General features: G+C 36.4%; 5 protein-coding genes and 2 pseudogenes across 11 annotated transcripts in view; 5 read left to right on the top strand and 2 right to left on the bottom strand.

The window, feature by feature from the left end:
- Positions 1–12,196: 12,196 nt before the first annotated feature.
- On the top strand, positions 12,197–19,581 carry LOC109006935 (linoleate 13S-lipoxygenase 2-1, chloroplastic-like). Its single transcript, XM_018986381.2, has 9 exons — positions 12,197–12,755; positions 14,482–14,750; positions 15,619–15,856; positions 16,641–16,967; positions 17,103–17,188; positions 17,318–17,428; positions 17,545–17,846; positions 17,960–18,226; positions 18,665–19,581. Exons 1-9 carry the CDS (start codon positions 12,356–12,358, stop codon positions 19,422–19,424), a joined length of 2,760 nt encoding a protein of 919 aa, XP_018841926.1. The 5' UTR covers positions 12,197–12,355; the 3' UTR covers positions 19,425–19,581.
- A 10,572-nt stretch (positions 19,582–30,153) lies between these two features.
- Positions 30,154–30,783, top strand: LOC109006933 (uncharacterized mitochondrial protein AtMg00810-like). The gene has a single exon (XM_018986380.1). The coding sequence runs from the start codon at positions 30,154–30,156 to the stop codon at positions 30,781–30,783; it is 630 nt and encodes a 209-aa protein (XP_018841925.1).
- Positions 30,784–34,275: 3,492 nt separating this feature from the next.
- LOC109004177 lies at positions 34,276–39,876 on the top strand (annotated as a pseudogene).
- On the top strand, positions 36,877–40,068 carry LOC118343740 (putative disease resistance protein At3g14460). Its single transcript, XM_035690098.1, has 3 exons — positions 36,877–38,304; positions 38,997–39,100; positions 39,858–40,068. The coding sequence occupies exons 1-3, from the start codon at positions 36,877–36,879 to the stop codon at positions 40,066–40,068; spliced, it is 1,743 nt and encodes a 580-aa protein (XP_035545991.1).
- On the bottom strand, positions 40,059–43,667 carry LOC118348464 (annotated as a pseudogene).
- Positions 43,668–64,156: 20,489 nt separating this feature from the next.
- On the bottom strand, positions 64,157–65,753 carry LOC118348463 (pentatricopeptide repeat-containing protein At1g06143-like). Its single transcript, XM_035690097.1, has 3 exons — positions 65,607–65,753; positions 65,107–65,202; positions 64,157–64,627 (listed from the first exon to the last, which is right to left on the bottom strand). Exons 1-3 carry the CDS (start codon positions 65,751–65,753, stop codon positions 64,157–64,159), a joined length of 714 nt encoding a protein of 237 aa, XP_035545990.1.
- A 1,640-nt stretch (positions 65,754–67,393) lies between these two features.
- Positions 67,394–67,426, top strand: part of LOC108983317 (putative disease resistance RPP13-like protein 1) — a 21,045-nt gene continuing 21,012 nt past the window's right edge. For all 7 annotated transcript variants that reach the window (XM_018954907.2, XM_018954906.2, XM_018954914.2 and 4 more), the window contains exon 1: positions 67,394–67,426. This exon is cut by the window's right edge. The gene's annotated coding sequence lies outside the window, so the exon portion shown is untranslated.

Raw genomic sequence — 67,426 nt, 5'->3', positions numbered from 1 at the left:
TTTTTATAAAATATAATAAAAAAATTAACTTTTTTAAATTTCAAAATAATAATAATATTAAAAAATAATATTCTAACAATATTTTATCCAACTCATCTAAAATTATCTCAACTCCTCTCTGAATTCAAACGGTCGATCACTCTTCACTTCAAGCTAATGCATGGGTAATATATCATGATTCATGATCAGGTGCTATAACATCATGTGTTTTGAATGCTGGCCTGTACCAACTTCATTAGCAGGTTTGCATGATGACATCCTTAACCATTTTTTTAGCATTGCCTTCATTAAAAAAACCCTAGAAGAATAGGCAAAAGCATGATGGAAAAAAATCTAAATGAGTATTAGGGTGTGTTTAGATGTTGAAGTGAGTTAAGTTGAGTTGAGATGATAAAATATTGTTAAAATATTATTTTTTAATATTATTATTATTTTGAGATTTGAAAAAGTTAAATTGTTTATTATATTTTATAGTGAGATTTAAAAAAATTGTAATGATTAGTTGAGATGAGTTTGGGATCCAAACTCACCCTAATCTACTGGCAGCCGGCACAGATCAGAAATTGATCACTCTTTCATCCGAAAACTCTTTTTTTTTTCTTTTTTTTTTTTTTTTGTCGATTTTCAACAAAAGAGGTTCAAACATCATGGGGAAATTAGTTAGCTTGCTACAATTTAAGAATGTCTCAATATAAGTAATAAATCGGGAAGGAATCATAGAAGATAAACTATTGGCAAAGATTTCAGAAAAGATCTTATAATTAAAACGCTTCACAAAGACTGATCATGATCATATAATACTTGGGTAATCAATTACTCGGGATTATTCAGAACATCTCAATTAGAAAAACTGAGATATAGTAAGACGAAAAGCCATCAACGTTAACAATTAAACCAAACTTGTTATTGTAGAGTATCATGAATGCGTATGGATGGAATAATACGTCTCCTCCGTATGGAATGTCATGAATGTTAAGCACCCCTGTCTCGTCTAGATGTATAGACAATTGTTATTATTTAATAATAAATTCTATTTTTTTTTTCCAAAATGAGTGCGCGACAATCATATAACTCATAGGGTGAGTTTGGATGTTGAGGTGAGTTGAGTTGAGTTGATAAAATATTGTTAGAATATTATTTTTTAATATTATTATTATTTTGAGATTTGAAAAAGTTGAATTGTTTATTATATTTTTTGTTGAGATTTGAAAAAATTGTAATGATGAGTTGAGAGTATTTTATGATCCAAATGTAGTCATAATTATATCTAATATTACTCTAAAGAAAAACATATTACTAAGTTGCAGATATACAATCATGCATATCTAGCATGAGTACAGTATATGCAGCCTCGATTTCATCAATTAATGCACCGAGTCCCAAACTAAATGGCAACCAATATCTATATGTTTCGTCCTCCTGTGGAACAATAGCATGGGTTGGCAACAATATGTTGGATGTACAACTTAATTTGTTTTCACAAAAGAGTAAACTAATGGAACATTGGTTGACAAAGCCTTAAACAAGGTAGGTAACACTAAGCCAGTACAATAATTCACAAGTAGAAGCCATCGACCGGCAGCCTCAGCTGAAGATCTGGTGATCGTAATTAACCTGCTTTTTAAACTTCCATGAGACTATGAATCATTACACATAATATGCAAAATCATGTGATTGATCTGCGCGTGTGATCAGCTCGATCGTAATTAACAAAATAACAAAAACTGTTAACGTTGTATTTCACACACTTTTGGATTAGACTCCAAAAACTCAAGTTTTTAGAAATGGACATGCAAAAGATACTAGAGAAGGCAACTAGAAGAGGGCGACCTTGGGATCAGGAAGTCTCTGATACCAAAGTTAGTAAATTCTTTTGAAATTTTATAAATAAATGAAAAAGTCTAGGGATAAGAGAGATTTTTTCGTACCTAAGACTTGCTATTTATACCATCAGTCCAAGGGGACAGATCATGTATGCCTCCATGGAGTTTGTGTCCTTCGTATTTTTTCATTTGTTAGAGTTCTTTAATACGGCGTGACTCTGCGATTACGTCATTAATGTGGTGTGTAACTCGAGTAGTGGTGTCATTAATGCGTCGTGATTTTTCGATTTCCCTCTCCCAACTAGTATCTTTGGTGGTCCATTGATACACTTCCTGTTAAAGGATCAAGAGTTTCTCGTACATTACATCCACTACGCAAGTGAGTACTCGAGAGTTGGACACTACTTGAGAGGGTTTCCAAATCAATGAGTCTCATTCCCTGCAGCACACTCCCTCGTGCAAGTTGCGTCCAGAAGAGCCTACCCATGGGCTGGGTTGGAGACTTTATTCATTCTGAGCTGGGCCTTCGGTTCTAGTTCCCTTAATTGTTATTCTCAAGCCCATTAGGTCTGAGGGGGGAATCCTCTTACAGTTACCCCACTAATTCTCACCAAACGAGTACGGTGGGAATTATCATCTCTCGAGTCTGCCTTTTTGCTAAGGTCAGGATCCTTCTACTGACGTGTACATTTTGCCGAAGTTCGGGGAGTGTAGTCCAAGAAGCGACACAAATGCGAAAAGCCGCCTAACACCCCAACATTAATGAGCTTGAAAAGACACCATCAAAATTATCAAAAGGTGAGCCAACAGCTTGCGGGTCATCACGTCAACCTACCACTTCAAAATGAAATTCCCAACTCCCAACGGAGTAGGAGAAATCTAAAGCGAAAAGGTCTTGGGCAAAAGAATGTTACGTCCAAGAGCTGAAGCAGAATGATAACGGGCTTACCTCGAACGGCACATCCGAGAAAGAATAGGCCGTGGGCTGCTTGGAGAGCCCAGGCAGGACTTCATCTGCGAATTTCCCTACCGGACTCAAGGGGGGTGAGAGGGCACATAGCCCATGAAGCAAAGGCAAACCAAATGAAACCTCCCCGGCCGAAAGCTTCGTTCCCCCTTATTTTGTACTATGTTATTTCAAATCTGTAAAATACCTGTTATTTAATGAAAAACTTTATCTTCCAGAATAGTACAACGCACCTACTTCAAACTTTTGTATTATCAACAAAATGCCAACAAGACAACCTACGATTAACGAAATCTGCAACAACAAAGTCATCAATTGATTAATGTTTACCTTCCATGCGATGTTAGCGGGTGGGAGCGGGCTAGTCCCAAACTGCCCGAACAACATACCTCCTACAGGGTAAAAAGGAAGGGTAGGCTAAATGCCTCTCTATCCCTCCCGTGATGGAGAGCAGGTCTTGCCTCCCGGCAGCCTGAATAATTTACCCCGACCCTCATCGCAATGAAGAGCAGACCAATCACATCATTGTCCGAATAAATTACCTCTCATGCGGGATATCGAAGGAAAAGGTAGGCCAAATGGTTGTTTTGTCCCTCCGCCGCAATGAAGAGTGAGATAAGTGCTAGCCTGACCCTACACTTACCTTCCCTACAATATCAACGAGTGGGTGCTGGACCAATCTCAAATTGCCCAAACAACGTACCTCCCGCAGGACCAAAGAAGAGAACTAGGTTGAAGGCTATTCTACCCCTCCTACGATGGAGAGCTGGTCATGCCCCCTGGCGGCCCAAACAATTTCGTGGCGAAGAGCAAACTAGCTATATCGTTGTCCAAAATTACCTCCCTGCAGGATACTACAGGGAAATGTATGCCTAAAATTTGTCTCTTCCCTCCCATGGCGGAGTGCGGGTTAGTCCTCAGCTACTTGAAAACAAAAGACTTTACATTTTTTGTTAGTGTCAACAGGCAAGAACGGGTCCAATTACAGATTGCCCGAAAAAATTACCTCACCGCAGGGTAACAGGGACAAGTCGAGCCAAAGGCCGCTCAGGCCCTCTCGCGGAGGAGAGCGGGCCAAGCCTTTAGGTGGCCCGAATACTTACCCCGACCGCTCTCTTTCTTCCCTCTCACCGTGAGCATAACGAAGAATGGTGTGGGTCAACGAACGAAGGTATAGATTCTCTTACTCAACAGCCTATTGGCCGTCCAAAATAAAGGCCGTCAGCTGAGAGGTACCCTGACAACAAGAAGGGCCGACATACAACCATCAGTAAATGAAGACTATATAGCGAGAGAGAGGAAAATGACAAAGAAATGGCCGAACCTCGTGGAAAAATCCGGACAAGTATTTGACAACATGGCTGATGGCCTCCACACAGCTCCCTCCCATTTCTAGCCGAGACAAAGGAGAGATGACTTGTATTGAGACCTTGGCCTCAGACGTTTATGTGGCCACCTTAGGAGGAGCATGGTTGGGCCTTCACAGGAATTGCTCGGACCAGAGCTGACTACAACATCTAGAAGCAAATCACCCCCGTTCAGCGCCTCGCTAAGGTAGGCGGTTCATTGCGCTCCGCTTGACTCCTTGAACCCGAGCCGACTATAACATCCAAATGGGAATCACCCCCTTCTTGGTTGTTAGTGCTCTGCCTGGCTAGGCGGGTCATCGCACGGACTCCTTGAACCCGAGAGGACTACAACATCCAAAAGGGAGTTGCCTCCCGCGTGGCACTCTATCTCTATACAGTTGCTGGAAGTAGCAGCTGCCGCCCCCTCATTAGCAGCATCCAAACCTGCCGAGCAAGCCTTGATCTCGTCCCTAAATGAGTAACTACCAGCAACAGAGCGAGATGAGGAAGGAGGAGAAATCCACGAAAAAGAACGTTGCTCCTCAACAGCCCACTCAAGGACCTTGACTCCAAAGATTCCCTGGAGTAGGGCATTTATTTCGACATCGTTCGAGGACACCTTAGCAGCACCAGCCGGGGTGGCATCGCAGAGGGAGCGTTGGCTGGAGGACCCCTCTCATCTACACCTCCACCGGAGTCACCAAAGCAGTAGGATGGCGGACCTCTGGAGTACCCTCTGGAGGAGTCTTCTTCTCCTTACTCGGTGGAGAAGGGTCCGAGGGATGTTTTCGAGCGGCAACAACTCGGGGCCAGGCAACGGTCACCCTGTCATCAAAATAAATGTGGCTAAGGGGAGGCAGAGAATCCTTTAGGCTCTCCTCACAAAGGACTTCCGAGAAGACGCTATCAGGGTTGTTCTGCACCCACTCTCGAACAATTGCAATGTGTCGCGCCTCATCGGACTCACCACCTTGTCCTCTTAAATCCTCCCCTAGTTCGTCCAAATCAGGATCTTACGGCGACTCACTTGCTGGTTTGTTGATACCCTTCATGTCAGAGGATTAAAGGTTCCCGTACATTACGCCCACTACGCGGGCGAGCACTCTAAAGGTAGACACTACTTGAAGGGTTTCTAGATCGATGAGTCTCATCCCCTGCAGCACGCTCTCTCCTACAGGTTACGTTAAAGGGAGCCTACCCATGGGCCGGGTTAGAGACTTTATTCGTTCTAGACTGAGCCTTCGATTCTAGTTCCATTAGTTGTTATTCTCAAGTCTGCTGGGTCTGAGGGAGGAAATATTCCCTTACAAAACCCATAGCTTGAAAGTATTTCGTGTTGTGTCTTTTGTTTAGAGCAATCTCAAACATAATTTTTAAAGTCTTAAAAAAGGTCGATTAATGTCATCAATTATGAAGGATTTTATCAACATCGCAATGGTGGAATAAATGGATCGGGCACAATAAACTAGAGCCCTAGTAGCCCCCTTTCCCCCCATGTCCGTGGCATGCATGTTTGTGGCCAAACTACATAGAGATACCCCATATCTTATGACAATGTACAAGTAGGGTTGTAATCAAGTAGAGTCAAGGTGATCTTTGGCTTGCCAATCTTAGTTAGACTCAAAATATTTGAGCTCAAATTTGATCCCGAGCTTAAGATTTTTATTTATTCTTTGTTCGAGCTTGATTTTGTAAGCTAAACTCTCAACTCAAGCTCGTCCCACAAATGAGCTCGAGTCAACGAGCTTGAATTGTTTTTTTTTTTTATATATTTGTTTTATTGAATTTGTACAATTAACAAATAGAATCTCTATTGAATTATAAGATTTTATAAATTTATAAATAATTAATATTTGACTAGTTGATATTTATCTATAATAATTATATATTTTATGCCTACATATATTATTAATATATACACATAATATGATAGTATATATCTATTTCATATATACTTCCCACATATTAGTATGTGAAATTATTAAATCTTATCGACTAATTATTGTACAAATTTTAAAATATAACTATGAAGTATATTTAATATATAGACATAAGTAATTAGGTTACATATTATATATTTAATTATAAATGTGCTATGCTTATATTATTAGCTAATACATATATATATATGTATATATACATAAGTGAATGTATATATTTATCAATATATAAATGAAATTTAATCAAGTCGAGCTAACGAGTCAACTTGAGCATAAACGAGTGGACCTTAAAGAGCCTTAACCGAGTCAAGTCAAGTTTTATCAGGTATGTGTCATTTACTAATCGAGCGGATATCTATTTTCATGGACAAGCTTTTTTTTCTACAAGTCGTGTTCGATTCGAGTTTAACCGAGCGAGTACCGAATAAGCTATCCAACAGACTAGTTCATTTATAACCCTACATAAGAGCATTCTCATTGGATTAGCTAAAAGTTAAATCCAATGAGAATTTAGCTATTAGGTCATAAAATCCCTCACATTGAATTAGCTATATTCCAAATATTAGGAATATAGCTACAGTAAAGTCTAAATTAATTTTCAAATTTGGAACATACTATTCATTCATCAAATCCCTTTTATATTATTTCTTTCTCTCTCTTTTTAATATCAATTATTTCTCTCTCCATTTTAAATGACAATTGAAAAAATATAATTAGAATACAATTAATAATTAATATATAATATTATGAATAGTAAAATATGATAAAATAAAATAAATTCATAATTAAAAAAATTAAAAAATTTTCAAAATTATTAATTACTAATTACTATATAATGAATAAATGGATAATCCAATTTGGAGATTTGATGTGAATAGTCAAAATTAAATTCATCTTATATTATTTTATTGTCATATAATGAAAAAATGGCTATTCCAATATAGAAACTTATGTGAATGTAATAGCTAAATGCTAAATTCATATTGCATTCATAAAAAATGTACTTTAATTTAGCTAATCCAATAAAAATACTCTTAAGCATCATATATAGGGTAATCCTTAGGCCATGTTCCAAGGAATGGCTCCATCTCATCTTTTGATTCAAAAGTGATAATATAATCAAATAATGTTATATAAAATTATGAATTATGTAAACGTTATGTTTTTTAAAAAAAAAAAAAAAAATTCTTTATTAAATAATTAAATTTTTTATATGTATTTTATATTTATTTATTTATTTTAAAATGAGTATACAATGCTCACACACTGTATGATTGTAAATATTATTTTTTATTATTAAAATTTAAATTGACGAAAACAAATTATATGCATAAAGAATAATGATACAATCATTTTTATAACTTTTTATACAGTAATATTTTAAAATGAGTTTGTTTATATAAAATTATATTATCTTTATAAATTATTTTATAAAATTATATCTTATTTAAAATATAATTATATAAAAAATTATAAAAAGAATTGTATTTCTGTCATTTTCATTAAATGAATCCACGATAAGATGCTGTAGCTTACACGTAGACTTTTCTAGGTTTCCTATTGATGATAAGTCAAGATAAGGATTAAAGCCTCCTGTCACTAAACTATCAATATCCAAACATATTTATTAAAATTTATTTTTTTAACTTTAAATTATTTAAGAATCAAATTTTCTTTTTACCAAATCATATACTTTTTATCAAAAAAATATTTACCTGACTAAACAAACGTGCTAATTTATACGTTGGAGGATCGATCCACCTATGACCAATATCATTTATATCATTTATTAATTAAATATATTTTGTTATTTTTAAATAACGTATATTTGTCATCTATACAATTATATGTAAAATGATATTAACTCGATTCTAGATTAAAAAAAATATTACATACATATTATATATATAAAGGCACAAATATTACAAAAACAATTATTTATTTGTGATTATATATTTCCTGCTAATTCTATTAAGAGGCTTGGGAGACCTTGGTCCTCTCAAAATTTTTAAAATTGGATAAAAATTAAATTTTAAAAGACTTTATTATTATTATTATTATTATTATAAGATAGACAATATAAAAATTAATATTTTTTTCTATATTTTTTTAAAAACTTAACCCAAACCAGATATATATATATATATATATATATATATATATATGTTTATGTTGGAATTATGTGAATGTACACGCTGTTTATATTCATGACATATCGTAAATTTTAAATAGGAAAAAGTTAGGAATTTCGTCCGGAGCTCCCACTCTCTTTTTATTTATTTATTTATTTTTTAATTTAGAGATTAAAAAAATATTATTTAATAATATTCTAAATTTTTTTCTTTTTAAAAAATATTAAAAAATTGATATGATAAAAAAAACCTTTAAATTTAGCTGAGCGAAACTTTCAACAGAAGGTGTAGATTCATTCTTTTAAAAGTTTTATTATGTATAAATAAATTTATATACTAATCTGTATATCAAAATTATTATTTTTATATTTTAAATTTAAATTAATATTATTTTTAATAAAATTTATTTTTTGATTAATTATATTAAATAAATATATATTAATATACAGAATTATTTATAATTAAATTTTTCTCCCTTTCAAATAATGCAAAAAGGTACGGCCTTCAAAATGGTTGTTGTGTAAAAGACAAGGAGAAGAAAAAGTCAAAAAAGAAAAAGAAAGATCGAAGATATAAGACTATGTTTATTTTTTCCCACAAAAAAGTCATGCGTCGTGGAAAAAATACAATAAAACTTTATTGGTTTTCACACTTTGATCTGATCAGTACTGATCACGTACTCGGCCGGCTGATGATCTGTCGTTGAAAAAATACAATAAAACTTTATTGGTCTTCACACTTTCATCTGATCAGTACTGATCACGAACTAGGCCGGCTGATGATCTGTCGTTAATTTGACTGATCGTCTGTGTGATCAGTTAATAATATTATTAATTAATCCCCAGCTGGTTATATTGCAAGATTAAGATCAAAGCATGCATGCATGTGGTCCACAGCTAGCTAGCTAGCTCTTGATGATACGTAAGAACAGTCGCATTCAAGATCTGCATGCAGGGAAGATGTACATCCACATGATCTCCAGCCCAGGTGGTCCATGGAATATCGATGGATACACGTGATTGAAGTCCTTTCTCCGACAAAGAATCTGCAAAATTATATGTCCAGTACATGATATAATATGTAGTACTTGTTTATAATTTGAAATTTACAAGAGCATCCGTGCGGGGATATACATATACATTGGGAATTAAGATTCGTTTACATTTAGAAATTAGTTGAGATGGATTAAAATAATTTATAAATAATAAAATAAAAATTAAATTATTTATTATATTTTATATAAAAATTTAAAAAGATTAAATTATTTATTATATTTTATATAAGAATTTGAGAAAATTATAATTATGAGATAAGATACGTTGAAGTGAGTTGAGATAAGTTACGAATACAAACGAGGCCTATAACAAATAATTTAATTTTTTAAAATTTTAAAATAAAAATAATATTCTAATAATATTTTATTTAACTTTCAACTCTTATACGATCTTTTCATCTCAATTTAACTTAATATCTAAACCTCCCATAAACCTTTATATAATATATATATATATATATATATATATATGAGAAACTTAGTTTGATTTTCATGCAAAATTTATTATCGAACGATATATATCCTTCAAAATACATTTTTCTCTACATATTCTATTATTCCAATCTTCCAAATCGTTTAGATTATAGTGGCAATCATTGTGCTGTTGCATTTGAAGAATCCAAATACCCCAAAATCTTATGTTAAACCGTACGTTCATGTAGAAATTTGGTAGAGAGAACATATCTCAACGGATCAGTCTTCCACATTCAATGTTCACTCTCTAAAAAAAAAAAAACCTAACTACGATAGGATGCGTAGAGCCAAGATGAATTAATCTAGAGTGATAACCATAATTACCTATATATAATATCTAGATTCCAATCTTGCCCATCATAAAATAATGGATTTACATGTGTATTTAATTAATGGTCTCTACATATGAATTGAACTCGTACCACTCTAATATTCATGATGTAACCAAAATCATGAACTTCTAGAGATGTGTCAATAGTCCACTTATGTCACTTTATTAATCATACTTATTGGGCATTACAGATACTATGGTGTAATTATTAAATTTTATAATTATTTAAGTGATGTAAATGGTGTATAGGATATGCTCTACATATCAATATATATATATATATATATATATATATATATGCCAATTTTCCTTCTTTTGATGGGGTAACTTCTTATATATCCAATTGGCCCAAATATGATGATTACCATTTTCCTATATTCTTGGTTTTTGTAAACAATAAACTCACCAAATGTTATTGTATTTAAAAAGAGACAAAGAGCCCATACAATTATTTACTATAAACGTCTTGTACGTCTTTGGTCAACATTAATGTTTTCAACTTTAATTTGGCACCACTAACATATATAAAAACAAAGACGAGTAAGGGCATACAAGATCAATTTACTTAACTAATTAAGATTAATTTGTAGACCAAAATACTAGTATTAACCCTACAAAATTGAGACCAGAGGAGGGGGTTGGAGCTTTGGCTCCTCCTTCCCTCCTCCTTCCCTCCCTCATCCCTCTTCCCTCCTCCCTCTTCTCTCTAGTTTTTTTATTTTTTTTTCTTTTTTTTCTAGTTTTGTTTGTTTTTTCTTTCACTCTAGAGAAAAATACAGATCTACTGTTCTCTGGAGCCAGGCGACCACCATGCGCCCCATCGCAATATTTTCAAGGTGCCAATCCTTCAAACGGATGAAGAATCTCCTCGAATGAAGCGGCGCGTGAGCCACATGCACGACCCAAAGTGTGCGCGTGACATCCACGCGCGACTGCAAGAGGAGCTTTATCGCCACCATGTGCAACTTTACCAGGACCAGGGCCATTGGTTTTTTCAAACCTGACGTTCCACAGTACTTCCCGTGTGGTGCGTGCCCCTCACGAGTCACCACAGTCTCAGTATTTGCATTTTGATTTCCTCTAAGGTTGAAAGTATAAATCCACAACTTTTCAAGTTGTAATCTACTATTTTCCCATGTATCTTTTATGTTTTATATTATTTCCTTTGTTTTAGGTGAAAAAAAGAACACACAGTCTCTTGGATTTTTATCTATAGTGTATTATCTACTCCATCTTAGACGGAGTGTGCGATTGTTTAATTCTATCTTAAGACAGAATGTAAGATTTGTTAAATCTAAGTGTTGTGTCTCAGAATGTTTGTCTGTAAAAAATTATAGTAATGGACTAAACCATATGTCAGTCACAAAGAAATTTGTATATTGGAGAGCCTTAAGTAGTAGTTGACTTGTATTCTGTATGTCACAGGTTAAAATTGTAATGTCCCGTTATAAATGAATGGAGTTTATTCTACCTTAAAATAAAAAAACACTCTTTTAAATATTCTATTAATTATAATATGATGCTTTAAGCTAATAGGTTAATTTATTAATAAAATTGGAGTACCGATATTCTCTTTCTAAAAAAAAATTAATGCTTCAAGCTGGTATACTAATTTAGTTCATAAAGTACTATTTCATTTGACTATAAGGGTAATTAATTACTAAATTGGTTCCCATTCTTTGCCTTCTAAAGTAATTAGATTACTCCATGTATTTTTAAGTTGTGAGACCTTATACTTTACGTGTATGATCTCTATCTTAAAGTATGTCTATTTTTTATCGCTCAATATATACACTTGAACCGGGCTGAAACTAGAAGCCAGGAAGTAGCATGTATATATGCATTGAAGTACTAAAGATTACATGTACATGGTATATATCGGCCAACTTATAATTTTCCAATTGCCTAGCTATCTGAACTGATCTAAATTTACCAAAAACAAAAAAGAAAATTAGACGTTTTGGGAGGTCTAGGTTGGGGACCAAATTCCTGGGGTAGTCATGTCATGTACATCAAGATCTTGAATGAAACTCACTTGGATCCTTTTGCAATCCTGCCAAATTATTCCATATATCATCATTTTCACGTGAAATAAACTTACAGTATTATGAGAGCAAATGAAAATCGTGGTCTTGTCTCTCTCAATATATACAGAGATCAGTGAATGCTTAGCAACCACATACCAAATTCCAGTTATCCAAGAACTACATATTATCATATAGCCAACTTGATATCTGGTTCCTTAATTACTCGCGCGGGTATCTTCTACTGTAAACCCTAAAACAATGTTGCCTCGAATTTGCCAGTCACGCAGTTCTGAAACCGACCTGCTCTTCGGCCTGTTGCAGAAGCCATTCATCCATATCAATGGCAGCTCTTCGCTTCCAATTTGGTCAAGATCCTCCATCGGCAAGAAGTACAACAAAGCCATTCACTGTACTGGGTTCATTTCTAGCAACATAAAAAGTGTTGCTAGCACTAGTACTACTACTCCTACTCCTACAACGTCTACGGCGTCCGAGTCTACCGAGAAGTCTGTTATTAGAGTTCAAGCCGTTGTAATCGTGCAACCAACGGTTCGTGGGTTTTTGTCAAACCTTGGGATACAGCGAGGGCTTGATGATATCAAAGATTTGCTTGGTAAAACACTCCTCCTGGAGTTAGTTAGCTCCGAGCTTGATTCCGGTAAGCCTTGTCGATCTTTTAATTAATTAATTAGCTAAGCTATCAACTACGTACCAACTCAATATATCGGATGAAAAATTAGCTACGTTAATTTACTACTGAAACTTGCATGTTCATGTTTATTTTTTAATTCCCTTAATTATGGTATTTGAATTATTTATTTTATTATTTTATTTTATTTAATATTCAAAGCTTTTTGGTCTGAATTTCAGTCCGCAGGTTTCCTTTAATTAATTTGTTGTTCAAAAACTATACTATTTTCAGCTAATTAGCTGAAACTTTAGGCAGCTTGCTGCTTGATTGAGAATTATTTCTTACTTAATTTTCTGCATGTGTTAATGATCGAGTCTTGTTCCAGCTAATTTTTTTGTTTTTTATTTTTATTTTGATTCAGTGAGTTTTGATGTTCTTATTATGCGACGTTACTGTTCGAATAACAGGACGACATGAGATTAGTTCAGCTTGTACAATCTTTTTTGTTTCATTATATATCAAGTACTATATATATTATATAGCATTATCAGGAACTTATAATAAGCTATAACGCGCTTAATTCTCCGAAGATCAAGAACAAATTAAGGTGAAAAAGGTGTGTTCCGATCGAGTTTTCCGATCCGTAACAATCGACAGATCGATATTCGAGAAATTAAGTTAAAAGAGAATAATATTGAAAGATTTCTTTAATTTTCTTTCATCATTTTTAGAAAAAAAAAATTAATGGATTTACTGGGAAGATAGTAATTAAGCTAGCTAGGGGTTCGTGATTTTTCTGTTATTTGATAAATGAAAATTTTTTATCATCAGTCACTATTCACTACTCTACACTCTACACTCTATAAAAAATACCTCCACACTCTATAAAAAACAGCTCAACACCCTATAAAATAATTATAAGTGTGGGTTGTACGTGAAAATAAATAGTAACATGATGCATAACATTCCAATCCTCTTGATAAATATATATTAATTGGCCATAGAAACTAATTATTCATTAGAGACTAATATTTATTGCATGCTTTTCTAGTACTTCACATAATGATCATATATAGCTAGAAAGATATATATATATATATATATATATATACACATATACATACACATATATGGAAATTAAGCTTAAATTTGTAACGTATATAAGTTTTCACAAGCTAGCAGGCAACAAGATGAAGACAAATGATCAATGAGAGAACACAGGCGCTGGTCCCTAAGAATTTGGTCCCAACAGACGGACGTACTGCAGAATAGGCAAGACGTCGTCATAATTAATATATGCATGCCAATAAAATTCACAAATTATTTTGTTAGGTAAAAATTTTTGAAATCGTTCTAAATACTAATTATCAAATTAATTAATTCTAAATTACCGTGAGTCCTGCCAGTAATTTTAAAAAAGGGGTCCTTAAGAAAAAACTCTAATTAAGCATGCATCTTTCATATATATATATATATATATGACTAATATAAGTTAATTATAAAATTCCAACATCTTTGGATTTATCGGGTATCATTAGAGAGATCTCGAAACATATTATTCTTATAAAAGGGATAAAAATAAGTCAACAAAAAGACTAATATTGAGTTAATTATGGAACTAGAAAAAAAGGATCACCCCTTAATTTTTAATATAAATTCTGTTTTGTTTAATATACATATATATATAATTAGGCTAATTTGGTGAATTAATTATATATTACATTCGCATGTACGGACGTATATATTGAAATAGAGACGGGATTAGAGAAAGAAAGGGTTGAAGCATATGCACACAAGGCGGGGAGAGGGGAGGAGGGGGTGAAGTACGAGACGGAATTTGAAGTGCCAGTTGATTTTGGAGAGGTTGGGGCTGTGTTGGTTGAAAATGAGCACCACAGGGAGATGTTCGTAGAGACTATACTCATCCATGGCTTCCCTCAAGGCCCCATAAATGTGACCTGTCGCTCCTGGGTTCACTCCAAGTTCGACAATCCTGTCAAGAGGGTGTTTTTTACCAATAAGGTACGTACGTACGCAGTAGTACTACTGCATGCATCATGTTGCATATATATCATGTATATCGATCACCTAGCTTCTTGTAACAATTATCGTCTTAATTAATTATTTGAAAAGTAATGCTAAATAGAATTCTAGAACGCGAAAGTCTGGTACATTCCATTTAAAAAAATAATAAAGTCTACTATTAAAAAATTAATATTTTTACGTAGATCTCATATTTAATTATTCATTTTCAAAAGGAGTGTGCATGATTTGTATACTCAAAACTGTACAAATTATTTTTCTTTTAGTAATAGAAATGGTAGCTAGTTACTTCAACAAGTTTTGGCCTTAACAAATTAAACTTAAGACTTAGATTATTACATGAATATTAACTTTAATTTATACCAGCTAGCGGCCTTGGAATATTACTAATATCGATCATCGGGCGTTCGACCATAAAAGGGGGACCAATTCGACAAACATAGACTCAAAAACTCCAAACATAGACTCCAAAACTGCAATACGATGTGGTCCAATTACATGGAATTATATACATGATCACTGAGTACATGTAATTATATGCAATAAGGAACAAGAAAAACATATATAGTTCGTTTATATTTATATGGATCATGCAGGTTCCGGTATGACCTCTCACGTATGGTCGGTTCATATATAATTGGTTTCTTCTCTCTCTCTCTCTCTCTCTCTTTCATTTCTAAATTAATTCAAATAAAAATTTCTAAATCTTAAAGGATCATGATGCACGTGATGCACGTAGAACATATATATCAGGCACATAAGAATATCCAAAAACATGGAAAAAAAACTAACATTTTTTTTTTTTATAAATATCTGATGAGTTCATGTACGTGTTCTAATGGAGCAGTCATACTTGCCCTCACAAACACCAAATGGATTGAGGAGGCTAAGAGAAGAAGACCTGGAGAGTTTGCGAGGAAATGGTGAAGGAGAACCTAAGAGATTTGAGAGGATATACGATTATGATGTGTACAATGATCTTGGGGAACCCGATAAGAGCCTCGAACTTGAAAGACCAGTACTTGGTGGCAAAGAGTACCCCTATCCTCGACGTTGCAGGACCGGACGCCCCCTTTCCGAAGCAGGTATTTTTATCAATATTCCAATAATATTATTGTAATTACTAAATGGATAATTTAGGATCCACTTATATATGAGAAGATTGGCCTATTAATTTCATAAATAACAAACATTTGCCAACATGCAGATAGCACTAAAATTACACACTCTGATTAGATATTTAAGGAGTTATCATATTCTCGGTATATTAAACATATAGCCATTCACATTACTTAAATTATAAGATTTGATTTGTAAAATTAAAATTTTAAAATTTATTATTAAAATCATATTATGCCGCGCAATGTGTGGTGTAGAGGCTTTAGAGTAGTAGTATTCAGATAAGATCACATAATTTAATTGATTCAAACTTATTCTTATTGCTCAAGTATTTTACTCAGGAATCTATAAGGATCATTAAATTAAAGAATGGATTCCCCAATAATTTATTGAACTGATTTTTGTAATTGTTTGTTTCATATTTTTTCCGCTTGATAGTTGAAATTAAACCCAATAAGCAATACGTACATGACTACATCGACACATTCATACGTTGGTCTATATATAAATGTAGACAGATATATAAAGTTCGGATAGAAACTTTAAGAGATCTGCAAAATTTTCGGCCTGCTCTATAGTCATATTTATGTAGAGCTTCATGTTCATATCTTGAGCCGATCGACAGAAAATAATTTTATCAAAATGTAGGGATCATAAATATATATATATATCCGGCCCGTATTCATTCTTTTTTTAATTGTTCGCTTTGATCATTGAACATGCATGCTATCGGCGTCAATATATATGCAGATCCACGGTCGGAGACGAGGATGACTAGCAGGTTTTATGTTCCTCGAGATGAATGCTTCTCGGAGATAAAGCAGCTAACATTCTCGGCGAAGACCGTATACTCAGTGTTGCGAGTATTGGTGCCATCACTAGGAGTTGTGATTTCGGATAGGGATCTTGGATTCCCATACTTCACAGCCATAGACTCGCTTTTTACCGAAGGGGTTAACTTGCCATCGGAAGAAGACCAAGAAGGGTTTCTCAAAGCAATCATGCCCAGGCTTGTTAAAACCATTTCTAAAACCGGAGGAGATGTGCTCCGCTTTGAGACCCCCGAAACTATGAACAGTGAGAATCCCGCACTCCCCTGCCCCAACAAAAATTAAACTTCGCAAACTTACACATGCAAACAAACACACACACTTTCTGATCTAAATGAGATGGCAATTATACACATATTGATGTGCTGTTTTGGATTTGCAGGGGACAAGTTCTTTTGGTTTAGGGACGAGGAATTTGCTCGACAGACTCTTGCTGGTCTCAACCCATATAGCATACGGTTGATCACGGTATGATTTGCGACTAATTTGCTTAAATTTACTAGAAAAAGCTGCGTATTCGTACCTAGCATGCATTGTTTAAAGAAAGCAATTACTTTACTCCATGCATGCTTTAAAGTTGCACAAAAAGTTATGCAGGAGTGGCCATTGAAGAGTAAACTTGATCCTGAGATCTACGGTCCACCAGAGTCAGCCATCACGACAGAAATTATTGAGGAAGAAATTGGAGGCCTGATGACTGTTGAAAAGGTAAGAAGAATATAGCACATATCGTGTAAATTTCAGGCAGGAATATTGGCCATCAGTCAACTAAATATATATCATAAATAAATCTGTATTATATTGTCATGAATGTATGCATGCAGGCCTTAAAAGAAAAGAAGCTGTTTATGCTAGATTATCACGACCTGTTATTACCATTCGTCAACAAAGTAAGACAGATTAAGGGCACCACACTATACGGCTCACGCACACTATTCTTCTTAACTAAAGATGGCACCTTGAGGCCGCTGGCGATTGAACTGACTCGGCCACCTATGGACGGAAAGCCGCAGTGGAAGCAAGTTTATGCACCTTCTTGGCATTCAACAGAAGTTTGGCTATGGAGGATTGCTAAAGCTCATGTCCTTGCCCACGACTCTGGCTATCACCAGCTCGTTAGTCATTGGTATATATTATTTCCCAGTACCTTATGAACTAATTATTTGCTATGGGTTTTCCTGCAAAACTCAATATGATTTATATTAATGAGGGAAATGATTTGACTGGTCTCTTTTACAGGCTAAGAACTCATTGTGTAACAGAGCCTTGTGTAATTGCGACAAATAGGCAACTTAGTGTGATGCATCCAATCTACAGACTGTTGCACCCTCATTTTCGTTACACAATGGAGATCAATGCTCTGGCTCGAGAAGCACTTATCAATGCAGGTGGCACCATTGAGTCTGCATTTGCACCTGGTAAATATTCCATGGAAATCTGCTCTGCCGCCTATGATCTCCAGTGGCGGTTCGACCAGGAGTCACTTCCTGCTGACCTAATTAACAGGTACCTAGTTTCCAATTAGCCAATCTTTTATATTTTCAAAAATAAAAAATCAAATAATTAAAACTGTTTTCTTCCAAATCGCTCCTCCAACCAATTTAAAAATTTTTCATGTGTCCTTTGAGCATGCAAAGAAACACATATTTTTTTAATGAAGGGACACATGACATCATATACAATTTTTAAATTTAGATTTTTAAAATGGCATTTGCTTATAATTAAATTCTCATATGTTCTAAGATGAATAACACAATTATATTAGTAGAAGATGAATAATACACATCAATTATAAATAGAAGTACTACTCTAACAAACAGAAAACTTGTTTTGCAACTTATTGGAAATCAAATGGCATATTATTGCTTTTCATTAATGGGTATAATCTAATTCTCATATATCATATTTTAAGATCAATCGGCTCTTTTGCAATTGTGTATGCAGGGGAATGGCCGTTGAGGATCCAACTGCTCCTCATGGACTAAGGCTAACTATCAAAGACTACCCCTACGCCAATGATGGTCTCATCCTCTGGGATGCCATCAAACAATGGGTCACAGACTATGTCAACCATTACTACCCTAACCCTAGCCTTGTGGAGTCTGATCAAGAGCTCCAATCATGGTGGACAGAAATTCGAACAGTTGGACATGCCGACAAGAAGGACGAACCATGGTGGCCGGTTCTCAAAACCCAAAAAGACCTAATCAACATCCTCACAACGATCACTTGGGTAACTTCCGGCCACCATGCCGCCGCCAACTTCGGTCAATATGCTTACGGGGGCTACTTTCCTAATCGGCCAACCATTGCTAGAACCAACATGCCCACAGAAGACCCAACTGAAGAAGAATGGAAAAAGTTCATGAAAAAACCTGAACACGCACTTTTGCAATGCTTCCCTTCACAGCTTCAAGCAACAAGAGTGATGGCTGTTTTGGATATATTGTCTAATCATTCACCCGACGAGGAATATCTTGGGGAGAAAAGTGAGCCATCGTGGGCTGAAGATCCGTTCATAAAGGAAGCATTTGAGAGGTTCCATGGGAGATTGAGGGAACTTGAACGGATAATTGATGAAAGGAATGCAAACAGTAGTTTGAAGAATAGAGTAGGAGCTGGAGTTGTGCCGTATGAGCTTTTGAAGCCATTTTCCAGCCCTGGCGTAACTGGAAAAGGAGTTCCATATAGCATTTCCATTTGATCAAGTCGAAGAGACTATACATTTCAAACTTAGTGGTTTTGAATGGTTTCTAATAATAGCGTGTGTGGTTAGGAAATTAACATGATTCACTTGTTAGGATAAGAAAGAAATTTGACAATCTTTAAAAAAGTTTTTAGCATATTTGTTTTTGTAATTATTCTATTCTTAAGTTGGTGGGTAGAGTACACCATTCACATCATTTTTTTTTTAATTTTTTTAAGAGAGGGTAGTCACATGTCCAATAGTGACCCCCGCTCAAATTTATTAATAAGCCCTTACTTGTGGTAGAGGAATACCGTGGTAGCAATCAAGGTACTTGGGATTTACAATAATATAAAAAGACTAATAACCCCCAAGTACCAAAACACCAAATCAAATAAGTCAAAACTATAACCAGAAAACATCTAAACAGGCCTATAAATAAATCAATCAATCTAAACAAGCCTATAAAGGATATAAACAAACAAAATAAATACATATTCGAGTAAACGAAATGAAGCAACTTTTGAGAATTCAACGCCGCAAGCCGGCGCTCCAATAAAACCATGTCGCACAGCCTAATTTCCATAACCCACTCCAAAAACATCCACATCACTTAAATTGTAAGATTTGATTTGTATGATTTGGATTTTAAAAATGTTCTTCCAAATCAAATTATGTCATCTAAACACTTTACTAAGTATGCTCTACACATCAGCTTCAAAATATAATTTTTCTATTTCTTTTTATTGTATTTCATGGAATTAGATAGGAAATATATAAGTTGTTTGGATAAAAGGTTTTTATAGATATTTTCTTATTGATTTGCGTAAGTATGTAAGTAGATTTCAAAAACTATTTGAATATAATTTTTTCAGGTAGGGGTACTACCCACCCATGCTGGGGCGGGGTCGACCCTTCCCCACACCCTGCCCTTGCATGGGCGGAGGGTGGATTTTCACCCCCACACCCTGCTCCAATGCCGGGGGGCAGTGTTGACAAGAACACATTTTTGAACCAAAATTATAAATTTAAATTTGCAAATATGATCATAAATTTGTTAGTGCATATTATGAGTAAGTTAATGTAGCCTAATGAGACCTTTATGTAGGAGGTCAAGACAATAGAAGAGTCTCACTTAAGAAATACAAAAAATCACTTAAGCAGGGGCAAGCGGGGTTGCCTAACCCACCATGCGGGGGCGAGGTAGTGGAATGTGGGGCCTCGCTACCCACCCATATTTTCAGGATCAACTTTTTAAGACCTTTGTGAAAAGTATTTTTAACATAACTTTAGGCAAATCATTATGTTAATATAAGGTTTATTTAAAAAAAAAAGTTAAAAAACATTGAGATTATGTTTCCATAGACCAAACATTAAATGCATCAATAATAATATTGCAAGCATGATATGTTCTAGACCAAATTCAGAAGAAAATCTTATAGCTAGCTAGCAAGTTTTTTTTTTTCTTTTTATTTTTATGGTAACATGACCTAACTTGGGCGCAAATAATTGAGAAATTCTAAGGAGTTTTGCCATTCTCAGCCATGTAAATAAGTGGATTAAACATGCACTTTTTCAAACATGCACGGAACTTTTTTGTTGTAGCAAGAGATCTTGTATTCCTCCCTAATAGATCACATAGAATGAAGCAAAGGTTGTGAGAGAGGAGATTGAATTAAATTGAAGGAAGAAAATCCCTGGTTGTAGCTCCATTAAATTAAATGGTGTGTTCCATCAATTCCTTGTGGGAGATAGATCCCATCCCCATACTAAACAACTCTACTTGTTCTTGGATGAGATGACAACTAAGTTGAAGATTGTTGGTTATGTTCCACAATTTGGAGATGTTTTGCTTGATATTGATGACAAGGAAGATAAAGAGACAACCCTATCTAAACATAGTGAGAAGTTAGTTATTACTTTTGACTTGATGAACACAACACCCCCAAACCCCAATTTAAATTGTAAAGAATTTACGAGTTTGTGGGAATTGCCACGAAGCAACAAAGTTCATCTCCAAAGTTTATGATCGAGATTATTGTCAGGGACATGATTAGATATCACCATTTTAAAAAGGGAAGTTGTTCTTGTAAAGACTATTGGTAGACATGAAGATTGGGTTTGCAATGGATCCAAGCCAATCTCTGATTGTAAGTTGTCCTACTTTCCTGCACAATATACAAGAATTTGGCTCTTGTGCATCACATTCTTTCAGCCATTTTCCTGCTGAAAAGGTACCACATTGAGGTAATTCTAAGGGTGCTTCACTTTTTAAGATGGCGATGCCCTTTTGCTTAGAGAATGAGTGGCAAAGGAACTCTTGTGGTGTACAGGTTTGAAAAACAAAATGTACGGGTTTGAAAGTCTTCTTGGAACTCTTCTTGGAGTTTCTTGGAGAGAGTTGTTGAGGTGTTGTTTTCCTCTTGTTTCCTTTTGGCTTGCAAAGGCAGCTGGCTTTTTTCTAGGGTGGTCTCTTGTGGTTAGACGGCTTAGTGGGCCATTTCTTGTGGTCTCTAGGCCCTCTGATGGTCGTGCCATCGGCGGGGAACACTACCTTGGGCAATGGTATGGCGACATCATATGTTTCGACAGTCTCAAAACCGGCAGAGCACTCTTCTTTCAAAATTCCTTTACGTTTTCTTGTGGACATTAACGGAGAATTAGGTTTCAGTTTTTCTAAAACAGAGATGGTGAAAGTGGTGGATGAATATAAGTTTGCGATTGTCATGAAATTTATGCGAGTTCGTCCCTCTATTGATGTGGTCAGATTGAACGTGGTGAAAAAGTGGGGTTAGGTAGAGATTTCGACGATTAGCTGTATGGATGATTATCTTGTGTTAATACAAATGAAGAATGAATGTGATTTTGTGCATGGCTGGGCTCGTGAAGGAAGAATCATGGATGGAAATACGTTTCGCTTGTTTAAATGGACAAAGGACTTTGATTTTCATAAAGAATCTTCACTGGCTCCTCAGTGGATTTTCTTGCCGAGACTGCCTATGCATCTTTATCATCGTGATTGTCTTCAAATCTTTGCAACATGGTTTGATCTTTATCTTAGGACGGATAATGTGACGTTGAACCGTCCGAGAGCCACGGGTGCAAGAATTTGTGTGGAGATAGATTTGACAGTGAAACCGGTGAAAAGATTTCCGGTTGTAGTGTCGCCTACGAAGTGTATTTGGCAAAAGGTGAGATATGAAAAACAAGGCTTTTATTGTATGAAATGCCATCGATAGGGATGTACGGCTGTGGTCTATAGGGCTAGGGAGAAGCGAAAGGATAAAAGGGTATGGCAGACAAAACTAGTAAAGTCAGGGGTAGCACTTCGAGAACTAAAGATGATAAGGAGTTGGAAGTAAATGTTAAATTACCAGATGATAGTCTGCATGTCACACGAGAGGAGATGGATGCAAATGTGGTGCAGGTTGTGAATGTTGATGAAGCGCCTAATGAGGGTAGAGATGGTGAGTCTGCGAGAAGTGAGGGTGAGTCTGCGAAAATAATTCCAGGGAAGACATCGAACATTGAGGGCGAGTCTGCGAAAAGTAATGAGTCCAAGAGGGTGCCAAGTATTATTATGAGTGTAGAGTTGCCAAAGATTCCTCTCCAGGATTTAGGAAAAATACCAGATAATCAAAATGGGGCCAGTGATGAAGAATGTGAGGAGGTTTGGTGTGATAAAGAAAATGAAGAAGATATGGTGCTTGTGTAGATGCATGATAAGGAGGTTCCCGATGTGCCACGGATCATGGGTGCTGAGACGGTGAATGTAACTTCTGATTCAAGGGTACAAGGGGAATTAGTTATGGGATATTCTTCGAAGCGTGAACATGGCGAAATAGAAGGATTCAGGGGTAAAGAGAAGGCCTATGATTTTGAAGGGGCAGATCGATCGGATATAGAGATATTAAAAACTACATTAGACAAGGTGATGAGGAAATTCCAACGAGTTCACACCCGATCGAAAAAGCTGAGCTAATGACGGGAAACATTTTTTACTGGAATGATAGAGGGTTGGGGACGTTGAAGAGGAGATTAAAATCGTTAATTATAAAAAAAAGATAACAATATTTGTGCGATTGCGGAACCTTTTGTGGGTAATAATCGTATGGCTGCTACAGGTTCTTTTTTGAATCTCAATTATTTTTGTTCCAATGAGATAGAGGGTGGTAAGTTGTGGATTTTTTGGAAAGAGTTGAATGAATTTTAGATGTACTGCACAAACAATTTCGAGTTGGCTTTGTGCAACGAATCAAAGGTTGTTCATAACCTTTGTCTATGCTAAATGTTCTTATACGGAAAGAAGAGGGTTATGGAAAGAATTGGAGAATCAATAGTTGAATAATGTGCCTTGGATGGTGATGGGCAATTTTAATGCTATTCGCATTGACTCTGAAAGGATTGGTGGTCATCCTCGACCTCTAATTTCTATGTTAAAGTTTAATGATTGTTTAGATAAATGTTGTTTGTTTGATCTTCATAGTAGTGGGCCTACTCTGTCATGGCGCAATGGTCATCTTAGGGTTAATAAAAGTTGGGCGAAGCTAGATAGAGTGGTCATTAATAGTAGTTTCTTTGCTCAGTTTGCTTCCACTCAGTTAGTCTATTTGGCGCAGAAAACTTTAGATCATTGTCCTATGGTGGTCAATCTGGATAGGCTTTTTTTCATTTTATGGTCCGGTTCCTTTCTGTTTTCAAAATATGTGGTGTTTACATGAGAATTTTTTAGATTGTGCGTAGGAAGCTTGGGATAAACATGATACCGGTTTAGGTCTGCTTAAACTAGCAGCAAGACTCAAGAGAACAAAAATTGCCTTACGTGCTTGGAATAAACGTGTATTTGGCAGAGTTGATGAGAAACTTAAAACTCTTGAGGAGCGGCAGGAAATTTTAGAAAACCAGTTGCAGTTTGGATATTTTGAAGATGTGGAAATGGATTATCTTGTGACTAAATTGGAGATCGATACCTGACAAAAGAGAGAGATAACCTGGTTGGGACAAATTGCTAAGAAGATGTGGTTGATGGAAGGTGATTAGAACACTAAGTTTTTTCACTCTGTGATTAATCGCAGGCGTAAAAAGGCTCTTATCTCTCAAATGGTTTTATCGGATGGTACAATTTTGGATAGTGCAGAGTCTGTACATATGGGAGCTGCACAATATTTCTGAAGTTTCCTTTCTGCATCGTGTGAAGTAAAGCATGTTGACCTATCAAACTTGATTGAACTAGTGATTACGGAAGCTGAAAATAATGTACTGTGTGCTGAGCCAACTGAGATGGAAGTGAAAGAAGCATGTTTCTCAATCCCTCAGCAAAGCACTCCGGGGCCTGATGGTTTCGGGTCATGTTTTTATATTAAGTGTTGGGAGATCATTAAAGATGATGTTATTGAAGCTGCTAGGGAATTTTTCAGGGGTGGTCATTTAACCAGGTTTTCCATGTCATCCTTTATTGTTTTGATTTTGCCAGTTTTGATAAATTTTGGCCTATTAGTTTGTGTTCGGTGGCCTATAAGATATTTTCAAAAATTATTGTGGCTCGTTTAACTCGGGTTATTCATAAGTTGGTTTCCCATGAACAAGGGCTTTTGTTTCGGGTTGCAGTATTTTTGAGAATATCTTGCTTGCTCAAGAGATTGTGCATTCTCTTCACAGGAAAATTTTGGGTGGTAATGTCATGTTAAAAATTGATATGGCTAAGGCTTATGACATGGTTGATTGGAGCTTTCTTTTGGAAGTGCTTAAGGGCAGGTTTGGGGCACAAAACAAAACACAAAATTCTTATCTCATCTCATCTCATCATTACACCTTTTTCAAATCCCTATACAAAATATAATAAACAATTTAACTTTTTTAAATCCCAATACACATTTTTCAAATCCCAAAATAATAATAATATTAAAACATATTATTTGAAACTTCAAAACAAAATACAAAATTCTCAAGATTTTTGTAAATTGATTGGTGGTTGTATTAAGTCTCCATGGTTTTTTGTGATGATGAACGAGACTTTTAAAGAATTTTTGCAATCCACTCAAGGGCTTCGATAAGGGGATCCTTTATCTCCTTAGTTGTTTATTATTATGGAGGAGGTATTAACAAGGCTGCTTAAGAAAAATTTTGAGGCTGGTCGGATCGGAAGATTTACGCATCCAGTGGGGGCACCTTTAGTTTCCCATTTGTTGTATACTGATGATCTTTTGATATTTTCTTATGGGGGAAAAACTCTATTAAGAGACTTATTGAAATTCTGACCACCTATGAATGGTGGTCGGGTCAAAAGATTAATCGTGAGAAATCAGTGATCTTTCCCTCTAAACTTATAAATCCAAGTCGGAAGCATGAATTATTGAGAGTTACGGGATTTAAAGGAAGGAAAATTCCCTGTGATTTACTTGGGGGTGCTGCTTGTTACAGGTAGACTGACATCACGCATTATTGAGCCACTAATTGAGAAAATAAGAGACAAAGTGGCGGGCTGGAAATTTCAATTGCTTTCACAAGGTGGTCGGTTAATTTTGTTGTGGCATGTGTTATCTAGTATACCTTTACATATCCTTTTGGTGATTAATGTTCCGAAGGTGACACTTGATTATATAAATTATTTATTAGCCAATTTTCTTTGGGGCGAAGTGGAGGGAAGGAGGAAATCGCACTGGCGATCATGGGCTAAAATATGCAAACCGACTAATGAAGGTGGTTTGGGGCTGAGGGATTTACATGAGGTTTAGAAGTCCTTACACATGAAGTTTGCTTACCAATTACTGACTAATGAAGGTTTGTGGGCAGACTTTTTAAATCAAAATATTTAAAAGATGGTCATCCTCTGTCATATATTCCGAAGGCTATGGATTCAAGAATTTGGAGATCGATAATCAAGCAGGTTCCGGAAGTAATGAACAATGTTCAGATTCTGTTGCGAACTGGAAACTCGTTTTTCTAGTTTGACAGATGGCTAGCTTCGGGTCCTTTATCAGCCATAATTACGGACATTTTAAATAAACGAATTTGTATCAATGATTGTTGGATAGAGTAGGTATGGAACACTGATCTTTTGAAGGAGTTAGTCGATTATGGAAGAAATTGTGCAGACTAATCTCAGTTGGCGAAATTCGTTGGATATTTGTGTGTGGAAGCCTTCATTGAATGGCAAGTTTACAACGGCTACTACTTGGGAAGTAACTAGGGAAAAAGGTGTTCCATTGCCTTGGCATGATTGGTTCTGGAATAAAGGGATGCCAAAAAAAGTTTCCATGTGTAATTGGAGAGCTTGGTTTTAGTGTCTGACTGTAGATGAGAGGGTTCAAAATAAGGAAATTTCCCTTGCGTCAGCATGTGACTGCTGTATGCCACAGGCTAGGGAGAGCATAAATCATGCTTTATCTACTGGTCAGGCAGCGTCTCAGGTTTGGGAATATGCAAGTAGGATGTTAAATGTGCCGTGCTTGAGGTTTAATACCTGGAAAGCAAGAATATCGGCTTGGATGACCTGTGCAAAAAAGTCATCATTGGTGGGTAATCTCTTTGATATGATAACTTGCATTATTACTTGGTGTTTATGGAATAGGAGATGCAAAGTACGTATGGAGGGGATGAAAATTAATGCGATGCAAGTGTGGACTGCAGTGAAATCATGGCTCAAAAAGGTAGCGGGTGAATTGAGAGTGCAGAGGCGGCTTAATGAGCAAGACTGTTATGTGCTAAATGAGTTAAATTTGTTTATGCCGAGAGTTGTTGCCCAAAAATGAATACTTGTGAAATGGTCAAAACCACCGACTGGGTGGATCAAGCTTAATTGCGATGGGAGTAGTCGTGATAAACCAGGGTCTTCGGGAGGTGAGGGTATCTTGCGGGACATGGATGGAAATTTTAAAGCGACATTCTTGGCTCATTTTGGTGTTGGTACTAATAATGAAGCTGAATTAAGAGCTATGTTTGATGGGATTCGGCTTTGTAAAAGACTAAATTTTTTAAATGTAATTGTGGAAAGTGATTCCAAGTTAGTGGTGGATTGGGTCCGGTCAGGTAACTGCTCCCTATGGTACTTATGGGACTATTGGAATGAGTTGATTTCTGAAATGCAAGGAATGGATATCCATGTATTGCATCAGTTTAGAGAAGGAAATCAAGCAACTGATTTTTTGGCTAAACAAGGCGAGTTAGGAAGCAGTGTTTTTTATGACGATATCCAGCAGTTGCCGAGGTTTTTAAAGGGTGTTATTCGAATTGACAAGGCAGGATTACCCACTATACGTTCTTAACTTTGTTTTATTTGGTGGTCTTTAGGCTTGTTTAGATGAGTTTTCTTTAGGCATGTTTACAGTTTGGTCGCTTTTAGTTCTGGGTTGTATTTGTTGCTTTTAGCTTTGTAGTTGGCTTTGCTTGTTTTGTGTTTGGAGGTTTCTTTTTGGTAAACTCCCAGATGTTTGGTTGTAATTACGATATTCCTCCACCATAAGTGAAGGCATTTTAATAAACTTGGGGAATGGTCGCTCATGGACAGGTGGCCCTAACTCTTATTTAAAAAATTAAAAAAAAAAAAAAAAAGCTGATACATTGTGTGCTATTGTTTTTCAACAATCTCTATTAATAGCCTAGTTTATTATATTTAGACTATGTTGTTTATTAGCTAATCTTGGAAGTTGTTTTGATTAATGCTGTTGTGAGTTACAAGATGTCTTTATATATATGTATGTTTGGAAGTGTAAAGTCGAAAATATTTAGAATCAATCAAACAAGTTGTTGACTGAAGTCTCTCTGCAATACTCTATTATCCTATTATTTTCCAACAACTGGTACCAGTGTGAGCCAGGTTGATCTGAATGGTCGTTAATGGCTAATATCGGAACATCTACAATAGTTCCCATCTTTGGGGGTGAGAACTATGATTATTGGAGCATCAAAATGAAGCCTTTCTTCTTATCTAAGGATCTCTGGAATGTGGTAGAAAAAGGTGTTTCAACCTCTGTAGAAGGAGCCTCAGATTCTGCTCAACTCAAATAGGAGAATACTAAGGATGCCAAGGCTTTGTTCATACTGCAACAAGCCGTGAGTGAATCCATTTTTCCTAGATTGATGAGGGCTTCTACTTCAAAGGCGACTTGGGAAATTATGCAGTTGGAGTTTCAAGGAAATGCTAAAGTAAAAGTAATCAAGCTTCAAGGATTAAGAAGAGAGCTTGAAAACTTAAAAATGAAGGAATCAGAAGATGCAAATGATTATTGCTCGAGATTGATGGAAGTTGTCAATCAAATGTGTGCCTGTGGTGAAGAAGTTGATGATCAAAGAATCGTTCAGAAGATCTTGATTAGTTTCTCAGAAAAATATGATCACGTTGTTGCTGCAATTGAAGAATCAAGGGATCTACAAACCTTGACTATTAACGAATTGATGGGATCATTGTAAGCTCATGAACAAAGAATTGCAAGAAGAAGTGATCGTGGGCAGAAAATTAAAACTCTAAGAAGTGATCGTGGTACTGACTATAACTCTAAGGAGTTTGAGAAATTCTGTGAAGAAGAAAGGTTGGAGCATCAACTAACTGCTGCATACTAGCGCCAATATAATGGAGTTTCTTAACGCAAAAACAGAACATTGATGGAGATGGCAAGATCTATGTTGCTGGAAAAGTGTTAGTCTAAAAAATTCTGGGCTGAAGCAGTTAAGACTGCTGTATTTTTGCTCAACATAGTACCAACAAAAGATGTAGAAAATCAGACACCTTATGAGGTTTGGAGTGGCATAAAACCCTCTGCATGTTTTCTATGAGTGTTTAGCTGTATATGCTATATTCACGTTCCATGTCAGAAAAGGCACAAGCTGGAAGAGAAGACTGAGAATGGCATTTTTCTGGGATGCAACACTATGTCAAAAGGTTTCCGGATCTTCAACATGGAAACTAAGAAGCTTGTTACCAGCCGTGATGTGAAATTCAATTAGCATACTTCTTGAGATTGGGAAGCTGAGAAGGTGATTCAACAGAATGTTGAAGTTCAAATTGATCAACCACCCAAGATAGAAGAAGAGTTGGAGGATGACATTAGCAGTCCTATGGAGGATGAGACAAGCAGTCCTACATCAACTCAACAATTAGCCTCTTCTAATAGAGATGATGATTCTTCACTAGAATCTCCTATAAGAAGAACAAGATTATTAAGTGAAATCTGTGAACATTGCAATTACTCTTCTCTTGAACTAGAGAATTTTGCAGCGGCTTCAAGGGAAGAAGTTTGGGTGAAAGCAATGGAGGAGGAGATAAAAATGATTGAAAAGAATGGAACTTGGGAATTGGTTGCTCGACCTGCAAACAAAGAGATCATTGGAGTTAAATGGATCTTCAAGATCAAGTTGAATCTAGATGGTTCAATCTTGAAGCATAAAGCAAGGCTAGTAGCCCAGGGCTATGTACAACAGCCAGGAGTCAACTACAACGAAACCTTTGCACCAGTTGCAAGGATGGATACAATTCGAGCACTTGTTGCACTTGTAGCTCAAAAAAGTTAGAAAATTTACCGACTTTAAGTTAAGCCAGCATTCTTAAATGAAATTCTGGGGGAAGAAGTTTATGCTTATCAACCAAAGGGCTTCATAGAAGAAAAAGGAAAAGTTTTTAGATTGAAAAAAACATTATATGGGCTGAAACAAGCACCTCGAGCCTGGTATGGGAAGATAGATGGATATTTTTCAGACCAAGGTTTTAGGAGGAGCAAAATTGAACCAACTCTGTACATAAAGTCTCAAGGTAATGCTGAAATTCATTGTATCTTTGTATGTTGATGACTTGATCTTTACCGAAAATAATCTAGTGATGATTGAGAAGTTTAAAAAGGATATGATGGCTAACTTTGAGATGAGTGACTTGGGATTGAAGCATTATTTTCTCGTAATGGAAGTGAGCCAAGAAGAAGATGGAATTTCCTGTTTACAGAAGAAATATGCAGAAGACTTGCTGGAGAAATTCAACATGTTAGGTTGTAAGTCAGTAGCAACACCGTTGGTTCCTAATGAGAAATTGAGAAAAGAAGATGGTGTCAAGAAATTGGATGCATCAACCTACAGGAGTCTTGTAGGAAGTTTGTTTTACTTGTGCAATACCAGACCAGATATCTTGTTTGTCACAAGTTTGTTGTCAGGATTTATGCAAAGTCCGAGTCAAGTTCATTTTGGAACTGCTAAGAGAGTTCTCAGATATTTGCTAGGAACAATCAGCTTTGGCATATCGTATGAGAAAAGACTAGAATCAAAATTAGTTGGCTTCACTGACAGTGATTGGGCTGGATCTATTGACGACAAGCGGAGTACTTCAGGACATTGTTTTGGTCTTGGATCTGGTATGTTTTCATGGAGTTCGAAGAAGCAAGGAAATGTTGCTTAGTCCACTGTTGAGGCTGAATATGTTGTTATAGCTGGAGCAGCAAATCAAGTCATTTGGTTAAAGTGAATTTTGGAGGATATGGGAGAAAATCAGCAAGGTCCAATTGAGATTTTTTGTGACAACAAATCTGTTGTTGCTATTGCTAAGAATCCTGTCCATCACAGTCGCACTAAGCACATAGCAATCAAGTATCATTCTCTGCGTGAAGTGGAAGCAAGTGGTGAAATTGAGCTAAACTTCTGTCGCTTTGAAGATTAACTTGCAAATATCTTCACAAAAGCTATTCCTAAAGACAAGTTTTAGTTTCTTATATTGATGCTTGGAGTTTCAGAAAAGCACATCAAGGAGTATTGCAGCTGATGAGTTGTGTGCTACTCTTTTCAATATAATAGCCTAGTTTATTATAATAGCCTAGTTTATTATATTTTGACTATGTTGTTTATTAGCTAATCTTTGAAGTTGTTTTGATTAATGCTGTTGTGAGTTACAAGGTGTCTTTATATATTTGTACGTTTGGAAGTGTAAAGTAGAGAACATTTAGAATCAATCAAACAAGTTGTTGACTGAAGTCTCTATATATGCAATACTCTATTTTCCTGTTGTTTTCCAACAGAGATGAAGTCTAAATTCGTTGGATTCTGCATGGTTATCAAATGAGATGAGATTTTCTTTCTAAAATCTGCATGTAAAGTTTTGCTCAAGGGACATGAAAGAGAAAGCCAATGACAGAGCTACAGGGACTGGAAACATGTTAACATGGAACAAGCCAGCAACAGGCATTTGAATGTTCAACCGGGATGTACTGGAAGCAAAACAAGGCATATTGGAATTGTCAATATAGATGAAAATGAACTGCTTTAGAAACCTAGAGAGATGGGATTTGTGGAGGCACTGCAAAGGGATCACATTAATATATTACACTCTGTAAACGACCGGTAGCTGTGTGGTTAGAGGTTTCTCGACACTAACACAATCTAATGATATGGTTCTATGTCTATGGGAACGGATAAAGGGAATAAATATTGTTTAAGATGTTATGAAGCAGGGTATAGCTGACGAGCCAACCAAGGATTGTAAACCTCTTCCATGTTTGTCTTTGAACATTCAAATGATTGTTTTAAAAACTCCAATTTATTCTTATTGATTGACATGGAATGATTTTAATATGTTACCACAAATAAATCAGCTTCTCTTCCATATTCTACAATGACTGATCACTTGTTATCACAAAAATCAAGTAAGAACCCAAAAAGAATTAATATATTACTTTCCCCCATATGGGTGGGGAACTCAGCCTAAATCCCCCCATGTTATTTCAGGTACATAGCCAGCTAGCTTCAGCAGCCCATCCAACTGAGCTAGCACCAAGTAAATTTCATTATTAGGCATTTGAAGGTAGTAGGGTTGAGATATTATATCTTCTAATAATAAAAAATAATTACATTCTGCCTATTTTTTTAAGACTTGACCGTTAAGATTAAACTAAAGTTGTCTTTTCAATCTTGAATTTATATATTATCATAATTTTGTTTTTAATTTAAAGTTCAGTCATCGCAATCTGCGACTGTTGGCAGTCATGAGTGCAGTTCTCGTATTGCACCGATGGACTATAAAAGTTGTCGACATTTCCATGATGCATTTCAGTGTTTTGCACCATTGGATAAAACAAAGGCCTCCCATCCAAATGCATGCTCTGGGTGGAAACTACATTTTCAAAAGGTAGAGACGAGAAAGATGTCGGTAATTGGAGTTGGCCAATATTTTTCTCCAAGGGCCTCAAATTTGTAATTGTATCATCATTTTACTGATCACCATGGGTTTGGAATCCAACTAACTGCCCATCAGTGTGGTTTAGATCAGGCACAGTGATTCTTGGCTCAATATGTGGATGTTCATTGTGAGACGTTGCAGGCAATTGATCAGCAAATTTTGATCTTAAATGGCCTCTTTTTCTCCTATTTTGTTTTTCCCATGTATCTTTCTCTTGGACAAGAGTCATATTGTGTCGATTTTCTGAAGTTTCGACGACATCTGTCAGTTGATATCTCTGATCATCTTTAAGTGAAATAGAACCAACACCATCTACATCAACTATAAGAGATTGAGTACTCTAACAAATAGCAGAAAACTTGTTATTTTACAACTTGTTGGCCATCAAGTGGCATATTATAGCTTTTCATTAATTTGTATAATCTAGTTTCATATATCAAATTTTAAGATCGATCAGCTCTTTTGCAATTGTGTTCATAGGGTGATGGTCGTTGAGGATCTAACTGTTCATAAGATTTGATTTGTAAGATTTAAAATTAAAATTTATCTTTTAAATTAAATTATGTCATTTAAGCACTTTACAAAGTGTGCTCTACACACCGATTTAAGAACATAATTTTTTTTCTATTTTTTTACTGTACAATAGATATATAGGAAATATATAAGTTGTTTTTTCCCTTTTCTTGTGCCTTCGAATTTTTCCTGAATTCTTATAACATGTCAATTCATATCATAATCTTACTTGGTAAAACTCGGGACCATGAGATTGAGAACCTGAATGCATCTAAACCCGTTTCCTTCATAATCCCAATGTGTCAAAAAAAAAAGTAGAAGGATAAAAATATTGTTGCAAAATCATATATCCAGAATTTCCAAAAGCTAGAAATTTCTAAGTCATGATCGAAATGGACTTCAATAGCTAATATGTACTCAAAGGTTAATATGAGTGACTCTACTTTTTTCTTTTTGTACTGTGCACGATACCTTATAGTACTCAAAGGTTATTGATCGACTGCTACGTCTCCATTACTGCCTGCATCTTGTATCCTATCTGCAATTTCACCATAGAAATGCGTCAACTAAAACTAGCAAATATCTTCAACATGATCTAAGTAGGTTCATTCAACTTGATTTTCAAAGAAGGATTGATTTTAATTATGAGAAAAGATTTTAATAACTGTGAATTGTGTAATCACAACGTAATTATTTTTTTAAAATGTGTGTGATTTTTATTAATAAATTCTATTATTTTTTAAAATAATTACACGACGATTATATACTTTATAATTATATATAAAATTACTCTTTTAATATACCTTCAGCCACTAGCATCTTAAAACTGCATTTTTTGTTATTATTCTATATCACTCTTTCACACTTCATTATGCGTTACATGTAGCTGCTTTCAAGAATGTAGGCCCATCTAGCCCTTTGCTCAAACCAACTAACAAACCAAAAAGCTTAACACCCCCATTCTTCAGAGACGTGTGAATTTAATATTCCTCATGTGGTGATGGGAAGTCAAGCTTGGAATGAATTTAAAAAAAACAAACTACACTATGCATGGAATGGTAGTTGGCATGTTTGCATGTCGTCTTTCCTTTGGTTGCTTTCCCTTTTTTGTTTGATTCCTTTTCTCCAATACATGATGTTGAGTGTCGGCCACATGCTTGTGTTGGGTAAAGTGATTTGCGAATAACGCACGTGAATGAATGAGTTGGCCTCCACTAACTCGCCTTGATCTCAATGATTTATTTATTTTACTATTTTCTCATTAATTTCTTCACTTCAGTTTTGCTTTTAGCGTCGAAACAAAAGCTCATCAGAATCTTATCTCTCCTCTATTCTTATCACTTTGCTTCATTTCCCTTGATTCCTTCCATTACAAAGCAGAAACCATAACCATGGCTGAGCTTGCAGGCATATTTCTCTCCCCACTCCTCCAAACGTTTTTTGAAAGGGTGACATCTGGTGAATTTGTTGACTTTTTTCGTGGACAAAAACTCGACCAAGCACTCTTGGAAAAACTGGAGACATCATTGTTGTCTGTGAATGCTGTGTTTGAAGATGCAGAGGAAAAACAAGTGGCAAATCCCAACGTGAAAAACTGGCTCGATAAGTTGAAAGACGTTGTCTATGATGCAGAGGACATCTTGGATGAGATTGATACCGAAGTCATGCGTTGCGAGTTGGATACAAGCAAGGTACGAAAAGCCTTCTCTAATTCTTTATTTAACCCTTTTGTCAAGAAAATAGAACCAAAGATAAAACAAGTGCTTGACAGATTGGAGTATCTTGTAAGACAAAAGAAACATATGGGTCTAAAAGAAGGCGTTCATGGGAAACCATCCGAAAGATTGCCCACAACTTCTTTGGTTGAAGAATCTAGTATATGTGGTAGAGAAGATGATAAGGAGAAAATAATTAATTCCTTGTTCTCAGATGATGTAAGTGGCAATAAGTTGTTTGTGATTGCTATTGTTGGTATGGGGGGACTTGGCAAGACCACCCTTACTCAACTCGTATACAATGACGAGAGCGTGGAGAAACATTTTGACCTTAAAGCATGGGCTTGTGTTTCGGATGACTTTGACGTCTTTAAGATAACAAAAGCAATTTTGAAGGAAGTAGGTTCCTCTGCTAATGGTGATGATATGACTCTAAATTGGCTTCAAAATAAACTAAAGGAGAGTTTGATGGGAAAGAAATTTCTACTTGTTTTAGATGATGTTTGGAATTATAATTCTCTTAATTGGGAGGCCTTAAGTAATCCCTTCAGATTTGGAGCACAGGGGAGCAGAGTTTTGGTAACCACACGTGAAAAACGAGTAGCATCGGTTATGTAAACTACTTTAACTTACAATTTGACGACATTACCAAAAGAAGAATGTTGGTCACTTTTTGTAAGACATGCGTTTCATGGTAGTATCTCCGATATGAATCCAGAGCTAGAAGCAATTGGAAGACAGATCGTGGAAAAATGCAAAGGCCTCCCTTTAGCAGTCAAGACAATTGGAGCTCTCTTGTCGTTTAACGTAAATGCTGATAATTGGAATGAAAAATTAAAGAGCGAGTTGTGGGACATGTCGACTGAAATTATTCCTGCTCTAAGATTAAGTTATAAATATTTGCCCTCACATTTAAAGCGATGCTTTGCTTATTGTTCGATATTTCCAAAAGATTATTTTTTCAAAGAAGAGGAATTAGTCTTATTGTGGATGGCTGAAGGTTTCTTGCAAATGTCCAACAACAAAACAATGGAGCAAGTTGGTCATGATTACTTTTTTGATCTGGTATCGAGATCATTATTATTACAATCAAGTCATGTATATCTGGGCAATTATTCAAGTCCTTCAACATTCGGAATGCATGATCTTGTCAACGATTTAGCAAGATTTGTATCTGGGCAATTTATCTTTAGATTGGAGGGTGGCAATTCGCTCCAAGTTACAAACAAGACTCGCCATATATCAATTGTTGAAACCATCCCAAAGACGTTAGATGCACTTTACGAGGCCAAGGGATTGCGCACTTTTCTCCCAATATATGGTGGAATATTCCCACATGTTTCGTTGCCCAAGTTGAGATTTTTACGAGTGCTTTCCTTTGCAAGGAATAGAAATTTAACTGAGTTGCCTGTTTCAATTGGCAAAATTAGACATTTAAAATATTTGGATCTGTCTTTCACACCAATTAGAAAACTACCTGATTCTATATGTAAATTGTGCAATTTGCAAACATTGAGATTACGGTATTGTCGGAATCTTACCGCATTGCCTAGAGATATGCATAAACTTGTTAGTTTGCGTTATCTTGTTTTGTATGGAAGTGCCATAACGGAGATGCCGTTACATCTGGGTAGACTAAAATGTTTACAGACTTTGGATATATTTGTTGTCAATGAAGAACATTGTGGATCGAGCATTGGGGAGTTGGGAAAACTTGAAGATATTGGGGGGAATCTCTCTATTACAAAGCTCCAAAATGTCAAATCTCATGCCGATGCTTTGGATGCAAGGTTGAAGGATAAGAAGCACCTTGAGGACTTGATGTTGGGATGGGACGCTATAAGTAGCAATATTTCAGAAAGTGATCAAATAACTGTATTGGAGAATCTCCAACCCCATACAAACTTGAAAAGACTCCGTATCGACAATTATGGTGGTAAAAGCTTTCCGGATTGGATCGCTGATCATTCGTTTTCTAAGATAGAAAATCTTTCTCTCTATTATTGTAAATATTGCCACATCTTGCCATCATTTGGACAACTACACTCTTCAGCGGCTCTCTATCAGTGGGTTTCATGGAATTGCTAAAGTGGGTATGGAGTTCTATGGTAGCGGTTCTTCCACGTTTAAGCCATTCGAAGCCTTGAAATATCTAAGGTTCGAAGACATGCCAGATTGGGAAAATTGGTTATGTTTTGATTCTGAAAATGAAGGTGAAGCTTTTCCTCGTCTTGAAGTGCTTAAGATTGTTAGCTGCCGCAAGCTAACAGGAGTGTTGCCCATCCATCTTCCTTCTTTAGCCATACTTAAGATTGTTGGATGTTTACAGCTGGAGGCATCACTCCCAAGGTCTCCTAATCTACGTCAATTGGAGTTAACAAATTTTAAGGAGGTTCCGTTAAATGAATTGCCATCTGGATTATTGAAAAAAGTAGTACTTGGAGGATCTGATACATTACGGTCCCTACCGAAGGGAATGATGGATTCCAGCAGTCCTCTTCAAAGATTGGAAATCCATGGTTGTTGCTCGCTCATGTTACTTCCGGATGATGGTCTACCCTCCGCATTAGAAACTCTTAAGATCTCAAACTGTAAGAAGTTAGAATTCCCAGTGCACTTCAACTATTCATCCCTCAAAGAGTTGTACTTGCAAAATAGTTGTGATTCTCTTAGGTGCTTTCCATTAAACTTAATCGCAGATATCAATATTTTTACCATCGAGAGATGTGAGAATCTGGAGTCTCTTATTGATTCAGGACAACATGAAAGTGATTCAGCCGCCTCGATTATAAGAATCAAGAATTGCCCTAATTTCCTATCATTTCCTGATGGAGGATTGCGTGCCCAAAAATTGAAAACATTTGAGATACATGATTGTGGGAGTTTAAGGTCATTGCCTGACAAGATGCACCTACTCCTTCCATCTCTTGAGTCGCTATCTATCAGCAAGTGTCCAATGCTGCAATCATTCAGTGAAGGGGGCTTGCCTACAAATTTAAAATCGATTTCCATCAAAGATTGTGACAAACTCGTTGCCTCTCGAACGACATGGGGTCTGCAAAAACTCCCCTCTCTTCAAGAAGTGTCAATCGGTGGCAAATGCGAAGATGTGGAGTCTTTTCCGGAGCCAACGTTGCTGCCCATGACTATGACCAGTCTTACCATCTCAGGATTTCCGAATATGACATCTCTAGACAAGAAGGGCCTTCAACACCTCACCTTTCTTGAAAATTTGTATATCCGTAACCTCCCAGGGCTAAAGTTCACGCCAGAAGAGAGATTGTTTGACTCCATTTCTACTCTGATCCATCTTACCATCGATGAAATTCCAATTATGACGTCTTTAGACATCATGGGTATTCAACACCTCACCTCTCTAAAGACGATGGAGATCTGTGATTGTCCTAATCTGAAGTTCTTGCCAAAAGATGGATTTCCTGCCTCCATTTCTTCTCTAGAGATCAGCGGATGTCCACTGTTGGATAAACAATTGCAAAATAGAAAAGGAAAAGAATGGCACAAGGTTGGTTACATCCCCAACTTATGGATGAATTATTAAGGATTTGAATGGCTTCTTATAAAAGCCAACCATATGAACTACAAGTGGATGGCAGCGACTTTACATGATTCACCTTTCAAAGTTAGGTATGTATTAGCTTTTCCAACCATTTATCAATATAATTCGATTATTTTTATTTTTAGCAAAAAATGATTTATACAATTATCAAATAGACAAACTTCCCGCGGTCTCTTTGTAAAAATGTAAAATAAAAAAATTATTTGCTTTTAGTGGAATTCATTTTTTTTATAAAGAACTGAGTTGAAACTCGTATATTTGAGACTTGTACATAGCGTTACTCTTTTATTTTTTTTAAGTACGCTTAAATCTATCTTTGATAGGAACATGTTGTTGAGTCTCTTTCGTATGGTCTGCCCGTTTCTTTCGATTGCATGCGTTTCAATAGATCTCAGTTTCAGTACTAAAAAGACAATTAATGGAAAAAAAAAACGTTTATATCATTGATCCACAGTACTGGCCATAAAATATATATATATATATCAATGAATGAGCAATATGCAACTTTATTTGCTTATGTTTACTCGTTAGAGATTTCCTGTGTGATTTTTTATTAAGAAAGAAAAGTTGCCATGTAATTTCTAAAAGAAGATGGTCATCTTGTTCAGAATTTCACAACAAAATATATTTGAAAGCAGGTGGCCAACCTTTACCTGTTGCTAAAATTGAGGAAGTTTCTGTTAAGATTAACAACTCCGCTTCTACAACAAATCAAATGTCAGTGCCAGGAAAAGCTTGATCAGTAAGTCCTTATAAAGAAATATCTTCAACATCGAAATCCGATACCATTTCTTTTCCTAAGAAAAATCAACTAGATTTCGAGAATTCAAGAAAGAGAAAATTCAAGAAATCTGAATGCAGTTTGATATGATCATATTTTTATGGTTCAGTAGTTTTGGCACTGTCCTAGCAGGTTGATAAGTTACAAAAAGATGGGTTTTTTATTTCAGTAACTTGCGGGCTTTTTTAGTAGTATACATGGGATCCATTGTTTTAAAAATAAATCTATTTACGAGTCTTTTTACTTACGCACCAAATACACTCAATATATTAGCATATGTATAAATATAGTTTTGTTTCTTCCAAAGTAGCTCTGACATGAAGATTTTGCAGATCATGGTGTGCTTGATTGATGAGTTGTATACTTATATAGCAAAGTGTCCTAAACAACTATTTTCAGTTGCACAACTTATCTGTAGAAATTGCCTGTTTCCAGCTTCTTGGTTCGATTGCAATGTTTCTTTCCTAACAATCTCTGCTCTCAGCGGTTATTTGTTTTTGTTTTTCATATTATTGTTATGGATGGAAAGCTGCAGTGAAAGCAAGTTTATGCAACTTCTTGGCATTCAACAGAAGTTTGGCTAAAAGTTTGGCTAAAAGCTCGTTAGTCACTGGTATATATTATAAACTAATTATTTGCTATGGTTTTTCCTTCAAAACTCAATATGATTTATGTTAATGAGGGAAATGATTTGACTGATCTCTTTTCCAATCTACAGACTATTGCACCCTCATTTTCGTTGCACAATGGAGGAGATCAATGCTCTGGCTAGAGATGCACTTATCAATGCAAGTGGCACCATTGACTCTGCATTCGCAACTGGCAAATGTTTCATGGAAATCTGCTCTGCCGCCTATGATCTCCAGTGGCGGTTCGACCAGGAGTCACTTCCTGCTGACCTAATTAGAAGGTACCTAGTTTCTAATTAGCCAATCTTTTAGATTTTCAAAAATAAAAAATCAAATAAAAGAGTTTTCCTCCAAACCGATCCTCCAACCCATTTAAAAACTTTTCATGTGTCATTTGAGCATGCAAAGAAACACATATTATAGCTTTTCAGTAATGTGTATAATCTAATTCCCATATATCAAATTTTAAGATCGATCGGCTCTTTTGCAATTGTGTAAGCAGGGGAATGGCCGTTGAGGATCCAACTGCTCCTCATGCACTAAGGCTAACAATCAAAGACTACCCCTACGCTTAATATCAATGGAGCCCTTTTTCATGAACAAGGGTATGCTGGTATTGGTGTGTGATACTCAGGGACAGTGCAGGAGAGATTATCATGACAGCAACAAAAAGAAAGGCAGCAGTTCAAGAATCTTCTGATATAGAATTGCTTGCTATTTTTAGAGGCTTACAATTATGTCTACCACTTGGAATACACAATTTGATCATTGAAAGTGATACTCTCTTAGTGGTGACAGAAGTTCAAGACTCACAACCATCGGATTCTTTGTTAGGAAATCTGGTCTTAGATGTCCAACAGACGATGCAAAGATTTCGGCAGTGCACAATTGAACATGTTTTCAGATTTTCAAATGCTGCAGCACACACACTTGCTATATATGCAAAAAATGTTGATGATTTAGTTGTTTGGTGGGATTTTAAAAAAAAGAAGTTAAAAAGCAATGATCAAATTCAGAAGAAATCTTATGGTACTGGATTATGGTACTTCTGCTTTGTGTAGAGCAAAAGATCTCGAATTCCTCTTGGATATAGATGAAGCCAATCTGAAGCAGCCAACAACTTAGAGAAAACAGAGGTCAACACTGAATAACCCGTTCCATTTGTGCTTGTTTGTAAAGTGAGTCAGCCCAAAGGTCTTGCTTCAATGCTACTGAGGATGTTTCTATTTGGAAAAAGAATAAAGAAATTGATATATTTTGGTCCATGATTGCTTTAAAATTCAAAACTTCTGACATATATAGAACACAGCTGTGGACCAATGGGGATTCCATTGTGGTCAGCTGCCATGCACAGCAAAGACATGTTATCGTTAATATTGGAACATAAACCAACGTAATCATTACTTCCGAGTGTTGAGTTTTCACATACAACGAATCTGTCAAGTAGCTTGCATTTCCAGCATTATGTTGAGGTGCATAGGCTGCATAATAAGCAGTATAGTAGTTTAATCCGATAAATTCAAATGACCTGTTTATGAGCTTAGATTGTTCTTTGGTAAATTTGGGTAATTGGTTTCCAACCAGAGATCGCATGCCATGTGGATAGTCACCATTGATCAAGGGGTTCATTATCCTGCAACAATGCATTGAAATTACAGTTTTCATAACAAATATTCGTGATTGCAACTAGTACACTATAATTATTTTCCATCATCTATCTATGATGCATACTCATGATATTGTATGCATTGCAAAACATGCTTGTACATGTTGGATATTATCTAGGACTTTTTAAGCCAACATTTTAACTTCATATAAAAGTTGAACCTGATACTTTTGCCTGTACGCTTTAAAAGCAGCTGCATGGGCAACAAGTTGGTGGTGTATCACCAAATATGGTTCTGTTCCAGAATTTCCTTTAGTGCAATACTGATTTTGCCAATCAGAACATTGCCCTGGCAGTATAGCCCCAGATGCATAACCACCTACACTGTAGCTCGTTGGCTCATTCAGTATGTACAGTGCTTCACCCGATCGCCAAATTCCTTGAAAGTGTGAAATTTTATATAATGAGATGCAAAGCGATTTTTGCTTCATTCAGTTAAATGACTTAAAAAATGCTTTATGAGGTTAGTCAGGCAAATAGAAAGGAAACCTCAGTATAGTCCCAAAAATCATTCCTTTATTATCAAATGCAAGAGTAGAAGATCATAATTTTGTGTGTCACTTACACAATGTGTGGACTCAAGAACCACCTAATCAGACGGATAGAGGATCATAATTTTCTGTGTCACTTACACAATAAGTGGACTTAAGAAACCACCATAATCATCTTCCAAGGATTGGGGAAGATCAAAGTAAAAGAGTGTCACAAAGGGATCTTGACCTGGCATTTAATTATCATGAACTCAAGGGCAGATTATGAGGAGCTGAAAAAATAGATGATATATGATGGAATAATTGGACTGAATCAGGACCTTTGGCTAAGTTCATTGATGAGGTTGTTGTAGTATTTGATTCCTTCCATGTACACACCGCCACTTAGCTTTCCATCTGACACAAACATAGAATAAATGCTACCACGTGTAATTCCAAACCATGATAAAAACTTGATGATGTCCATTTTTGTATGCATTTTTTCTTCTTTCTCCCCTTTCTTTCCTTCTCATTTTTCTCTGAATTCTTATAACTGGTCAGTTCATATCATTATCTTACTTGGTAATCGGAACCATGAGATTGAGAAGCTGTACGTATCTAAACCCCTTTTGCTTCATAGTCACAACACCTTCCTGTGTAAAAAAAAAAATGAGAAAGATCATAAATGTTTCAAAATCAACTAGAATTTCCATATTTGATCATCTTTTATATCATGCTAGGCTTAAAAACTAGAAATTTCAAGTTATCAAAAATGACTTCAATAGATAATATGTACTCAGAGGTTAATATGAGTGACTCTCCTTTTTTCTTTTTGTACTGTGCACCATACCTTATAGTGGTGGTATTGATCAATAACTACGTCTCCATTACTGCCATCTTGTATCTTATCTGCAATTTCATCATAGAAATGCATTTAGAATACATTAAAGGAGTATTTTTCTATAATAATTAGGGCTATAACTATCAGTGATCAGCTAAAACTAGCAAATATCTCCAACATGATCTAGATAGGTTCATGCGGACCTACGGTTTCAAAGTTGGCATGCAAGGTAATTCAGCCAAGGGAATGCAGCCTATCTTAAGAGCAAAGAATCTAAATGCATATTTCACAGACGGGGGGGAGTAGGACTCCAATTATTTCTTGAAGCTATTTTTGATCAAGAATATGTTGGAAATATTTTCAAAATAATTAATTATATATTATATTTATTAAAAATATTTTTGGGTTGATTTTAGAAATCGTGAATTATTTTGGAAAGAGTATATATGGAAAGTTTATAAGGTTTATTTTATTTTGGGTCTATATTTACATCATAAGCCATTCACTGGCTTAAGACTGGTTTGGATTCAAAGATGAGATGAGATGGTTTTAGATAAAAGATGGAAGTTGAGCTAAATTTGTATGAGCTAAATTTGCCATAACCCAAATCCAAGGCTACCAAAGCTAGTTCTATGAGCTAAATTTGTATGAGCTAAATTTACCACCCAAGGCTACCAAAGCAACATGGTTTTTAAGAGATTTTGGGGGAAAAACCCCAAACCACCACATGCTTTAGGAGTATTGTGTTAAAGACCTAACTATTGATCCAAAAGTCCTGTGATTATTGGATACTAATTTGGTTAAACCTTTAGCCCTCAAGATCATAAAATTCTACAATGCTTTCGACTTCGACGTCCATGACATCCTACACTATCGACACTTACCCAGTTGTAGTCCTTTCCCTTTTAGCAGCTTTGCTCATCTATTAGTATTTAATGACTTAACATTATGCCCATATTGTAATTGTAATTCAAAAAAACACACATGGACACACTTTAATTACATGCTTTCTTGTCAGAAATCTAGAAACAAAACTATATCGTGATTCAAAAAATCATAGAGGAATGCAGAAAAGTAGAGAAGACAAACTTGGTAAGACGATGATGCCATCCCAAAAATGAAACTGGTAGGAAAACTGCTCCTATTGAGTACAACATGATTATGGTAATGAATTGGTGTTGAAGCAATGATGTTAGTGAATGAGTAGAGAAGAACTAAGAGAAGATAGCTCTGAAATGCCATCCTCAGTGATCAGTGGCAGTAGCTGGGGCCTTTTTTTAATTATTGTTATTAAATTTTATAGGAAGACCTATTATTCTGATAGGTACAAGATTCAAATATACACAACTTTTATAAAAGGGAGCGCCTAGGAACCGAATGAGGTGAAAATTAAATCTTACACCCTTCAATAGCAAACAACAACGTCAACTCTCTTTTTGTTATGATGGATGCAAACGTAGCGAATCTGAAGCTTTGTCAAGACCATCCTCTCAAGCGCTCTCTAGTAGTGGTGCTACCCGCTCCCTACGAGACGGGGCCACCCCCTATGCATGGGCGATGGTGGAAATTTTTTCCCCGCAATCTGCCCCCATTTATGCAGGGGCGGGGTACCTCGTTTGTTGCACAGGGTGAAGAGGTGGACCTCCATCCATCTGCCCCATCCCCCCACTCGGCCTTTGGCCCAGTTAAGTTATATGGGCCCAAAATGGCTCGAAAACACATTCAAACCTATTTTTAGACCATTTTGGACCTAAAAATATAAATATATTTAAAAACTGAAAATAAAAAATAAATTATATGGATATAACTGTTAACTATATACTCAGTTTTAACTAATACTATTAAGTATTAACTAATAATCATCACTAAGACTTAAAGCTATTATAATTATACAAATTTAGAGAACTAATAAATTATTACAATATTACAAACTCATCTAAAAATGGTAAATATTACCAATTGTATTATTAACTGTTGTAGCAACATTACAATTAATTGTAAATTTACAAAATCATAACATTTCAAATTTGATCAATTTGGAGTGGCTGTGAGTTCACTGAGTTGTGTTGACTGCTGTGAGACTGTGAGACTGTGAGAATCGATATCGTAAAACCTACAATGTTAATAAGTTAAAAATAAAACAAATTAGAATTATAAAGTTATAAACATAAAACAAAGATTTAAAATATATTAAAAATACTAGCCAATATGAGATTGGGTCATTGGGATGAAGATGAGCATAGTTCATTTGGTCCTTAGGATTAGGATTCAACATAAGTCTAATTTCTAGCCTAGGTTGGCTATTATCTTGTAATGATCTTAATATTAGACTTTTTTTGAATTGTTCTTCTAAGTGCACATTTAACTGTGGGGTACCATGTTTCCTATAGTGGTATCCATAAATTTTTCCACAATGGTTACACTTTGCTTAGGAGTTATTAGGGTCACCACCCTCTAGTTTGGTGAACTGAGACCAAATTATGAAATCAGGTTTCTTGGTGGGCCTGAGAGTGGGGCAAGGTGTTAGGGCAGGGTTAGGGGTAGGGATACCCTAGATAGGGGAACTCGCACTAGAATCTACCGGATATTCCATGAACTAAACAATGACAAGAAATTTGAAATTATAGTAAACATGACAAATAATGAACATCCAAACAAGTTCCATGCATTACAAATGAACATTCACAAACATGCATTGCAAATGAACATTCACAAGCATGCATTACAAAACGGATTTTTCAGCTTTTCTATTCTTTTGCCATGAAGTTCCTTCCACCCCCAATTCGTTTAAGAAAAACCTCAGGAAAAAAAATCATTTCAAAAAAAAAAAAAAAACGAAGAAGAAAAGGTTCCCCTTTCAATTTTGTACATTCTGAAAAAATCAAAAATCTTACGAAAGAGTACGTATATATTACTCTTAAAAGGTAATATCCCATCAAGGATTAACAGGTAAAGTAAATTGAGAATTTTTTTCCCAATTTAGTTCATACAGCTTCATTTGATTTTATGCACACCAAAAGCCTAAGAAATAAACTTCAACTTCTCCAACAATAAACTTCAAATGATCTCTAACTCTCTATGCATACCGAGACCCTAAAAATTTCAATCAAAGTTCAAACAATTTACATGCACATTTATCCTCCACGACACATAATTCATAATCTCATTCTCATTTAATCCCATCCTCCATCATTCATATTGCATAAATATTTCTTTTTTTTTTTCTAAAAAAAAAGATGAGATTAAGAGAAATCGGCCTTACCTTTGTTGTGACAAACGGCAACTTTGGCGAGATTCATAGACGGTGATGATTCACAAAAGTATCACAAATGGCGAGAGGACTTACGACAGGTGAAAGGGGAAACTTGTTGGCTGCTAAAATTGAGGAAGTTTCTGTTAAGAATAGCAACTCCGCTTCTACAACAAATCAAATGTCAGTGCTAGGAAAAGCTTGATCAGTAAGTCCTTATAAAGAAATATCTTCAACATTGAAATCCGATACCATTTCTTTTCCTAAGAAAAACCAAATAGATTTCGAGAATTCAAGAAAGAGTAAATTCAAGAAATCTGAATGCAGTTTGATATGATCATATTTTTATGGTTCAGTAGTTTTGGCACTGTCTTAGCAGGTTGATAAGTTACAAAAAGATGGGTTTTTTATTTCCGTAACTTGCGGGTTTTTTTAGTAGGATACATGGGATCCATTGTTTTAAAAATAAATCTATTTACAAGTATTTTTACTTACGCACCAAATACGCTCTACACATTAGCATATGTAAACATATAGTTTTGTTTCTTTCAAAGCAGCTTTGACATGAAGATTTTGCAGATCATGGTGTGCTTGATTGATGAGTTGTATACTTAAATAGCAAAGTGTCCTAAATAGCTATTTTCAGTCGCGTAACTTATCTGTAGAAATTGCTTGTTTTCAGCTTCTTGATTCGATTGCAAAGTTTCTTTCCTAACGATCTCTGCTCTCAGCGGTTATTTGTTTTTGTTTTTCATATTATTGTTATGGATGGAAAGCTGCAGTGAAAGCAAGTTTATGCACTTTCTTGGAATTCAACAGAAGTTTGGCTAAAAGCTCATGTCCTTGCCCATGACTCTAGCTATCACCAGCTCGTTAGTCACTGGTATATATTATAAACTAATTATTTGCTACGGTTTTTCCTTCAAAACTCAATATGATTTATATTAATGAGGGAAATGATTTGACTGATCTCTTTTCCAATCTACAGACTGTTGCACCCTCATTTTCGTTACACAATGGAGGAGATCGATGGTCTGCCTCGAGAAACACTTATCAATGCAAGTGGCACCATTGACTCTGCATTCGTAACTGGCAAATATTTCATGCAAATCTGCTCTGACCCCTATGATCTCCAGTGGGGGTAAGACCAGGAGGAGTCACCTCCTGTTGACCTAATTAGCAGGTACCTACGGCCTACTTCCAATTAGCCAATCTTTTAGATTTTCACAAATAAAAAAATCAAATAAAAGAGTTTTCCTCCAAACCGATCCTCCAACCCATTTAAAAAATTTTCTTGTGTCCTTGAGCATGCAAAGAAACATATTTTCGTAATGAAGGGACACATGACATCATATACCGTTTCTAAATTTAGATTTTTAAAAAGGCATCTCTTTTTTTTTTTTTAACATGTTGTTTATTTATTAGGGACCCCCTTTATGGTAGGGGAAAACCACTACAACGACCAAAACAGAGCAATAACCATTGAAAATCTAATCAACTAAGAAAACAGAGCAATAGCGAACACTAACTAACCCAGCGGTATATTGGGAAGAACAGATCTTTCCAAACGTAAAATTCCTTTGAGTATCATAGGCAGTCCTGAGCAGATCTCCATTGATTACTAGCACCCTCCGCCCCAAGCCTTGCCAAATAATCTGCAGATTTATTCCCTTCCCGAAAAATGTGAGAGCTACGAACGTTAAGGCCCTGCAACTCCTCCATTACCTCATCCCAATAATCCTCCAGGTACCAGGTTGCACATTTTTTTTCCAATAGCCACTGCACTACTAGCAAGGAATCAAGATCGACAATGATGTTAAAGCCCGAGACCCACTAGATATCTGTCAAATTTGTGGTAAAAAGGGCCATGTTGCTCTTAAGTGCTGGAATCGATTTAATCACTCGTATCAGCTTGATGATATTCCTCAAGCTCTAGCAGCAATGACATTGGAAAATTTTTCTCCTGATAATGAATGGATTGCAGACACTGGAGCGTCTGCTCACATGACAGGTAATCTAGGTATGCTTGAAAATTTACGTCACTATTTTGGTACTGATGCTGTTATTATTGGGGACGGTAGCTCCCATGCTATTACTCATATTGGTGATACGTACATAAATAATGGTAATACTAGAATTAAGTTACGTGATGTTCTTTTAGTGCCAGCACTTGCAAAAAATTTGTTATCTATTGGGCAACTTACCAATGATTATCCATATAACTGTGAATTTTATGGTGTTGGTTTTGTTGTTAAGGAACGAGAGACCAACCGTGTCCTAATGAGCGGACGCCGGAAGGGTAATCTTTACACCTTATCTGCACCTTACAAAGCGCACTTCTCCACTTGTTTCTGGACTGCCTCTGAAGACGTGTGGCATCAACGTTTGGGTCACCCTCAGGCCTCTGCTATCCAAATCCTAAAATCCAAAGGACTTATTCAAATTATTGGCTCCAATAAATCTCAGTCTGTTTGTGAAAGTTGTCAGCTAGGCAAATTGAGCAAATTTCCTTTTTTACCCTCTTCTAGTTTAACTCATGCTATTTTTGATAAAGTTTATTGTGACTTGTGGGGACCTGCCCCTGTTATTTCTGTTGGTAAATTTCATTACTATGCATGCCTAGTTGATGCTTTTTCTAAATTTATGTGGTTTATTCCACTTCAAAAAAAATTAGAATTTTTCTCAACCTTTTTATTTTTTGAAAAATATGTAGAACCACAATTTAATAAAAAAATCAAAGTTTTTCAAACCGATGGGGGTGGTGAATTTGCTAATACTCAGTTTACCTCTCATTTAAAAAATCAAGGCATTATTCACCAGTTTTCATGTCCTTATACCCCTTAACAAAATGGTGTTGTGGAACGTCGTCATCGTACCATTCGTGAACTTGGTATGACGATGCTCTTCCACAGTGGTGTTCCAAAACGTTTTTGGGTTGAAGTCTTTGTCACTGCTACTTTTTAAATTAATCGTCTCCCCACTACTACTTTAGATTTACAATCACCGTTTTCAATTCTTTATGAAACTTTTCCTGATTATCGGTCCTTGCGTGTTTTTGGCTCCAAATGTTATCCATATACTTGGGACACCAAGCACAATAAATTTGATCCAAAAACCTTACTCCGTGTCTTTTTAGGCTATAGCGATCGGCATCGTGGGTATAAATGCTATCACCCACCTACTTGTCGTACTTACATCTCTCGTCATGTTGTTTTTTATGAACTTAATTTTCCTTATAAACAATCTGGGAACCTTCATTTACCCCCACCCTCTAAGCCGACCTTGTCTATTTTTGACCTCTAGGTGGCGCCTCCTTCGGTACACCCTCCCCCTACTACTTCCTCCCCTCTTCCCGAACTAAATATTCCCTTACCCACACCCATCACCTCTTCCGCTACTATACCCAACTCCCCCCTCTCCACCTTCTCCACTCCTGCACTCCCATTTTCTCCTTCAACGCCCTCTACTTCACCTTCCCCAAATCCACCTCCATCCATTACCCCTACTACTTCCTCCCCTCTTGTGCGTTAGAAAAAGGAAGTGAAGTTGCGAAACTAAGATTTTGGATAAGCATTTCATATACAAACTTTGATATTTTCTTATAGTTATTTCCTTTGGTTTTCTTTATAGGTATTCAAAAATTTTCTTTGATTTTCTCAGTATCCAAACCAATGATAAGTAGAAAAACCTAGCGGTAATAAAAAAAAATAAAATTCACTGACACAAAATAGAGAATTAAAGAGGACCTATGATGAGGTGAAAATTTAAAAAAAATGAAAACATTTTCGTTTCCATTTCTTTTCTCTCTCCTAATGATTGAGGAAGAAATCCAAACGATGTAAGGAATTTTAACATGTTATTGAGAAGAGTAATGCTACATACAGTCATAGAATGTGCAAACGCCATGTAGTCGTTTTGAAAAAGAGTGGGGTTTACTATTAAAAAACAGGACCAAATGAGGGAAAAATTTTACGTTGCCACTAAAGGTCACCCAATACGTGCAGTTTTTGCGACCAATGTTTTTGCGGCAACATTGTTAGTTGTTGCACAAGACAAAATTGTTGCATTTCGGTCCCACTATTTTCAGGGAATACTCATTCATCATGAAAAAGCATCTTTTTGCATTGACTAAAGCGTCGCTTAATGGATTTTTTGCAGCAACTTTATATTGCCGCTAAGGATCTTGGTTTATATCTGATTATTGAGACAACATAAGTGGCTGCAACTTTTTTAATCGTATAAAAATCGATCAGACCTAATTTTTTCTCCTAGCCTTTGATGGTGAAATTCACAATAATATAATAAAAATTACAATGAAATTAAAATTAAGACGAAGCCAGTTTGGACTGAGGCACGGAAATCTCGCTTTCTTTAAGAAGATTCAAGCCCTCTGCAGTGTACAAAGTCTCAAATTAACCGGTGCAGCAGAAATCTTCTTGACTTGACTTCTCCAAGATACAATAGTCCAATTGATCGTCGTATGACTCAAGCTACTCTGCACAAGTGGGAGAGCCCAAAGCTCCGCTCAAAAGAACACATTTCTTTTATCTAAAAATACTCTAAAAAATATTTACTCACTAAACTTATTTTTCTTATCTCACTTTCTCTAAAGTATAGGACTGATCTCACGTACTAACTGCAAGACTACACAAATATATAAACCGGACAAAAAACGACTCTAGACATCATAGACATAACGGAAAAAAACAATAAAAACAACCAACTTAAATTAGCCTCTTAAAAGACCCTTCGGCCTTCGATGCCAACGTTCTTCCTAGTGAATTAAACGGCAACTGAACAATAAAGAGAAATAAAACCTTAAGAACGTTAAAGAAATTAACCTTACAACGTCTAAGGCATAAAAACCACTTGAATATCAAAAACCGGTTTGAATACTTAAAGACCAAAACTCTCCCCAACGGCAATGTTATTAATTACCAACAAAATATGAGAGAAACTCAACGGTAAATAATAAACATTATTAAAAAATACCAACAGCCTTCACATTGATCGCGATCTTCCTTTGGATTTTTTCATTGCCCCTCCACACACCAACCACGCGCTCCCGCATCGTCAAAGCTTCGCCCTTTAAGTCTCTCTCTCCTCCGTCTCTCTATCTCGTTCTCTCTCTATCTTTCTCCATGTTTATCTCTATTTGGTTTTTCTAGATCTATGAAATTGCTATTGTGATATTTTTCATTTGCTTTGGTTGTGAACACTTTCATTTAACATCGCTTTCGATTGGCATTGCATTCGTTGACATTGCATTCGTTGACATGTTTTTAATTCCCAAAAGATCAACGTGTTAACGGAAGCTACCTCGTTTGTTTTCTTAATTCAACTCATCTCATCTAATCATTATAATTTTTTTAAATTTTTACACAAAATAAAATAAACAATTCAAAATTTTCAAATCTCAAAACAAAAATAATATTAAAAAAATATATTCTAATAATATTTTATTCAACTTTTAACTTTCATCTTAACTCATCTCATCTTATTTCAAAAAACAATCGAGACTTAAATCAATAATACGGCCCCTTTTTGTTAATTATTTTCTTATATATCAAATATATACACAACATTTAGTCAGTCCATGTTTGTAACATGGTCAAATTGTGACATTCTTATTTTATATTAGTCAAATGTTTTGTTTGAATGTATTTTTGTGTAGTGGTAATATCTTAGGAATTTGGGAGTTGGTTTTGTTCAAGCTCAAAACATTTCAGATAAAAACATAAATAAAAGTCAACTCTTAAAAGTGGATGAAAAAAAATGGATATTGCGTATTTTTGCAAAAATTGGATAGTTTAAAACTTTTCCGATGACAATTGTAACCAAAATAACTAATTGCTATAATTATATTATCAGTTGGTACATGACATCACCCACTTTCTGGCAAAAACATTTACATAACCGACCACATAATATCATTGAAAATTAGACTTATGTCGACGCTAATGCATATTTGCGACTAATTGTTTTTGGTCCGAATTGCATTTGATGTTTGCGGCTTCAATTTAAGTTTTGCGACTTCAATTTAAGTTTTGCGACGACACCACATTAGCTGGTAAAGGCTCTTATTGCCTACTGTCTATAATTTTTGTGGCCAACATAACATGCATCAGTGACAACATTAACCACCACAATAGGCTTGAGAATTTGCGACCATGTATATATATATCGCTGCAAGATACCTTTTGTGGCACTTCTTTCACGGCCATAAAAAACCGATGGAAATACCATCTTGTGGCGAAACTAGCTACTTATTGCAGCCATTTTGGACGCCGCAAATACATTTATTTCTTGTAGCGGCCCAAGCATGCACTTTTGCAATACTTCCCTTCATAGCTTCAAGCAACAAGAGTGATCGGCCGTTTTGGACATATTGTCTAATCATTCACCCAATGAGGAATATCTTGGGGAGAAAAGTGAGAGATCGTAGGCTGAAGATCCGTTCATAAAGGAAGCATTTGAGAGGTTCCATGGGAGATTGAGGGAAGATAATTGATAAAAGGAATGAGAACAATAGTTTGAAGAATAGAGTAGAAGCTAGGGTTATGCAGTATGAGCTTTCAAAGCCATTTTCCAACCCTGCGTAACAGGAAAAGGAGTTCCATATAGGCTTATAGCATTTTCATTTGAATTCGAAGAGACGGTATGTTTCAAACTTGGTGGTTTTGAATGGTTTCCAATATAGCCTAATTTGTATTTATAAAATTAACATGATTCGCTTGTTAGGATAAGAAAAAAATTTGACAATCTTGTAAAAAAAATTTAAAATATTTTTTGAGTTATTCTATTCTCAAACCGGTATATAGAGCACATTATCCATATCACTTAAATGGTAAGATTTTATTTGTAAGATTCAAAATTTAAAATTTTATCTTTCAAATCAAATTATGTCATGTAAATACTTTACGAAGTGTGTTCTGCATGTTTAAGAATATAATTTTTTCTATTTTTCTTACTATATAGTAGATGTATAGGAAAGATATAAGTTGTTTTTTCCCTTTTCTTGCCTTTGAATTTTTCCCGAATTCTTATAACATGTCAATTCATATCATAATCTTACTTAGTAAAACTAGGGACCATGAGATTGAGAACCTGTATGCATCTAAACCCATTTCCTTCATAATCCCAATGTGTCAAAAAAAAAAAAAAAAGAGAGAGAAGGATCATAAATATTGTTGCAAAATCATCTAGAATTTATGATAATCTTTTATATGAGTTATGATCAAAATGGACTTCAATAGCTAATATGCTCAAAGGTTAATATGAGTGACTACTTTTTTTTCTTTTTGTACTGAGCACCATGGCCTTATAGTGATGTTATTGATCAACAGCTACGTCTCCATTACTGCCTGCATCTTGTATCCTATCTGCAATTTCATCATAGAAATGTGCATGCATTTAGAATACATTAAAGGAGTATTTTTCGATAATAATTTGGGCTGGGACTATGAGTCAACTAAAACTAGCAAATATCTCCAACATGATCTAGATAGGTTCATTCGACTTGATTTTCAAAGAAGGATTGATTTTAATATACCTCCAGCTATTAGCATCTTGAAACTGCATTTTGTTTTTATTGTATATCACTCTTTCACACTTCATTATGCGTTACATGATGTAGCTGCTTTCAAGATTGTAGGGCCATGTATCCCTTTGCAGCTGAGCCCAACTAACAAACCAAAAAGCTTAACATCTCCATTCTTCAGAGACGTGTGAATTTAATATTCGTCGAGTCGTGATGGGAAGTCAAGCTTGTAATGAATTAAAAAAGAGTAATGTTACATCCATAAATGAATTATACAAAAATAATCATACAAGTTGATGTTGTTTTATATGATTCGTTAGATCTACTTTATAATAAAAGTAACTTTATAATCTGACGAACCACATCAAACCACATCAATTTATGAGATTATTTTTGTGTAATCTATTTGTGGCTAAAGTATTTCTCGCTAAAAAAACTAAACAATATTGTTGCATGTTGAATGATGGTTTGTCGTGTTTCTTTTGGTTCCTTTGCCTTTTTCTTTGTTTGTCGACCACATGCAATATGCCAAGAGAGCTAATTAACAAAGAAAGTTGCTTTCCGCCAATAATAATATAATATTAAAAATTAATATAAAGTAAGAAGATGCTTGTCTTCATGTGTTGGGTAAAGTCATTTGCGAATAACGTACGTGAATGTATGAGTTGGCCTCAACTAACACACCCTGATCTCATTGATTTATTTATTTTATTAATTTCTCATTAATTTCTTCACTTCCGTTTTAGCGTCGAAACAAAAGATCATCAGGCCTTGTAATCTTATTTCTCTCCACTATTCTTCGTCACTTTCCTTCATTTCCTTTGATTCCTTCCATTACAAAGAAGAAAACATGGCTGAGCTTGCAGGCATATTTGTCTCCCCACTCCTCCAAGCATTTTTTGAAAGGGTGGCATCTGGTGAATTTGTTGACTTTTTTCGAGGACAAAAACTCTGTTGAGGAATAATCCCACATTGGCTGTGGACAAGGTCTTGGGCATGTTTATAAGCAATGAGCAATCCTCTCTTATACAACCGGTTTTATGAGATGAGTTAGGTCCATGAATTTCATCATGGTATCAGAGCATTTCTGCTCACGCAATTTCTGATCCATTTTTCTCAATATGGCTTCCGCTGTCTTCATTGCTCCTAATCTGAACCAACTGGTTTCAGCTAAACTAGATGGGTCAAACTATCTAATTTGGTTGTCCCAAATGGTCCCAATATTAAAGAGCAATGACTTGATGGGTTTCGTGGATGGTTCCGAACCGTGCCCATCAAAATTTCTCCTTGATGATCAAGGAAAATCAACAAATGAACTCAATCCCAACTATGTCATCTGGCACAAAAAGGATCAATTTGTGCTAGGATGGATTAATGCCACTTTATCTAATAATGTGGCCCCCTCAGTTTTTGGTATTACATCTGCAAAACCAGCCTGGATTGCATTAGAGAAAAAGTTTGCCTCCAAATCACGATCTCGGGTGAGCCATCTGAAACGCAAACTCCAAGCACTCACTCAAGGCTCACGTAGCTGCTCTACTTACCTTGATGAAGCCAAGGAAATAGCAGCCGAACTCAGTGCTGCTGGTAAGATTGTTGAAGAGGATGACTTGATCTCCTATGTTACTCATGGCCTAAATCCTAACTACCTACCCTTTATGACTTCTCTATCCTTAGCCACCAGAGACAATCCATTATCCTTTGATGATTTTCAAACCGAACTTTTATCCAATGAACTCCTTTTAGAAAACCAGTACAAATCTGTTTCTCCAGAAACAAATAACTTTGCTTTGTTTGCACCCAAACATAATCAACAACAGCCCTTCTATCGCAAACCAAAATATCCCAACAAGAATAATCACCCTTCATTTTCTGGCCACCAGTCCTCACAACCTTCCTTCAACCGCAATCCCATATCTACTTCCAAACCACTATCCAATACAGCCCCACCACAGCGAACCTACACATCTCCCAAACCATCACAGAATTTTATACATCCTCGATCTCCTTGTCAGATCTGCGGGAAATCTAATCATCGAGCTCTTGACTGCTTCCATCGCATGGATTATGCATATCAAGGGCGACATCCTCCTGCCCAACTCGCAGCAATGGTGGCTCATACCAACACTGAGGAAGAGTCAGAGACATGGTTTGCAGACAGTGGAGCAAACCAACATATCACAGCCAATCTTGAGCAACTCACCCTTTCACAACCATACACAGGTCAAGAGCATGTGGCAGTTGGTAATGGTCAAGGTTTAACTATTGCACACACTGGTAATGCAATTTTTCACACAAACAATAATCAGTTACACCTCAAGCGTGTGTTACACTGTCTGAATGCTTCTGCAAATCTCCTATCCATTAACCAATTCTGCATTGATAACGATTGCTTCTTCATTCTAACAGCATCTCATTTCTTTGTGAAGGACACATTAACGGGGAAGACACTACTCAAAAGCAGGAGTGAAGGTGGACTCTATCCATTTCCTATGCAGTCAATATCTCTCAATAAACCACGTGCCTTAGCTGCTGTTGCAGGAGTAAAAGCACCACTTTCTATTTGGCACTCTAGATTAGGCCATGCATCTATTTCTATTGTATCCCAATTATTGAATAAATATCAATTACCAGTTCAAGGGTCAGTGAACAAAATGGAGTTTTGTGATTCATGTCAACTCGGTAAAGGCAAACAACTTCCATTCTCTATGTCAACTCGTGTTTCTACTTCACCCTTGGATTTGATTCATTCAGACGTGTGGTCTTGCTCTACTAAATCTATTAGTGGATGCAAATACTATGTCCTTTTCATTGATGATTTCTCAAGGTTCACGTGGCTATATCCTCTCCATAATAAATCTGATGTGTTCACATGCTTTGTTAAATTCAAAACGTTAGTTGAAAATCAATTCTCCAGCAAAATCAAACAATTTCAAACAGATGGTGGAGGAGAATATACCTCACACCAATTCCAAAATTTCCTCACACATCATGGAATTCTTCATCGTATAACTTGTCCCCATACACCCCAACAAAATGGGGTATCCGAACGTAAACACCGCCATGTGGTAGAAATAGGATTGTCCCTTCTGGCCGAATCTCACTTGCCATACACATTTTGGGTAGATGCATTCCTCACGTCAATTTTCCTCATCAATCGTCTTCCTACTCCAATTCTAGAACATCAAAGTCCTTACTCCAAATTATATCGCAAATCTCCAGATTATACGTTTCTTCGCACCTTTGGGTGTGCATGCTTCCCACTACTTCGTCCATATACATCTCAAAAACTAATGTTCCGATCCAAACGATGCATATTTTTGGGCTATAGTGCAAACCATCTCGGTTATAGATGCATGGATCCTGTCACTCAAAAGATCTACATCTCCAGGCATGTTATCTTTAATGAGAGATCATTTCCTGCTAAAAATGGATTCAAGCCACCCGAGCCTCTGCCAGTGGTCTCTTCCCCAGGTATGATTCTTCCCTCTCCTTCATTTTCTGTTATTACAGACTCTGCATCTCAAAACCCTCCATCACATGAACCGTTGCCACATACAAACCAGCCTTCTCTTGCCACACCATCATCTCCACAAAATCATATTTCCACTCCTATTACTCCAGCTCTTCCATCCATCATATCTACCATCTCGGATTCCTCTCCAACAACCAGAAACCTGCCTGCCTCCAATGCACCTCAAAACCCTCCATCACATGAACCGTTGTCACATACAAACCAGCCTTCTCTTGCCACACCACCATCTTCACAAAATCATATTTCCACTCCTATTACTCCAGCTCTTCCATCCATCATATCTACCATCTCGGATCACTCTCCAACAACCAGAAACCTGCCTGCCTCCAATGCACCTCAACCCTCACATCCTATGACTACACGATCCCAAACAGGCTGTTTAAAACCTTGAAATTTTTCTGACTTTCAACTCTACTCCACCAAATACCCACTGCATGCATTATCCAGTGTTGCAATTCCTCTTGAACCTCACTCTTATCGGCAAGCTGCACTCTTACCTGAATGGTGTACAGCAATGAAGGAAGAATATGACGCCCTTATGGCCAACAATACCTGGACACTCTGTCCTAGGCCTAAAAGTCACAATGTTGTTGGAAATAAATGGGTCTATAAGACCAAGCAGACATCCACAGGTGAGGTTGAGCGACTTAAAGCTCGGTTAGTGGCATTGGGATATCATCAGGAGGAAGGGGTTGATTTCACAGAAACGTTTAGCCCGGTCATCAAATCAGCTACTGTCCCTGTGATTCTCTCTCTCGCTACACAGTTTGATTGGGAGATTACACAACTAGATGTATCTAATGCCTTTCTTCATGGCATTCTTGTGGAAGATGTGTTCATGGAACAACCTAAGGGATTTATTGACTCTACTTATCCAGACCATGTATGCAAACTAAACAAATCACTCTATGGGCTTAAACAAGCGCCACGAGCGTGGTTCATGCGACTCTCTACGGCTCTACTTGAATTTGGCTTTGTATCATCTCCAGTTGACACCTCACTATTTGTCTATCATAATGGGAACACTCACATCTATTTTCTCATATATGTAGACGACATTCTAGTCACAGGAACCGATTCTGCCGCTATTAACTCACTTATCATCAAACTGCAAGCAGAGTTCAAGATGAAAAATTTGGGTCCTATTAGCTACTTTCTCGGCATTCAAGCTACACGAGACACTACTGGGCTTCACCTTCGACAATCCAAGTATATTTCAGACCTCCTCTCTCGCACAAAGATGATAGGTGCCAAGCCTGCTCCATCCCCTTGCACCATGGGCCAGAAGCTATCTTCACATGATGGTGAACCTCTCACTTCAGCTCAAATCACAGAATATCGACAAACAGTCGGGGCCCTTCAGTATTGCACGTTAACCAGGCCTGACATTGCGTTCTCTGTTAATCAACTTTGCCAACACATGCACAATCCCAAATCTACTCATTGGACTGCAGCAAAACGGGTCCTCAGATATTTAAAAGGCACCATTGAAATTGGCTTATGGTACACGAAGGGTGACTGCCATCTCCAAGCATTTTGTGATGCGGATTGGGCTGGTGATCCAGATGACCGTCGTTCCACTACAGGTTTTGCTGTATTTATTGGCTCCTCTCTGATCTCGTGGTCTGCTAAGAAGCAATCCGTGGTTGCTCGGTCAAGTACAGAAGCTGAGTATCGAGCTTTGGCTATGGTCACAGCTGAACTTTACTGGGTTCGCATGTTGCTCAAACAATTGCATATTACTATCCCCGCAGCTCCTACCATTTGGTGTGATAACAGTGGTGCTATTGCACTTGCTTGCAACCCGGTTTTCCATGCTCGAACAAAACATATTGAGGTCGACTTCCACTTCATCCGAGAGAAAATTGCAAACAAAGACATTTGTCTTCATTTTCTTGGCTCCCTTGATCAGCTGGCTGATGTGTTCACTAAAGGTCTAAGTTCTACACGCTTCTGTATGCTGCGATCCAAGCTAATGGTGCTGCCTCTCCCCATTAGCTTGCGAGGGGATGTTAGACAGATAAGTCATAATTTGAATATATCCGAGGATCACTCACAGCAACCAACAGCAGAACAAACATTATCTGATGATTTGAATATACCCGAGGATCACTCACAGCAACTGACAGCAGAGCAAGACTCCATCTGATATAACAAATCCAAACTCTATCTATCCACATATATAGGAGTCTTAACAGATTAAATAGAGTCCATATTGTACATAACTACTTGCATTGTAAACTTCTATAAATAGAATAAAGTATACGGCTGCTGATAATTAAGTTAGCCCATTCATTTATTCAAATATTTTCAAACTCGACCCAATACTCTTGGAAAAACTGGAGACATCTTTGCTGTCTGTGGATGCTGTGTTTGAAGATGCAGAGAAAAAACAAGTGGCGAATCCCAACGTGAAAAACTGGCTTGATAAGTTGAAAGATGCTGTCTATGATGCAGAGGACATCTTGGATGAGATTGATACCGAAGCCATGCAATGCAAGTTGGATGCTGAATTTCATACCACTACAAGCAAGGTATTACGAAAAGCCATCTCTACTTCTTTATTTAACCCTTTTGTCAAGAAAATAGAACTAAAGATAAAACAAGTGGTTGACAGATTGGAGTATCTTGTAAGACAAAAGGACATTATAGTTCTAAGAGAAGGCGTTCAAGAAAAACCATCTGAAAGATTGCCCACAACTTCTTTGGTTGAAGAATCTGGTATTTGTGGTAGAGAAGATGATAAGAAGAAAATAATTAATTCCTTATTCTCAGATGATGTAAGTGGCAATAACTTGTTTGTGATTGCTATTGTCGGTATGGGGGGACTCGGCAAGACCACCCTTGCTCAGCTTGTATACAATGACGAGAGCGTGAAGAAATATTTTGACCTTAAAGCATGGGTTTGTGTTTCGGATGACTTTGACATCTTTAAGGTAACAAAAGCAATTCTAGAGAGAGTATGTTCATCTACTAATGGTGATGGTAAGACTCTAGATTGGCTTCAAACTACGCTAAAGGAGAGTTTGACGGGAAAGAAATTTCTACTTGTTTTAGATGATGTTTGGAATGATAATTATATTAAGTGGGTGGAGTTAAGTACTCCCTTCAGATTTGGAGCACAAGGGAGCAGGGTTTTGGTAACCACACGTGAAGAACGAGTAGCATCGGTTATGCAAACTACTTTAACTTACAATTTGACGACATTACCAAAAGAAGAATGTTGGTCACTTTTTGTAAGACATGCGTTTCATGGCAGTATCCAACCAGAGGTAGAAGTAATTGGAAGACAGATCGTGGAAAAATGCAAAGATAAATATATATTTGCAACCAAAAAAGTATTTCCAACGATAGTCTAATATGAAATATAAAAAAAAAAAACAGTATCACAACCTTATACCTAAAATGCAAAAAATGTGAACAATATATTACCAATACACTAAGGTCATAGATTAAAACAAATATTAGTAAAACAATATCACAAGCAAGCACAAGTACAAAACATGGAAAAATGCACTAAATGAATAAAAGAGGAAAAAGAAAAAAACAATACAGGGGAAATGTGCGCCAATCGTTATTTGATCATTGAAGTTTAACTTACTACAACAACTTATTTGTTCTGTGAACAGCTCAATGCAACATTACTAACCATATAAACAATTATACTCAAGAGTAAAACATGAACTAGAAATGTGGGAAATTCCAACAAACTTTCACATACTGAAAACAGTGTGAATGTGTGAAACTCCAGTAAGCATTCATAGGCTGGAAACAGTGCAGTTGTGGGAAACTCCAGCAAGCATTCACAGGCTGAAATCAGTGCAAATGTGGGAGTTTCCAACAAGCATTAATCACAGACTGAAAGTACAGCGTAAATGTGGGACTTTTCCCTTTAACATAATCATTGCTGTTAAGCCCGATGACATTCAATTCAAAATGTTCCACAAATAAAAGTGCAACGGTCTATTTTTATTTTGAAACAGACTAGATATTCCAGTTTTATTCCCTAAGCCCAAGAGGGTCCGGGTGGTAAAATGGCACCGGCCCCGTCAAGGCTGGGTAAAACTCAATACTGATGGTAGTAGTTTTGGGAACCCTGGCACCTCTGGCGCTGGGGGTGTTATTCGGGATGAGGATGGTAGATTAATTCTGGCTTATTCTGTTCCCTTGGATTTGGGTACCAACAATTTTGCTAAACTCAGAAGTTTATTGGAAGGTGTTCGCAGATGTCACACGCTTGGATTTTATCGTGTCCAAATAGAGACTGACTCTCAACTGGTGGTTAATTGGATTGTAAAGAATAAGTGTCCCATTTGGTATTTAGAAGACTTCTGGGAGGATTTACAAGAACATCTTAATAGCCTGGAATATACAGTGAACCACATTTTTCGTGAAGGTAATGTTGTGGCTGACTTTCTAGCTAAGTGTGGGGCGGAAGGGTTGAACTCTGATTGGGCTGACATTCACATGCTGCTTAGCCGGGTGAGGGGTTTTTTCCGCATGGACAAGTTGGGTATGCCCTACCTGAGGATATCATAAGCGTCGTGTCAGGTTTGTTTTTCCTTATTTACTTGTCTCTCGTTGCTCTCACGTTATTTGCGTCTCTTTTTGTCTTGTGTACTTGGCTTTTTGCATGTGCCCCTCTTTGGCTTGTTCGGATGTAGGTTATGTATCTTATTTAAGGCCGTGTACTCTATATGGTTCTACTGATTTTGATGCCTGAGTTCTTTTTTCCTAGATTTAGCGCTTATGTAAATCCCAGGTGTCGTACTTGTAACCACGGTTTCCCTCCGCCACAAGTGAGGACAATCAATAAAATTGGAGTCCCGTCCTCTTAAAAAAAAAAAAAAAAAATGTAATCGCTAGAACAACCAGTTAAGAAAGTTTAACAATGGCATGCAGGTTTCTTACCAAAGCAAGCCTGCACAATATAGTTGTTTTAGACCATTAATTAATTAGTGTATGTCACCTGGAGTGCTTTGTTAATGAGTGCTTTGTTAACGAGGAATTTGCTCGACAGACTCTTGCATGCTGATCTCAACCCATATAGCATACGGTTGATCACGGTATGATTTGCGACTACTTTGCTTAAATTTACTAGAAAAAGCTACGTACCTAGCATGCATTGTTTAAAGAAAGCAATTACTTTACTCCATGCATGCTTTAAAAGTTGCACAAAAAGTTATGCAGGAGTGGCCATTGAAGAGTAAACATGATCCAGAGATCTACGGTCCGCCAGAGTCAGCCATCACGACAGTAATTATTGAGGATCGAAGAGATTGGAGGTGGTCTAATGACTGTTGAAAAGGTTAGAAGAATATAACACATATCCTGTAAACCGACCACATAGAGATTAAGACTGCTTCCATGTAAACCGACCACATGTTCCTTTCACTAAAATTGATGAAGTTTTGAGAAGAATAATAACTCCGCTTCTACAAGAAACCAGATGTCAGCACCAACAAAAGCCTCAGGTTCCAAAATTCTTCTCCAAGGACAAAGCAGGTAGCAGTTTGGAAATTCAAGAAAGAGTAAAATGCGATATCTAAGTGGATCTAAGGATGCAACTCCCCAGAAGAGATGGATTTAGTAAGTGGCAAGCCATTTGAAATTTGAATGCAAATCGTTCTAAAATTACTGAAACCAATTTAATAGTTTTCAACAAAATTTTATACACTTCAGCTCTGTCTCATGCCAGCAATTTTAATGCAGTTATTCTTGTTGATGTCACTATGAATTTCAGCATATAATCTGCTGTGGCCTTTTCTTTTTTCAAAAAGTTTTAAAATTAATTTAACTTGGGATGTGAAATTTCAAAATATAATCTGCTGTAAATCTTTGTAGATTCGGGGTTAACGAGTCAAGTAGAAAGAATGAGTTAATTTGAATAACTAAATAAGGTCATTTTTAAACAACCTGATTTCAATTCAACTTACTTATATGGTTGTAAAAATATAGTAGGAATCTGATTTCAACTTAATTTTTTTTTTTCTTTTGGAAAATAAGTATTTAAGAGTTCCCCAACAAGATTGTTGGCCCATCCATCCCTTTCTCCAGAGATGTGTGAATGTAAAATTTGTCAATATGAGTGAATAGTAGATGGCATGTTGAATGATGGTTCTACTAGGTTTGTGGGTTTCGCTCTACTAGACTAATGATCACATTTGCTCACACCCCTGTTTGGTTTGCTGATAGATCTCGGAAGAGCAAGGCATAATTAACATCCTAACTCAAGAATTATACTCATGAAGATGGTAATTAAGCAATAATTGACAGTTGGACTAATGAGAGAATTGCCTGTCGAATGTTTCTTTCTTAATTTTCTGAAAACTTGTTATGAATATATATATATATATATATATATATATATATATCTATTTGTCTCTCTGTTCTCTCTGGTTTAACGTGACTGAAGAAGAAGGAGATGGCTAGGTTTAACCCGATTCCGTGTATGTGACATCAATATAATATCGGCATTTGTCTTTCGATGTCATTCGGATACTAAGGCCTGTTTAAACTTATCTAAGTTCAATTAAGTTCAGTCTAATTTTCAGTTAAGTCTAACATCCAAACACCCAACTCTCAAATTACTAAACTTATCTCAATTCAAAACTTCTTTATACATGTGACCCACAATATTTTTCAATTCAACACTTCTTTACTGGAAACATGGAAAAAGCCAGCAACAGGCATTTGAATGTTCAACCGAGATGCACTGGAAGCAAAACAAGGCATCTTGGAATTGTCAATATAGATGAAAAGAAACTGCTTTAGGAATCTACAGAGAGACAGGATTTGTGGAGGCACTGCAAAGGGATTACATTAATATATTACACTCTGTAAACGGCAGGTAGTTGTGTGGTTTGAGGTTTCTGACACTAACACAATCTAATGATATGGTTCTATGTCTATGGGAACGGATAAAGGGAATAAATATTGTTTAAGATGTTATGAAGCAGGGCATAGCGGAAGAGCCAACCAAGGATCGTAACCTCTTCTATGTTTGTCTTTGAACATTCAAAGGATTGTTCTCAAAAGTAAATTTCATTATAAGCTGGGTGAGTTCAGGTACATAGCCAGCTAGCTTCAGCAGCCCATCCAACTAAGCCAGCACAAGTAAATTTCATTATAAGCTGGGTGAGTTTTATCAGATGCTGCAAACTGATGAATCTTCCTTCCCATTTCAATCCAACTGGATCCAGGACTACTCTTTTCTACCCCTAGATATTTCATGGCTGCCCGGATCGAATAATCACTGCCCATGCTCAGAAACCTCCGAAGGCCTTCTTCAACTAATCCTGCGTGTGTGCAGGCCCTCAGAACACTGATAAAAGTGACCACATTTGGTTTGATCTTCTCCCTCTCCATCCTACTAAACATCTTTAGTGCTTCATATGCATATCCGTGAACTGCAAGCCCTTCAATTACTGAATTCCAACAAAACAGATTCTTTTCCCGCAACTTGAAGAACACCAAAAGTGACCTATCTAAGCTCCCACACTTGGCATACATATCAATCAATGCAGACCCAATATAAACATCAAGATCAAACCCATTCTGCAATACATAAAGATATATTTCATTTCCTAAATCGAGCGCTCCAAGATTAAATTTTTTTTTTTTTAAGTTTAAAAAAATTGTACTAATTTTTGTATTTTATTTTGAAGTTTTAAAATTGTATTGATCTTTGTGCTTAAATAATAATTAAATTAAAAAATTAAAAATTAAAAATAAAAATAGTATTGTATATGTTATTTGGGAATGAAATTATAAAATAATTTGAGAATTTCATATCTCATCTCTACGCCTAAACATCCCCTAAACGAGCAGATGATAAAGAATTAACAGTTTTCTTCTTCCTGTTCTTGTTTTACAGGAACATACTCTTTTACTTCAATCTTGTCTAGTTGTTCTTTCTACACGTTCATGAATTGTGACAATAAAATGAAGGCCGAAGACAATTTATCGTGCTATAGAAAAGCCCGTAAGAATGGCGTGTACACCTTTGCCATTACGTTCCACTTTGATGAACTCACCTCCAATACTCTTCCTTCCACCTCTACAAATCCTCTCCGATGGATGAAGGATTCTCCAGATAGATGCAAGGCGATGAGTATTGGGTAGCAATCCTCCTCCAAATGCAAAAATAATAAATAAATAGGATCAAAACAAGAGTCGCAAGGCAAAATCCTTGAAGTGAGTATAAAATTCAGATGCATGTTAGCTAGAAACATCACTTACAATCTAAGATCTGAAGTATCAACTTTAATGGTTCTTAAGCACCAAAGTATTGGATCAAATCTTCGTCACGTAAAAGGTCATCAAATTGACTTATCCCATCAATTCCAAAATCGAAGGGGCTGTTCAATCCTCCAGAGTCCAATGACAGGCTGTCAATGGCAGACCCATCAGGAATCTCATTTGCACTTCTATCCGGTGTTGGTGCACGGACTCCAACTTCCTCTGGCCTAATTTGAAGTTTATTCCTCGCAATCTGCGACTGCTACTGGTCATGATGCATCTCAGTGTTTTGCACCACAGGATAAAGCAAAGGCCTCCCATCCACCTGCATGCTCTGGGTGGAAACTACATTTTTAGAGGGTAGAGACGAGAAATGATTCGACTCAGACGCAGGTAACTGGAGTTGGCCAATATTTTTCTCCGGGGACCTCAAATCTGTCATTGTATCATCTTCCTGCTATTCACCATGGCTCTGGGATCCAACTAACTGCCTTCAGTTTGGTTTACATGAGGCACAGTGATTCTTGGCTCAATATGTGGATGTAGGCAATTGATCAGCAAATTTTGATCTGAAGCGGCCTCTTATCTTTATATTTTGTTTTTCCCTTGGATCTTTATCTTGGACAGGAGTGGTTTTGTGCCGATTGTCTGAAGTTTCTACGTCTGTCAGTTGATTTCTCCTATCATCTTTAAATGAAACAGAACAAACACCATCACCAACACCATCTACATCAACTATAAGCAGAAGTATTCTAACAAACAGAGAACTTGTTGTTTTGCAACTTATTGGCAATCCAAGTGTATATAATCTAATTCCCATATATCAAATTTTAAGATGGATCGGCTCTTTTGCAATAGTGCACGTAGGAGAATGGCCATGGAGGATCTAACTGCTCCTCATGGACTAAGTGTAACAATCAAAGACTACCCCTACGGCAGTGATGGTCTCATCCACTGGGATGTCAACCACTACTACCTTGACCCTAGTCTTGTGGAGCCTGATCAAGAGCTCCAATTATGGTGGACTGAAACTCGAACAGTTGGCCACACTGACAAGAAGGAAGAACCATGGTGGCCGATTCTCAAAACCCAAAAAGACCTAACTGACATTCTCAAAATCCAAAAAGTCCAAATCAAATTATGTCATTTAAGCACTTTACCAAGTGTGCTCTACAAACTAGTTTAAGAATATAATTTCATCATAGAAATGCATTTAGAAAACATTAAAGGAGTATTTTTCTACAATAATTAGGGCTATAACTCGAGTCAATAAAACTAGCAAATATCTCCAACATGATCTAGATAGGTTCATGCAGTTTCAAAAGTGGCATGCAAGGTGATTCAGCTAAGGGAAATGCAGCCTATCTTATCGGTGGCTATAGATAAATTAAGAACACCAAAATTGACGCTATTCGCAATTTTCTTAACAAACCAAGAGGGAAAATGAACCAACGAGTTCCCAATAACAGAGACAATGGACTGATCTAGATATTGAAATTGCAGATATGACCAAGACTGAGTCCCCTTCCAAAATTACGCTCTTTAAACTGAACAAGAGGACATTTGATGGGTATTTTTTCCACTCTTGTGCTCCATAATCATCCCTGAATAGAGCATCTATGAAGGAGGTATTGCCTCGGATTTCAGCGTCAAATTTTACCTTCATGACACCAATTGGGGAACTTGTGCCTCCTCTTCTTTCCTTTCTTTTAAAAGCCCATTGGCCACTGAGTTGATGTTCTCTTATATGATCAAAGACTTTTATTATTATTGCCCAATAGACCAGATATAAGACAAAAATATGAAAATGAAACAAGTCATTCGACTTGATTTTCAAAGAAGTATTGATGTTAAAAATAGGCGGCTCCCACTCAGTGATTGTATGGTTTGAAAACAACAAAATATCAAGAGGTCAGCAGGAATTAATTCCTGCAAATGATTTTAACAACAGGGCTAATGTTTCCTCCTCTGCCTCGTAGGGGATATTGAATACGACGTGAATGAATAACGTCCTCTCATTCATTTATTTTACCAATTTCTCAATAATTTCTTATCTTCGCGGTAGGTGGAAATTCAGTTTTAGGGTCGAAGCAAAAGAGGGCTTCTCATCTTATT

The sequence above is a fragment of the Juglans regia genome, chromosome 5 (genome assembly GCF_001411555.2).
Source record: "Juglans regia cultivar Chandler chromosome 5, Walnut 2.0, whole genome shotgun sequence".
Classification (NCBI taxonomy): Eukaryota; Viridiplantae; Streptophyta; class Magnoliopsida; order Fagales; family Juglandaceae; genus Juglans; species Juglans regia.
The sequence above is the reverse complement of the archived record's forward strand: the minus strand, read 5'-3'. Positions and strand labels throughout refer to the sequence as shown.

What these genes read in the sequence shown, in the direction of transcription:
- LOC118348463 (XM_035690097.1), bottom strand. Translation starts at nt 65,753, where the DNA reads ATGACAGATTTGAGGTCCCCGGAGAAAAATATTGGCCAACTCCAGTTA. An exon ending in GGCCTTTGCTTTATCCTGTG is followed by an intron (nt 65,203 to 65,606) that starts GTGCAAAACACT and finishes TTGCATTTGGAG; the next exon opens with GAGGATTGCTACCCAATACT. An exon ending in TGGAAGGAAGAGTATTGGAG is followed by an intron (nt 64,628 to 65,106) that starts GTGAGTTCATCA and finishes TATGTATTGCAG; the next exon opens with AATGGGTTTGATCTTGATGT.
- LOC109006933 (XM_018986380.1), top strand. Translation starts at nt 30,154, where the DNA reads ATGCTGAAATTCATTGTATCTTTGTATGTTGATGACTTGATCTTTACC.
- LOC118343740 (XM_035690098.1), top strand. Translation starts at nt 36,877, where the DNA reads ATGGAGTTCTATGGTAGCGGTTCTTCCACGTTTAAGCCATTCGAAGCC. An exon ending in AAGGAAAAGAATGGCACAAG is followed by an intron (nt 38,305 to 38,996) that starts GTTGGTTACATC and finishes ATTTGAAAGCAG; the next exon opens with GTGGCCAACCTTTACCTGTT. An exon ending in TGCCAGGAAAAGCTTGATCA is followed by an intron (nt 39,101 to 39,857) that starts GTAAGTCCTTAT and finishes TCCAATCTACAG; the next exon opens with ACTATTGCACCCTCATTTTC.
- LOC109006935 (XM_018986381.2), top strand. Translation starts at nt 12,356, where the DNA reads ATGTTGCCTCGAATTTGCCAGTCACGCAGTTCTGAAACCGACCTGCTC. An exon ending in TAGCTCCGAGCTTGATTCCG is followed by an intron (nt 12,756 to 14,481) that starts GTAAGCCTTGTC and finishes ATATTGAAATAG; the next exon opens with AGACGGGATTAGAGAAAGAA. An exon ending in ATAGCATACGGTTGATCACG is followed by an intron (nt 17,189 to 17,317) that starts GTATGATTTGCG and finishes AAAGTTATGCAG; the next exon opens with GAGTGGCCATTGAAGAGTAA.